Genomic DNA, 72,089 nt, shown 5'->3' with positions numbered 1-72,089 from the left:
AAAGGTAAGGGAAAGGAGGAGAAAAATAAACATTTATTAAGTGCCTACTATGTGTCCAGTTATTGTGCTAAGCACATTAAAAATATTATCTCATTTGATCCTATCCCAAGAGAGACAACCAGAAATGATGAGATCATGATACATAAGGTTCATCTGAAGGAACTTGGGATATTTCATCTGGAGAAGAGAAGGATGAGAGGAAGAAATGACATGATAGGGATCTCCATACACCTAAAAGGCTCCCTTATGGAAGAGGGTTTAGACTTGTCCTGTTTGGCCACAGAGGTAGAATAGCCAGCAATGGAAGGAAGTAATAGAGTTCAATTTGGGCTCAGGAATACCCATAACCATGAAATTATAGAACCATTTAAGTCTTAGGTATTTAGGTGTTGCTAAATAAATGGCCCTCTTACTGTTCTTCATACCTGCCATTCCATCTCTCATCTCCATACCTTTTCACAGGCTCTTTGCCTGGAAGGTTCACCCTCTTTACCTTTCTTAGAACACCTAGCTTTCTCCAAAGCTCAGCTCAAGTACTACCTCTTACATGATGCCTAGTCTGATCCTAGCCCTCCCACTTGATAGCATCCTCTCTCCTTGAAATGACTTTGCATATATTTATCTATGCATATCTTGTTCCCTCCTGGTAGAATGTAAGCTCCTTGAGGACAGGGACTGTATTTTTTTGTCATGGTATGCTAAGTACCTATCACAGTGACTGGCACATAGTAGGCCCTTAACAAAAGACTAAATGGAGGGCAGCTAGGTGGCACAGAGAATAAAGCACCTATTCTGGATTCAAGAGGGCCTGAGTTCAAATCTGACCTCAGACACTTGACACTTAATAGCTGTGTGACCCTGGGCAAGTCACTTAACCCTCATTGCCCCACCAAAAAAAAAAAAAAGATTAAATGAATGGTCGGGCTCACACAAGGTTCCTGGATCACTGTTATTGAATTGCCCTTCAGAGAAAATAATGTCATTGGAATCACAATGCCAGAAAGCCTAGAGCATCCAAAGTCTCTGCCAAAGTAATGCCTAAGACTGTCTCTCTACCAGCCAGCAGCTAGCAAATATGCAACTGCCAGTTTACCCAATTCAGGCTCAGGCTCTGAATACATAACATCATTACAAGAGCAGTTTAGAGGACACAGTGCATCTGGAGGTCTTAACACAGAGACTAATTAAATGAACAGGGGCCCTTGGCTACTTTCTGAGGCAATTTAAGACCACATAGAAAGAATGTTATCTTGGGAAGGGACCTTAGGGATGATTACTTCATCTAGTAATTTTCACAGATGAGAAAACTGAGGCCTAATACCATGAAGTAATTTGTTCAAGGTCACAGAGGCAGAACCTTTGGACTAGAACTTAAGCCTCTGAAACAGGTTCAAGCAAAGGTAGGCTTTTGAGCTAAAGACTTGCCTTACACATCCGGGGCCATCTCCAGTCGTCCTGATATATATCTTGCCACTGGACCTAGATGGCTCTGAGGAAGAGGGAGGTTGATGACCTTGCACATCCTTCCCTCACTTAAATCCAATTTGTTGCAAGTCATGACATCACCTCCCCATGTCCTGGTCCTCTTGGAGAACAAAGGACAAACAACAACAACAACAATAACAAGAATTACACAAATGGGATATTATGTTCGGGAAATAACAAGGAGAAATGCATCCTGCCACCTGTTAGCAGGTACACCAGTCTTAGAGTGCAAGTAGAAATACTCCTGGAGTCAAAATAAGGAAGTCTCAGAAGGTCCAGCAACAATGTTCACTGGGTCCAACTTTCATTCAAGATGTTCATAAAGGGGATCGAGGGTTGGGCCCTTTAAAATTTCTGTCAGTAAAAGGGCTCATGTTGTGAAAATGCTATGAGATCACGGGGCTGGCAGCAGCCAGGCCTATTCAAGGGTAATTTAAGCATGCTCTGGAGAGCTGTTTGCTGCTGCGCCTTTGACTGATCGGGGCCTGGCCCGCAGCTGTTCATTTTGAGGCTCTGGCCTACTCTCTCTGGCCTCATCTAACCTCACCCCTCCCTTGCAGGAAAAAATTCTGAGGGCTGGGAAGCTGCAGTGAGATTCCACAGAGCTTAAGCTGCCAATTCAGCTGTGGGACAAGCTCCTTTGAAAGGTATACTTAGAAGAGACCCAGACCTGGGAACTCCACCCCGCCCCCCAACACTGAGCATCAGCTCACCAAGATGCCTTTGGTTTCCCAAGACTCATTTAGGCCCCTGAAGTTCCTAATCCCTGTGAACCTAGAGCATAGCCCTCTATCTGCTCCAAAAATGGGGTCTTTGTTTCATTATTATTGTTGTTGTTGTTGTTGTTAATAACCTATTTGTTTATTATTATTGATTCTTTCACTTTTATTTTTCTGAGTCTTCCAATTTTGAAAACTGCTCTCAAGTCTTGGGGGAGCCCTTTTCTATAATTTAAAAGACATTTTATGAGTCATAATTATCTTTAACATTAGGATTTTATCCTTTTTCTTAGCTTTTAGGGTTCAAGATTTGATCATTTAATTACTTTTTAGTGGTTCAAAATAAGAGACACATCCCCTCATGGCCTTCTTTGTACCAATTCTTCTGCCTGGCATGGGGTCAGGAAAAATCAGACAGGAACACAGAACAAGCAGCTGCAGCAAACTTGATCCTCCAGGCCCAAATGGGCACAACCTTTAGGGTTTTTCACTCATGAAAAAAGACAAGAATTGACCATTCCCAGCATCAGTGAGATTGACCTGTTCAGACCATGGAAGAATCTCATTCTCAGAACAAGAAGGCTAGGGATCCAATCAAAGAAGGATGTTGTCAATATGCCCCCCAGGTCATATTGATAATACCAAGGAAATTGATTCCAGCCTAACCCCTTGGGTGGAGAGGTGGGGAGTAAACACTGTTCCATTTAGTGACTAATATGGTCAAATCAAAATGTGACACGCTAGATATAATTGCAAAAGAAATTAGATTGTGTTTTCTTAACCAATAATGCAAACAGAACCAAACTACTTATAGCCAAATAAATATAATCTATTTTGAGAAGAACATCGAGAATTTAGTGCTCATCTAATCTCCTTAGAGAGCTTAATTCTTCAAGGAAAATTGTGAAAATTTAGCCCTGAGCCATAGTAACCTCTAGACCAAATCTGTTTGCTACAAATATGGGGTGGCCGGTCAAACTCAGCCAGGGCTGGGCATCAGCCAGTCACATATTACAGTGTTAGCCAAGAGTCCAGATCCTAGGACAGGAGATTCCCATTTGCAGAGGATGATGGGATCAGAAGAAGATGAACTGAAAGGGACATCGAAGGTCACTTGGGCCCATTCCCTCTCATTTTCTAGATGAGTCTCAGAACAAGTCAGCCTTCCCAACTTGAGCTTGTGCTCTACTGGCAAAGTCCTTGGGAACCCAAAGTGCCGTGCCACTGTGAGGCAGCAGAGGAAGACCTGAGTAGAGTACTCTCTATACAACAAGACTGATAAGATGGCTGACTGAAACAGACAGCCATTTGATTTAACTCAACAATGAGACTTCTGCACCAGGCCTTGCTAAAGGGCATCAGGCAAGGGTACAGCCCTCTGCCCTGACAAATACACATGCCAGAGTTATAGATCCCTAGTATGAGAACTATAGCAATCCATTTCTGCTCCTTTGACAAACATTTACTTAGCACTTGTTGCCCTGTGACACTTTGCCAGGTGTTGTGGGGGACAGAGAAGCAGTATGGTATGTTGAGAACTGGATTTGCAGTCAGGAAGACCTGGGTTCAAATCTTGCCTCTGATACTGTGTGACCCTGGGCAAGTCACTTAACTTCAATGAAATGAAACCCCAAAACTAAATACAGTTTCTTCACCTGTAAAATGAAAATAATAAGGACAGCAGTATTTATCCAGGATTATTGAGAGATTTAAACAAGATCAGTAAGTGCTTAGAAAACTTTAAGACATTATATAAATGTTAGTTATTATTATTATATAACTATTATTGTATAACTATATATAACTTAATATAGTATATGTTGTATATATTAGATAACTATATATAAATATGTAACCATTATATGGCATATATAATATATCAAATCACTATATATAAACATATAACTATATTAATAATAATAATAAAAATAATAATAATCCAGTTAAATAGACTTACCTTCTACTAGACTATATCTTCCCTGAGGATAGGAACTAAGAGATCTACGAAAAATTATTCTTATGAGACTGAAGCTACATTTTCTCTAGGCTTCTCAAAGGGAATTTTCCCAGTTTTAAAAGCTTAGTGTTCTTATTTCCTACATGCTTGGAATAATAGCAATTATTGACATTAATCTAGCAATTGACCATGTACAAAAGTCTTCACCACAGCTCTGTGAGGTAGGTGCTGTTATCATCATCCCCTTTTGTTTTTGTTTGTTTGTTTGTTTTGGGGTTTTTTTTTTTTTGCGGGGCAATAGGGGTTGAGTGACTTGCCCAGGGTCACACAGCTGGTAAGTGTCAAGTGTCTGAGGCCAGATTTGAACTCAGGTACTCCTGAATCCAGGGCCGGTGCTTTATCCACTGCACCACCTAGCCGCCCCCATCATCATCCCCTTTTCACAGATAAGGAAACAGGCTGAAAAGGGCTTGTGACTTGGCCAGGGTCACATAGCTACTAAACAATAGAGGCAACTTTTGAACCCAGGGCCTCCTAACTCCAAGGCAAGTGTTCTTTCCACTAGAATTCCACATTTAGGGGCATATAGATCATATGGATGCTCTAAATTCTGACTCCTGCCAAACAAAAACTACAACTAAACCACAACTTGCCAAGAGTCGACATTCATAAAGAGAGCCCCAAAGAGACTGCTTGATTTTGATTCCCTTCATAACACAAGGAGAAGGGGAAAGCTGGCCCCAAAGCCTTAGGGGCTGCAGGCTGACTGTAACAGCAGCTAAACATCCAGGTTTGTAAGACTGACCTGCTGCCTCTGGAACTCTTCAGCAGTCTCTCAGAGCAATGGGATCACTCTATTAGCATCCCAGTCTGGGTTATGTCTGTGTTGCTTTATCATGTCCATTCAATTCAATAAGGGCCTCCACTGCAATAAGCACTGGGGCTCTAGAGATGAAAACAAAGCATGGTCTGCCTTCAAGGTCCTTGTCTGGTACAGGAATAAGTACAAACTATAGACTAAATAAATACAAGGGGAGGGGAGATGAAAAGTGTCTAACACCTGAGCCAATCAGAAAAGACCTTTAATTAGGAGGGAGCCAAAAGGGGAGAAGCAAAATCAATACAAGATGGGGGTGACAGGCCCAAGCTATGTCAAAATCTGCAAGCTGCAATTTTGGGGGGCTTAGGGATTATTTGTAAGGTCTGGTGTTTCTAGACATTGCTAGGTATCATCAAACAGCTTCCAGTTTGTCAAAGGTTCTCTCTTTTGACCCTAATCCCCTCACCCTCCAACAACTCTATCAAGTAGGTAATATGTTTTACAGATAGGGAAACTGAGGCTCAAGGAAGACTTTGGCTTGCCCACAGTAAGTTCAATAGTGGGCCACTGCAGCTCTAGAGCTTGGATCTTACGTCTTGCAATGTCAAGTCCTGGTCAGTCACTTTTCTAGCTTGGCACCAAAAAAAATCTCATGAAGTAGAAGCAGCTAGGGGGCACCACAGTGCTGGGCCTGGAATCAGGAAGACCTGAGTTCAGATCCAGCCTCAGACACATACTAGCTGTGTGACCCTGGGCAAATCACTTCACCTCTGCCTGCCCCAGTTTCTTCATTTGTAAAATGGGGATAATGATAGTATCTGCCTCCTAGGGTTGTTGTTAGGATCAAATGAAATAATAATTGTCAAGCACTGACCAAAGTGTCTGGCACATACTAGGTACTACAGAAGTTTTAACTATTAGAAACCCTTTAGATTCTTGTACCAACTGGAACTTTGCCTGGATCACCAAAATCCTGAGTTATTACAGAGGGATCATAGACTAGAAGCCAGAAAGGCCTCCCTTAATGTAACTCCTCTTCATTGTATAGATAAAGATAAATTGAGTCCCCAAGAGGTTAAATGACTTGCCTAAGGTCACACAAGTAATAAGGGGCAGAGATGGGATTTGACCCTTTTCCCTGGACTCCAAATCCCATAGGCTCTTCACACTGTTTCCTTTAACATCCCCCAGGCTGTGGGGATCTGTTTTCATGGTCATATTTCACCATCAATTTCCTGCTGTAAATAAAACTAAATTTCTCCAATTCCAAGCCCTTGATGCTTCCCTCTAGTTGTTTTAACACAGTGGCATCTGCATAATGCTGAGATTTTAATTGTATATTTAGCATAGAAATTGGTAAGACAACTTGGGGGGGTGTGGGGAAGAGAGAAGAGGGAAGAAGAGATAAATTTCAAAGAAATCCCTCCTGATTTTGCTAAGATTTGACAGTCTTCTGTGAAATTGAAAATTATGAAGATGTCGTCTAAGCCTCACTGATCTCAGGCAAAAGAAATATGCAAATGAGGCTCCAGCTCTAACCTATTCATCGAGATATACCATATTTCACCAAATGCTTTCACAACTGGATTAATATCAAAGTGCTAGATCATCAAAGGCCAGAGAATAAAATCTGCTCATGCATATCTTCCAAATAAAAAATGCAGTCACCTTACACTAGGGAAGAATTAGAGCAGTCGCATTGCCCCCTCCGCCTCCACCTCCCCCCCCCTCCCCGTTCCCCCCTACAACAGAGAGATGACTCACATAATGAATTAGGATGCTTTGAAAATCTCTGCCCAGAAAACGATCATTGATGTCACATGGGAGACATGCGCATGTGTGCATGCTGAGAGTGCATGACTGTACATGACTTTACCAGAAAGAACATTTTTGCCAGGAGAAAGCTGAGACATAAATGCAAAACAACCCCATTTCTAAAGCTGCTGTCGTAAGCAAGCTCTATACCTGGAGACTTTTGAAAAGGCTTTTTCAAAGCCATCATTAAAAGTTATTGCTTCATCAGGACAGATGACCCTAACAAAAAAAATAATAATAATCGATAGGAAACTTGGGAACACAAATGGGTTGGGACAACAGAACTATGGTTATGTAATCCACAACATCCCGCCATCAATAAATTGGGCTGATGGCCCTGTAACAAAGCAGACACTCCCTGGATTTCACTGGATACCACCTTTCTGGTCCTGATGCTGCAGTCTGTGAAACTGTTAAAAATCAGTCAGAAAGAAGATATTAAGCTGTGGATAACAGAGGAGGGAAATAAGATTCGTCCTGTCCTTGGAGTGCTCACAGTCTAATTGGTTATGCTTTGCTGCAGCTAATTAAGAGTTCACAGGTCTCTTGGTAGGTGACAGGTACCCCTGCCACCTGCTGAGAGAAGCATGAAATGGAAATTCAGGCATCTGCAGCCATTCACATCAATTCAAGTGTCTGCATTCTAATGCAGAATGGTTAAGAATAGGTAAACACAGACCAGACAAAGCTAGTGGTTAAGTGGGTAGAGAGCTGGGCCAGGAATGAGGGAGACCCAAGTTCAAATTTGAACTCAGACACTTAGGGGCTGTGTGACCCTGGGCAAGTTACTTCACACTGACTCAATTTCCCCATCTGTAAAATAGGTCACTGTGAAGATCAAACAAGTTAATATTTAAAAAGCACTTAGCAAAGTGCCTGGCACATAATACATTCCATATAAATACATATTGGGGGGGGGGGCAGCTAGGTGGCACAGTGGATAAAGCACCGGCCCTGGATTCAGGAGGATCTGAGTTCAAATCTGGCCTCAGACACTTGACACTTATTAGCTGTGTGGTCCTGGGCAAGTCACTTAACCCTCATTGCCCCCCACACACAAAAAATGAAAATAAATACCTATGCCCTTCCCTTTACCATTATATATAAATTAATTAGGGTAGACAGTAATAATAATTAGGAGTAAGGGATAGGGAAAGGTTTGGCCAAGGAATTAGCTCTGGCAGAGGTAAAGAGAGAGAGAATTCTAAACGTGGAAAATAGGAGATAATGTATGCTGCACAGGCAATAGGAAATAAGCCATTTTAGATGAAATTTAGAGTGCATGAGGAAGAATGAAGTGAAATCAGTCTGGAAAGACAAGCTGGAGTCAAATTGTGAAGGGCTCTAAATGTCAAAGAAAAAAACTTGTCGTTTATTTTAGATGTAATAAGGAGTCACTGAATCTTCTCAGCAAAGGTAAAACATCAAACTTGTGCTTGAGAGCAAGAGAGGAATTAATTTGGAATAATTCAGAAGAAGTGATGAATGTGGTAGATCTGCTTTTCAAAGATCAAAGTCCATGGACTGGGAAGATTGCCCCAGTCCGGCCAGAGAGATTCAGCTTGGTTTAGGGTCAGTGGACTGGGTGAGAGGAGGGAGAGTAAGAGGAGGAGGGGCCTAGACAGTAACACATGACAATTGCTATAAATGTAAATACTTTATTCACTGCATGTATCATTTGCTGAAGGTAACTGAGGTGGTCAGTGGTATACTAGAAAGAACATTCCAGCCATCTGCCTATGCATCCACTGGACTTCACCCTCACCCTCTGATCCTACATTTCAGCTCTTACCTTGGGGCCTTTACCTTGTAAGTGGTTAAGAATTCACCATACCTAGCCTGAGTCAGAGTCAACTATGTTGTTTTCCAAACCCCCTTCTCCATTCTTTCCATCTTCCTCTGGGAACAGTATTCAAATAAACAGTCCCAGGGAGCCCTGGAAAGAATCGTCAATTACTCTACACCTCCAAGCAACATCTCTGTAACTTCCCAGACCAAAAACACCCCTATGTGTTGTCTTTCCCCACTGGAATGTAAACACCTTGAAGTCAAGAACTAGTCTGATTTTTATAGCTGGATTCCCAGCACTTTGTACAATATCAGTCACATAGTAAATGCTTAATAAATGCTTCTTGCATTCATTTATCATCCATTCATCCATCCAACCATCCATCCATCCACCCATCCATCCATCCATCCATCCATCCATCCATCCATCCATCCATCCATCCATCCAATGCAATCACTAGACAGTCTTAAAATGAAAGAAAGCAAAGAAAAATAAGTCACTAACCAACATATAAACCAAGTTTAACAACATATATTGTGTTCTACACCCATGGCTCTCTGTCCCAGCAAAGAAGCTAAAGATACATATTCTCAAATCTCTTCTTTGGGACCAAGAGTGTTCATTATAATGCATAATGATCCCTTCTCACCCCTCAAAGCCCCAAAGTGGTGGGAAGGGAGCAGATAGATGCCTGCCTTTCCAATACTGCTACTTGCAGTCAGAAAGCCTCTGGCTCAAGGGTTCTCATGTCTGTCTTAATCAGATTCCTCTTTCCTCCAGTGATTGCTCTTTGCTTTCCCTAAATACATATATAAAATGGCTTTATTGTGCCAGATACCTTGTTACGTACTCATGGTGCAAAGTGTCTTAGGTAGAAAAGCAGAGTGGCTCTGGAATAAACACAAATGATTCACACAATGTTCAGGTCAGCACACAGACCCCAGGGGCTAAAGCAGGAGGAAGAACAATGATCTGGCCCAGGGACCTCACCAGTACCCACCACATTCTGACTCAGCCTAAGTAGGAAGATGAGAGGGAGACAAAATAAAAGCCAGAGAGAATATTTCTAATAAAACTGGACTTTAGCCCTAGACAGAATAAAAGCCCAGTTTGTTGTTGTTCAGTTGTTTCAGTCATGTCCTTCTCTTCATGACCCCATTTTGGGTTTTCTTGCCAAAGATACATCCATTTCCTTCAGGAGCTCATTTGACAGATCAGAAAACTGAGGCAAACAAGGTGAAGTGACTTGCCCAGGGTCCTACAGCTAGTAATTGTCTGAGGTCAAATTTGAACTCAGGTCTTCTTTTTTTTAGTTTATATATGTACAGTCTCCAGTGTTACATATATATATATATATATATATAGAGAGAGAGAGAGAGAGAGAGAGAGAATTTTATTTTCCCAAATTACATGTGAAATAAAAATTTTGACATTAATTAAAAAAACCTTTTTGTTCCAAATTCTCTTCTTCCCTCCCTCCCCACCCTTCCAAGAACTCAAGCAATTCAATATAAGCTATAAATGAGGGCTCATGTAAAACATTTCCAAATTAGCCAGGTTGTGAAAGAAAACAAACAAAAACAAAACTCCAGATAAAGGAACTAACAAAAATATTATACTTCAATCTGAATCCAGATACCATCAGTTCTCTCTCTGTAGATGGATTGCATTTTTCATAAGACCTTCAGAGTTGTCTTGGATCACTGCATTGCTGAAAATAACCAAGTCATTCACAGCAGATCATCTCACAATATTGCTGTTATTTTGTATACAGTACATTTCACTTTACATCAGCTCATTCAGGTCCTTCCAGATCTCTCTGATAGAATCCTGCTCATCATTTTTATAGTAAACTACATTTATATAGTACTTTAAAGAGAGATTTCCTTACAATAAACCCATGAGGTTGATTATTGCAACAACAGTAATAGATAACATTTATATAGTACCTTATACCTGACAAAGAATTTTCTTCACAATAACCCAGCAAAGTAGGTTCTAAAAGTTTTGTCATCATCATCCTCAATCATTCATCTTCATCATTCAATCCTCATTATCACCAATCAGTCCTCATCATCAAGCAATCCTCATCTTCGTCCAATCATCATCAATCCATCAATCAATCCATCATCATCACCATCATCATCATGAACTCAGGTCTTCTATGGAATCAGGAGCACTGAATCCGGGCCTGGCACTCCATCTACCGCACCATCTAGCTGCCCACAAGCCCAGTAGTGGGAAGGAAAAGAAAGATCCAAGAGAGAGACTGCACTGCTTGGCCTGGGTCCCTCTATTCTCTGGCACTGCACCATATTCACTACAAGTGAGCCGCAAAACCCTCAGAACACCAGAAACATTAAAGTAATTGCATATGCAACATCTTTTATGATGCATTAATATTGCATGACATTCATGCAATATTATCTATTTTATCATCCCTCAAGTGATGGGCACTTTGTTTAGAATAGTAACAGGGACTGGCCTCTACCAATGCAAGTTGGAAACTTCTCCGTAACTCTGAAGCCCAGAGAGTTGCCTAGAGTACTGATAGATAAAATGACTTGTCCACAGTCACATAGTCATCATGTATAAAAAAGGTAGGGCATGAATCCAGATCTGCCAGGCCTCAAGGTCCATTCTCTAGTCTCTATCATACACCACACTGCCTTTCATTTGCTTAAAACATATACTGTTCCTTTCCTTAAAAAATCCTGAACTTTATAAATACCAAATAAGCAAACATTTCCATAAAAAGAGAGCAGAAAAATAATTATACAGGAAACAACAAATCTCTATTTTGTGTATGTGTGTATATATACACACACACACATATGTATATTATATACATGTATGTATGTATGTATACCTATGGAGAGATTTTTTTAAAATATAATATTCAATTATATTGTTATATTAAAATAAAATTTTATTAAAAATATAATAACTTCAATAGATAACTTTCTAAGCTATCTTCTTCTCTGTTATTCTTTCTGGCCTTCCTTCTATTTTCTGTGCATTTTCAAGAATGCTACTCTCTTGTCCCTCTTTTCCTTTTTCTTTCTTTTATTTTTTGCTACCTTATCTCTTTTCCCTCACTTTCTCACTCACGCATTGAGAAAAGAAATCACGTGTAATAAAAATGTAGTCAAGCAAAACAAATTCCCATATTCATCATGCTGAAAAACAGATGTTTTCCCCTACATCTTGAGTTCATCACCACTTTGTAAGCTTTATCATCAGCCTTCTACTATTGTGGTTGGCCATTTCACTGCTCAGAGTTTCAAAGTCTTCAAAGCTGTTTTTTCTTTATATTGTTGATCATATTGTATAAATTGTTCTCTTGGTACTCATGTTACTCTGCATCAGCTAACACAAGTCTTCACAGGTTTCTCTGAAACTGTCCCTTGTGTCATTTTTTGGCACGATAGTGTTCTACCATATTCATATGCCATAATGTCTTTGGCAATCCCCCAACTGATGGACATCCCCTTAGTTTCCAGTTTTTTGCTACAACAAAAAAAAGATTCTAAAAATATTTTTATACATGTGGATCATCTTTCACTTCCTTTCATCTTTGTGGAGGCGTATGTCCATTAGCTTTATTGCTAGGTCAGTAGACATAAACTCTTTGGGGAATAATTCCAAATTGCTTTCCAGAATATCTGAACCAATTCACAGCTCCCCCAGTAACACTGGGTTGATGTGCCTGTTTTCTCTCAGCCCTTCCAATAACTCTCATTTTCCTTTTTTGTTATTTTTGACAAACTTATGAGTCTGATGTGGAACCTCAGAGTTTCTTGAATTCTGGAGAGTTTTTTATATATTTCTTAGGAGCCTGAATTTCTTCCTTTAAAACATTCTTTTGCATATCATATAACCATGTATCTATTGGGAATAGCTCTTGTACTTATAAATTTGAACTACTTGCTTATATATCTTGCTTATGATATCTTTATCAGAGAAACTTGCTACAAAGATTTTTTTCAATTAACTGTTTCCTTTCTAATTTTTGTCATATTGATTTGGTTTGTGCAAAATCTTTTAAATTTTATATCATTAATATTATCTATTTTATCCTCTATTATCCCTTATTTGGTTATGATCTCTTTCTCTTTCCATTGCTGTAAAAGGTATTCCTCACTACTCTAATTTATTTATCAACATGTAGACTTTTAATACAATAGATACAACTTCAATTCTTTAAGGATATAGGATTTTGTAAGAATGAACTGGACATGTAGTTAGAGTGAAGGCTAACCAATAGTCATCCTATGTGCTTTATTAATGGATAGCTAGGTAGTACACTGGATAGACCATTAGGCCTGGAGTTAGGAAACCCTGAGTTCAAACTGTATGATGTTGGGTAAGTCACTTAACCTCTGCTTGCCTCAATTTCTTCAGCTGTAAAATGGAGATTAAAAATAGCATCTCCCCTCATCCCCTGCCCAGGGTTATTGTGAGGATCATGTGAGATAATGTTTGTAAAGGACTTAGCATGGTGCTTGGCACATAGTAGATGCTATATAAATGATGATGATGATATAAAAAGAAACACAGAAGCTCCGAAGCATGTTTTGCAGAGCCTCCCTGGCAAACATAATGGAGGATATTGAAATGAACTGTACAACATGGGTAGGTATAGATAAGTTGTTGTTGTTCAGTCATATCTGACTCTTTGTGATCCCATTGTGGGTTTTCTAGGGAAAGATACTAGAGTGGTTTGCCATTTCCTTCTCTAGCTCATATTACAGATGACTTGCCCAGGTTCTCACAGTTAGTGTCTGAGGCCAGATTAGAACTCAGAAGGATGAATCTTTCTGACTCCAGGCCTGAAACTCTATTCACTGTGCCACTGGCTATCCTATATAGATAGGTTGTAATCTACATTTTTGGAATAAATATCCAAATCAATGAGATTATAGATGTTGTAATGAGTAATTCTCAGAGTTATTTGTAGGAACATAGGATTTTTCTATTTCTAGAGCAAGGAAGAATGGGGTGAGACAAAAAGAGTGGTAGTGCCTCACCTGTTGTGTAGCTAATATTGCATGTAGGTGTAACGATTGGAATGACGCCACCTGCTGGAGATTTACTGTAGAAGAGTTCCGCCCATGAAACGAAGGTCTTTGAGGGCAAGACCAGGAGTCTTTTCTTTGGAAAAGGAAGTGACGCGGACTAGTGGGAGGGAGGAAGGAAGAGACTGGCGCTTGCTCTTGCTCGCTTTCCTTTGGACTCTGGTGGAGAGCGGAGCTAGAAATGTTCTCTCCCTTTAATAGATAGGAATCTAGGCCTTTCTCTCTCTCTTTACCAAATTCTTGTTTTCCTTAAAAATGCTTAAAAGCCTAACTCTTGCTAAAGCTTATAATTTATTGGTGACCACTCATTAGATATTTTAGACAGACTAGCTAGAATTTTAGCCCTTAACATAGGAGAGATACATACCCTTGGAATGGGCTAAAATTACCTCTAAATTTCAGAACCTTGGACAAAGCCCTACTTGTCTGATCTTCCTCCAGTATTCCAGATGGCAATATATCTATGATTTAGTAGATGATCTTCAAGAGATATAATGACTAAAAATATTTATTAACCCCTAAATAAACTGGTTATAAGCTATTCTGGACTTAACTATAGTGGTTCTCAGACAACAGACATAGGTACTTAAGACCAAATACTTAGAGTTGAAAGGGACATTAGAGAGCCTCTACTCTAACCTACTCATTTTATAGAAGTGAAGTGACTTGTCCAGGTCACACAGGTAATAATACAGAGTCAAGACTCAAACACAAGTATTACACTATTATTATCCCCATTATATTGTTAAGGGCTAAAATTCTAGCTAGTCTGTCTAAAATATCTAATGAGTGGTCGCCAATAAATTATAAGCTTTAGCAAGAGTTAGACTTTTAAGCATTTATTAAGGAGAATAAGAATTTGGTAAAGAGAGAGAAAGGCCTAGATTCCTATCTATTAAAGGGAGAGCACATTTCTAGCTCCCCTCTCCACCAGAGTCCCAAGGAAAGAGCGTGAGACTGCGCGCCAGTCTCTTCCTTCCTCCTCCCACTAGCCCGCGTCACTTCCTGACACCAAAGAAAAGACTCCTGGTCTTGCCCTCAAAGACCTTCACTTCATGGGCGGAAATCTTCTACAGTAAGTCTCCAGCAGGTGGCATCATTCCAATCTTTACAATATAGATGAGAAAATTGAGGCTGAGAGCCATTAAATGACTTGCCCATAGTCACAAAGCTAGTAAGCTTCTGAGACAGGATTCAAACTCAGGTCTTCCTGACTCCACATCTGATACTCTAGGCACTGCAATATGTGAAAAAAACCTAACAATGCCATATCTTGTTATCCTAGAATATAAACTTATGAAAAGGATTACTCAATAGCTGAATTTTCTTTGTCAGTCAAAGAGCAGGAATGGTGTGTGCGGGAAGTTTGTACAACTAATAGAGCCCCAGAAATAGTTAGTTGTTGGATCAGATTCAAACCATAGCCATTAAGAAACCAGGGTCATTTCTACCCCATGGTGAGGCAGCAGAGGAGGATTTCGGAAAGTTATTCATAAGATTTCTTATTATATCATAGTGTTTGTGAATGAATATTCTTAGCCCTCTTTAACAGTGCATACCTATAATTGGAAATCTTGAATCCTAGCAGGGGGAAAATGGATGTAGAAAGATGGATGATAAGAAGAATTTTTTTCCATATTGCAGAAATTATCTTCTGCTAAAAGGGAAGCACATTGAAGACATATATTTTCTAGTTATTCACGAAGAGCAGCTTAGCAAAGTTGCCGCTTCAACTTCAGGTAGTAGGGACCACATATCCCTGACACTAAGAGTCATTTGTCTCTTGTGATCCTTTAATAAAAATCCAGTAAGCCAGAAGACAGACAATGCAAGCTGTTTGATTGGTTACGCAGCCTGTCACATTAGGCAATGTGACATGACTTTATGAAGCTTAATGGGATGTAAATATAGCTGTGTCACCTGCCCAGGGAAGAGAGAGATAACTTCATTTAACTCCCATCTATTTTGTAACAAAGAGATGCAATTGGAATGAAGAAAACTCAGCTACCTTCAGCAAGTCATTAGATGAGTGCCAATTGTACATAAGACACTGCAAGTGGGAAGAAGGAGATGGAAGAAATCATAACCTCGCTAAACAATGGAAGGGATAGGGGCCTCAGAGATCAAATAACATTCAGGTATTTCTTGAGAGTAAAAAAATAGCTAACATTTGTATTGACACATTAAAGTTTGCAAAGCAATTGACCTGTAGATTCATTAGATTCTCATTAGATCCCTACAACAAACCTGCTGAAGAAGTGCAGATGAGGAAGGTGAGGCTGGAAAAGGTTACACGATTTGGGCGGGGAGGGGGGGGGGGAGGCAATAAGGGTTAAGTGACTTGTCCAGGGTCACACAGTCAATAAGTATCTCAGGCTGAATGTGAAATCAAGTCTTCCTGACTCAAAGTTCAGCTCTCTATTCACTAAAGAATTTGGAAACTCTGTGATACCATGAATTGTTTCCCTATACTACTTAATTATGAGAATATAACTTGTCAATGGTTGAGTTTTACCACCTTAATTGTAACAGATCAGGAAAGCTGTCTGCCATACTCATGGGGCGCTAAAAATAATTATTGAATCAAATATCCCTTAGTCTGTCCTTGGGGTTCCCTATCCCATAATTCCCCAGTCATTTTTCCAAAAGCTACTCCAGTGAAGCCAGTTCCTATGGGTTTTCCTGCCTCTGTGTCTTTGCTCCTCTCTTTCCCATGACATTTTCACACACAGAATAATTTTAAAACCCAACTCAGAAGTTCATACAAACATTAAAAGAGTATAGGTCTAGGGGGCAGCTAAGTGGCGCAGTGGATAAAGCACCGGCCCTGGATTCAGGAGTACCTGAGTTCAAATCCGGCCTCAGACACTTGACACTTACTAGCTGTGTGACCCTGGGCAAGTCACTTAATCTCCATTGCCCCACAAAAAAAAAAAAAGAGTATAGGTCTGAAGTCAGAATACCTGGTTTTAAGTACTGGTTCTGATGTAGCTGTATGGTTGTGGGCACATTGTCTTCTCTGTAAGATTCAGTTTCTTCATCTATAAAAGGGGATATATAGAAGATAGTATGGCAGAAATTAGGAATAGACCAACATCTTACACCTTACACTAAAATAAGGTCAAAATGGATACATGATTTTAGACATAAGAGGTGATACCATAGGTAAATTAGAAGAGAAAGGAATAGTCTACCTATCAGATCTTTGGAAAGGAAAACAGTTTTTGACCAAACAAGAGATAGAGTATATTATAAAATGCAAAATGGATGATTTTGATTATATTAAATTAAAAAACTTTTGTACAAACAGAAGCAATGCATCCAAAATTAGAAGGGAGGCAGAAAGCTGGGAAACAATTTTTGAGGCCAGTATTTCTGATAAAGGCCTCATCTCTAAAATATATAGGGAACTAAATCAAATTTATAAGAATCCAAGTCATTCCCCAATTGAGAAATGGTCAAAGGATATGAACAGGCAGTTTTCTGATGAAGAAACCAAAGCTATCTATTCCCATATGAAAAAATGCTCTAAATCTCTAATGATTAGAGAGATGCAAATTAAAACAACTCTGAGGTACCACCTGACACCTATCAGATTGGCTAAAATGACAAAAAAGGAAGATAATAAATGTTGGAGAAGCTGTGGGAAAATTGGAACACTAATTCATTGTTGGTGGAGCTGTGAACTGATCCAACCATTCTGGAGAGCAATTTGGAATTATGCCCAAAGGGCGATAAAGCTGTACATACCCTTTGACCCAGCAATTCCACTTTTAGGTCTTTTTCCCAAAGAAATCATGGAAAGGGGAAAGGGACCCACATGTACAAAAATATTTATAGCTGCTCTTTACGTGGTAGCAAGGAATTGGAAGTTGAGGGGGTGCCCATCAATTGGGGAATGGCTGGACAAGTTGTGGTATATGAATACAATGGAATACTATTGTGCTGTAAGAAATGATGAGCAGGAGGAGTTCAGAGAAACCTGGAGGGTCTTACTTGAGCTGATGATGAGTGAGATGAGCAGAACCAGAAGAACATTGCACACAGTATCATCAACATTGAGTGTTGACCTACTGTGATGGACTATATTCTTCTTACCAATGCAATGGCATAGAAGAGTTCCAGGGAACTCGTGATAGAAGAGGATCTCCAAATCCAAGAAAAAAAAAAAGAACTGTGGAGTATAGATGCTGATTGAACCATACTATTTCTTTTGTTTTGGGTGCTATTGGTTTTTTTTCCATTTTGAGGTTTTGCATCACTGCTCTGATTTTTTCTCTTATAACAGGATTAATGCAGAAATAGGATTAATGTTATTATGTGTATATATATGTGTGTGTATAGATATATATCTATCTGTATATGTATATAGATATATAGATATAACCTATATCAGATTACCTGCTGTCTAGGGGAGGGAGGGAGAAAAATCTGAAATTGTAAAGCTTGTATAAACAAAAGTTGAGAACTATCTTTACATGTAACAGAAAAAATAAAATACCTTATATGAAGGAAAAAAAAAGGGGGATATATAATCTATGCACTCGTATAAATATCAGCTACTATTAGACATGCAGGACAACTTCTGGAATCAGGAAGATCTGGAAGACAATCTTGTCTTATATACTTACTAGCTCTGTAACCTCAGGCTAATCATCAGAAAAGACCCTAAGCTAAGAACTGGGAGGGATTTTTAGAAGTCATCTAATCCAGGCCTCTTATTTTTCGGGTTTTTTTTTTTTTGGTGGGGCAATGGGGGTTAAGTGACTTGCCCAGGGTCACACAGCTAGTTCAGGTCCTCCTGAATCCAGGGCCGGTGCTTCATCTACTGTGCCACCTAGCTGCCCTATAGGCCTCTTATTTTTCAAATGAGGAAACTGAGGCGGGATTTGAACTCAGGTCTTCCTGACTCCAGGCCCAGGCTCTATCCACTAACCACCTAGCTGTCCCCATAGTAAAGCATACTTGTTCCTGGATGATATGTCTCTCTGAATCCAAGCTAAGGTCAACTTTGTTTTCTTAGCTGCCTCATCAAACATATAGTGAACCTTCAGTCCCCTAAAAATTCCTATGCACAGTCCAATAGAAATTCAATAAGGGGGGAGGGAAGGAGAACAGCTAGGTGGTGAAGTGAATAGAGCACTGGACCTGAAGTCAGGAGGACGTGAGTTCAAATCCAGCCTCAGACACTGGGCAAGTTACTTAACCCCAATTGCCTCCAAAAAAAAAGAAAGTCAATAAGAGAAGAATAAAAAGCCATCTAAGTTTCCCTTCTGGCTGTAAATCCAAAATTCTTTCTACCAACACAGATTCTCACCTTCTAACCCCTATGGAGATGAGGTACAGGAGGTAGCATGAGCTTCAGATCCAACTTCCTGATAATGAGTCTCTCTAAATTTAGCCAGGCAGGTTCTCAAAGGATGGTCATACAGTTCTCTGAAGGTCTATACTTGAAGCCTTTCCAGATTAGGAAGACCTTCCAGAGCTTGTACTCTAGAGGCAAAGCCTTTAAGAATCCAGAATCATCTGCAGTCCTGATGATGCAGTGGGATAAGACACATGTTTACATAAACAAAAGCAAAGCAAAATGGATATAAGGGGATGATGATGTCTTCAATACTCTACTGCTATTTATTCCTCACCATCACATCCCAACTTCATCTCTTAAGGGCTCGGTATATCAGTTATCAAACTATGAGATACACACACTTTTTTCAGGGCTTTCAACACTAGGCTCACATAATCTTTCCATCATCCCTCCAGGAGTCATTTGGTGATGCTCCTAACATGCTACCAGCCTTGCCTCATGGTTTCTTGCCCACCAGCCAGATACATCTTTGTTCAATTTTAGCTACCCATCACTGTTTGGTGCTCTTCCACTTTTAGGATACCTCATGGGAATTAACATGTTAGGAGCTCAGAAAATAGAAATTAAGCTTTTACTTCTTGGTAATAAAATATAATCTACTTACTCTTCAGTTTATTATTGAAACTTTTTATATGAATTTTACATAGATTTTGCATGACAATTCCAACTGTGACCTTAGCAACCTGGGGACTTGATAAGTGGATTTCAATATATTTGTTTTTGGATTAGGGGTACATGGGCTTCCCCGCACTGCCAAAGGCATCTACAACACACAAAAAAGATTAAGACCCCTTGGTTTAGTTCAACTATGTCCATATTCCGGAGAGTACTCATCTTATGGTCTTCACTCCAAACCTTCTTCCTTAGCAAGATGTCTATGGAAAAAAACGGCCAATTTCTTCAGCCATAAAAAACAAAACAAACAAAAAAACACCCCAATTTCCTCAGTCATAAAATGACAGGGTGGGGTGGTAGATTATCTCTCTGTTTCCCCTTTGGCTATAAATCCTGGGACCTCTGATTTGAATTTTGAATTTAACAACTGATTGGAAACAAACCTTCTGGTCAAGTTCTACTGTTTTGGCTTATGGCATAGGATGGTCTCTGGATTCTCTAAGGCTTTGAGTACTGCATTGGTGACAGATTGCAAGCCTTTCACCTGATGACCAGCCTAGCTAAATTCACAGAAGCTCATCAGAAAATTGGCAGCAGGGGGATGAATTTTCCACCCATTACAGTTCTCCAAGGTGATTTACTAAGTCATGCAAGGAGTAGTAATCCGTGTTGGTAGAAGAAGAGCCCTTGCCGACAAAAATAGAAATTTCTGACGTTTGAGGATAAACACGAGACCAGATAAGAAGGAACAAAGACTACTTCCTAAACTTGGACAATATTTTTAGGTAGATACTGGTCATGTTTTATCTCAATGGTGTGTTTTGAAGTGTTGGCCCTGGATGTATCCATTTCCTGATACAAAGCTCCTCTAAAGAGCAATGAAGTTTAGAGTTAACACCCCTTAGAACACTTTGAAAACACAGTTGTTGCTGTTGTTGTTTTTCTTTTTAAAAAAACCTGACGGGGACAGCTAGGTGGCGCAGTGGATAAAGCATCAGCCCTGGACTCAGGAGGACTTGAGTTCCAATCCGGCCTCAGACACTTTATACTTACTAGCTGTGTGACCCTGGGCAAGTCACTTAACCCTCATTGCCCTGCAAAACCAAAACAAAACAAAAAACAAAAACCTGATTATGCACTGGGAACACAGCCTCACCAACTGGATGTTCTAACATGGTCATCGTAAGTTCTGTTTGATTTCTCCTGCTTCTGAACTTCACCATCTGCCAACTACACTCAGACAATTCCACATCCTGCCACAGATGACTTAAATTGTCAAGAGACCAATCATATTCTGCTAACAATAAAGAGCAAGCAAAACCACTTTCTTACAATGGTCATCTTGGGGAAAAGCACATCATGCAATGACCTTCCTTGGAAAGGAAGAATGAATTTCATATCACAAGAACAGGGAGGGTCATTACCCACTATAACAAATGGAATTCACTTGAGTGTTACAACTCTTGATGATTTCTCCCTCCCCTTTCCCCCAACCCCACCATTGGAACTGTAAAACTATTTTCTGAAGATCCTAGGAAATAACATTTCCTTGGTTTATGTTTTTCCTTATATCCTCTCTCAAGCATGAGGAGGCAATATTTTAAAGATAGAAACATTTGGGTAGTTTGAGGGTCAGAGATAAGTTTTCTTTGACATAGATGAAAGATGGCTGACCATCTGGAGGCCATAGTGATGAAATATGGAGGAAGAGAACCAGACTCGATGTCTTTGTGGCCACAGGGAGCAGTAGTGGTGGCAGTTCCTAGGAACTAAAGCACAGAGCAAGGAAGTTGTTGCCCCAATTTTTCTTTCAGGCCCTATACGGAGAGAAAACCAACAACCTTAGGAAGTTTAGAGCTAAGAACTGAAAGTAATTTTAGAAATCAGCTAGTCAAAGACTCTCATTTTATTAGTGAGGAAAGTGAGGCCCAAAGAAGTAGTTTAAAATACAGATACATAAACTTTCAGAATTGGAAAGGACCTTAGCAATGAAGATAAATCTTAGCAAATAAGAAAATGTTTGTAAAGTTATATAGTTAGTTATCAAAATCCTCTGGCATTCAAAGCCCTTTATAACCTAGACCTACCTTTCCAGTCTTTTTATACCTTACTCCCTGACATATACTATTCAACCCAGTGAACCTGGCCTCCTGGCTGTTCCAAGAACAAGATACTTCATATCTCAGTTGTAGGCAATTCTCTCTGGTTGCCCAGTGACACAAAGTTAGTATGTACTAGTATAAGCAACTAGATGTTACTGCAGTGGATAGAGTTCTGGGCCTGGAGTCAGGAAGACCTGAGTTCAAATCCTGCCTCAAACACGTACTAGCTGGGTGACCCTGGCAAGTCACCCAACCTCTTTCAGACCCAGTTACTCATCTGTAAAATGGAAATAATAATTACTGTAGGTGCTATTGCACCTACATCCCAGAGTTTGTGTAAGACTATGGTAACATTTGTAAACTGCTCTTTGTAAATTTGGAGAGAAGAGATTCAGTTGAATGATGAAGTTGAAAGGCAGACTAAAAGAAGTAAAAGGAAGTGGAGGCATATGTAAGACTTTTTATTCCTACTGAAGTTCATCTTATTAACTATAGTCCAAAAACTCTAGCATGTAAAAATCTTTTCTTGTTCTCAATTCTATCTTCTAGTATGTTGGCTAGCTCTCCCAGCTTTTAGTCATCTATGAATTTTATTATTATGCCATCTATGCCTTTATCCAATAGTTGCTGTTAGTCATAGTAGTGATTGTGGTGGTGGTGGTAATGCAACACTTGAACCCAGGTCTTTCTAACTCAAAGGCCAGCTCTGAATCCAATATGCCATCTTTCACCTGAGATATCAAGGTCACTTAATGAATACCTACTGACTTGAACTGAAGAGAATGGCACTCATATCAATCCTTTCTAACTTTAGGTGGATAAAAATGTAGAAAAACAAGTACCAAGTTGTCTTAGAGTAAACAGTAAAAGAAATTCTGGGAGGCAAATAAATCCCAGCTACCCTCAGACTTCCCAAATGTATCACTTCACTAAGAAGCAAAAAACATTCGCTTTTTTCCTCAGAAATGTGCCATCATGTAAAAGGGTGACCAGTTCTGAAAGCAGCAACATATTGGGTTTTTTTAATCAGCTTAACTCTCTCCAATTGTTTACCTCTTCTCTCATCAATTTAAATCATTTACATTGCTTGTTTTTTTCCTCCCTTTTGGGAAGCCTGACTCATTTCCACTTGAAGTGGCAATTGCATCTATTCCCAGACATACTGAGTTTATCAACATTCCTAAAATGAGTTGATGCTGTACAATTCAACAAGTTTCAATGGAAAGTAATCATTTCCTTCAGTGAAGGATCAAGGCTGAGGAATAGCACCAAACAGTCTTTGAGCTTTTCACACACTTAGCTAAGTAACATCTTATCCAAATCCTTTCATTTTTTTTCTCTATTACATTTTCAGTGAGGTCTCTGATCACAGATATATTTCATTTAAATGTTTTATAAAATCCTGAAGTATAAGATTCCTTGCTGTGGATCTTCAGACTTTAAAGTAACACTCGGCTACCACTTATTCCGATTTCATGCCATATCAATTTAATGGACTAACATGACAATATTGCCAAGACTTTTGAGATGTGAATATTTCATATTTTGAGAAGTTGTATTAAATCAAATAGACATGGGTATTTCCCCCAAAAAACCTGGAGATTTGTAGAAGCTTTCATGGAAATACTTGAGGTCTCATGCTACAATATGCCTACTACATGTCTACGTAGCTTTAAGAAGCAAACATTTCTGATATTGACAACAAATTTAAGAAGCTGCATTCTTATTTCTAAATATTCTGTTATAAATATTAACGTCATTAATATTTAGATACCAAAGACTCTATTTTTCAAAATTCAAAAAATTTTAAGCTTCTACTAAAGTTTTATTCCATTGCCTTACTACAGTGTAGAGGTGACTCTGGGCCCTCAAAGGCTATTTCGTCAGAACATAAGATTTGGCAGATATTCTATCAATATCCAGAGGCTTCAAATACAGGCTCAATGATGTGTCTATCATTAGAGGACCAGCTGAGTTAATACATAAATGAATGAATCGATGAAAAAGTATTCACCAGGGGCTAACTATGTGCCAAACACTGTGCAATATTCCCAGGCCCTGAAGATCCAAATGCAAAAGTGACAAAGTCCCTGGCCTGGCCTGCCCTCAAGGTATTTATACTATAATGGGGGGTGGGGGCAGTGATACTTAGAGAGGTGTCCAGGAAAAGAAAGTTTTGGACTGGGGAGTCATGGGGATGGTGAGTGGAATCATGGGGAAATCAACTGTCATGGTTTTTTCAGAATCAACAGTAGTATTAGTTGTTATGACTTCTCAGAACAAGGGGTAAAGGGAATTGGAAGAGGTATGCACACAGATGTGTGCACTGTCTAACAGTGCATTATGTGAGTTTGTACTTTCTCACTAATCAGTTCATCTCAGCCTCCGTTCCAGAGCTAAGTGGATCAACTCCCCCAGAATGGAGAGCTAAGTGTGACAAGGCTCCTCACCCAGATGGTTACTGGATGGTGAATTTTCCAACCACAGAAACTCATGAGGACCATCTACTAAAATGTAGTATACAAAAGGAAACCATGACTCTTCAAAATATTAAAATAGGGAGTATTGTAATTTAAACACAAGTATCTTTAAGGCAAAGTCATCTGCCAGCAGGAAAATTTGGTTGACAGGGTTCATACTTTTAGAGGTGGAAGGGCAACTGGCTTATAGATTTCAAGCTGGAAGAGACCTCAGAAGCTATGTAGTTGAGGAGAATAAGCTCAGTCCCAGAGAGAGGGTGGCAGTACCAGAATTTAAACCCAGATCTTCTGATGAGAAGTCCAGTATGCTTTCCACTGTTGTAAGTTAACCCAAGAAGGCCCTGCCAGATGTTGTTTCTTTTTGTCGGCATAATCTTCTAAAAGTCAGAGTTACATCCATACCATGAGGAGACATTGGAAAACTGATCAGTGCAGTAATAAGTTGCAAATCCAGAAGACTGGTGATGAAACATGTTACCCACTCACTAGAAGAAGGGTGTTAGACTGAACTGCAGAATGAGACATGGCCAGGTATGACCTCTGTATGAATTCTTTTACCTGACTTTTTATTTCTAAGAGTAGGGATAGTAGAGAGAGTGACACAAAATAAAAGAGATCATCAAAGAAACATTTTTTTAAACAGAAGAGATAAAAAGGAAGTATAGAAGGACACATGGGGGTGGGGTTAGTAGAACTGTGTCAAACAACATATATATGTATTTGTGTTTTATATATTTATATATATATATATATATATATATATAGGGGGGGCAGGGCAATGAGGGTTAAATGACTTGCCCAGGATCACACAGCTAGTGTCAAGTGTCTGAGGCTGGATTTGAACTCAGGTCCTCCTGAATCCAGGGCTGGAGCTTTATCCACTGAGCCACCTAGCTGCCCCAAACAACACATATTTTTTAAAAGCTATAATAGATTCATGATTTCTATACACAAGACCCTTTTCTGTTCTTTGGATCTGGAAATAATTGTGTTTGTTAGTATCTGTCAATTTTGTAATAAAAAAAGATCTTTTAGGAAGAGGAAAGTGAGAAGGACTGGTCAGACAGGCAGGAGAAGCAGGAGGGAGCACTGTCACAAAAACCCAGAGAGGAGAGAGTATGCATGAGAAGACAATCATCAATCCTTCAGAAAGGTAAGCTCGGAAGAGAAATAAGACAAAGCCATGCTGTTCGATTTCATGATTAAGAAATGATTAGTAAATTTGGAGACCACATTTTCAGCTGATATGGCAAGATTTGGATCGAATCCTGGAGAAGTCCTGGATTCAAATATAGTTCAGCTACTATCTAAATGAACCTGGGCAAGTCACTTAACTTCTCAGCCTCAGTATCCTCATCTGTGAAACGAAAGAGTTGGACTTCATGGTCTCTCTAAAAATAACACTAAAAATAACAAAGTGGTACAGTGGATAGAGCACTGGACTTGGAATCAGAAAGACCCCTCTTCCTGAGTTCAAATCTGGCCTCAGACACTTCATAGTTGTGAGATCCTGGGAAAGTCACTTCACCCTGTTTGTCTCAGTTGCCTCATTTGTAAAATGAGCTGGAGAAAGAAATGGCAAACCACTCCAATATCTCTGCCAAGAAAACCCCAACTGGGATCACCAAGAGTCAGATACAACTGAAACAACTCAGCAACGACAACACTGTAGAGAATTTTTTTTTTAAAAATCTTCTTTACTGTATTTTCACAAATACATCAAAGAGAACTAAGAGAAGAAAGCAAAATGTTGATAAAGGTGGACTCCTTCTGCCAGACTTCAAAATATAAAATAAAGCCATAATTGTCTAAACCACCTGGTATAAAACTGAAAAATAGAAAGCCAGATCAATCATCAGAATAGCAAACAGAGAAGCAGAGCCTGTGCTGATAAACCCAAGTTTACAAAATATTGGGAAAATAATGCTTGTTCAAGAAAAATTGTTTGAAAAATTCAATAGTAGGGTAAGAGTGGATGACTGCCCCAGTGGGACTGAACACAGAAGGCTCATACTTATGACTGAATCACTCCATCAATCAAAGGTAAAAACAAGTCCTTAACCAATTTGGGAGTAGTGAAGTGTTTTTGGTCTCTGGATTAAAGCAGATGACATCACACCAGAAATAGTTTGTGACTGCCTGAAGAAAAGCAGTCATAATTTGGGGAGTAATGTATAACACAAGTCAGTTCAGTATCTCAGGCCAGGGGTGGGGGTGATGGAGAAGGAGAGAATAAGCCCAAGGAAAGCTTCCACTCCCCTCTTCCTCCCCCACCCCCCACCCCCACCTCCCACCTCTGATCAGGTTTCAACATTATCAACTTGAAAAGATCTAAATTCTATTGAGGAGTCAAGGATGACAATCAAGTTGGGAGCCAGGGCACCAAAGACAATGGTAGTGTCCTACAAAGTAATAGGTAGGTTCAGAAGAGGAGAGGCTTTAGTGGAAAAGATAATTCGTTCTCTTTTGGACATTCTGCATTCGAGATGTTCTTTATAGGCTATCCACTTTAATATGTCCAAAACATGGTTGGTAATCCAAAATTGGACTTGAGGAGACAAATTTAGAGAAGGACTGTGCCTCAGTGATAATCTATGCTAGCCCCCTCATTTTAACAAATGAAGAAACTGAGTCCTAGAGAAGAAAAGTGATTTGACAAAGGTCACCCAAGGAGGAAATAGGATGGAAATTTGAACCCAGACCCATAACCACAAATCCAGCAGTCTCACTTCGCTACCATGACTTTAATACCCTCATTTTTCAGTTAAGAATGTGAGGCATGTCTACTTAGTAGCAGTGCCAGCACTGGAAACTACAGTTCCTGGATATAGTGGGTGTCAGAGGAACTGAGTTCAAATCCTGACTCTGCCAAACAGTTTTCTCCTATGTAAAATTAGGAGGTTGGCCTAGATAACCACCAAGATGCCACTCTGTTCTAAGTCTTATTATTCTACTATCCATGTTGCCACTCCAATTTCAAGCTTATAATTGAGAGGTGGAGTCATGATGTGCCTATGAACCTCATATCTCACTAATTTTGGAGGAGGCTTTTTGCTATTATCATTAGGCTTTGGGGATTAAGAAGTTAAACCTTCAGGTTGCTTTTTACTATTGCCTACTCTTTTTATGGGCCAGTTGCTTCCTGAGGAAGGGCTGCTCAAGTCATCATCTGTGCCACTCAGACAACATGGAAGGGAAGGAATGAGGTGAGTTACAGATGCCATGGACAGAATCCTGGAGTTAAAGTCATCCCCAAGTGTTTTTCTGTAAGCAATTTTCAAGTGTGAAAAATATGGACACTCCCCTCTCATCCCCCAGTAAACATACTGTGTGACAAGCTGAGGCTAGAATTTTGCCTCTGACTTTTCAAGGACTGGAGATTGCTTTGCTAGAACAACTTTGCAAAACACAGGAAAATGTCCAGTTAGCAAAGGAGAGCAATGATGAAGATCAACATGGGTAAGTTAAGGGTGGGAAAGAAGGCCCACCGGGCAGACATTTGGATGGGATTCTTTGGATTATTATACAAAGACTTCTCTAATCAACGAGAAAGTACACTCATTCACAGCTATGACTATAGAAGACAACCAAGACAATAATCTTACTTCCGTTTTTTAAAGTTTTACAGATGGACGCCAGCCCAGATTTTGTACAAACCGATGTAAATTAGAAGCATGTAAATTACTATGGTTTTTCTGGGTCACTATCAATTGCTGCTGCCCAGTGTGTTGTGCGTCAGTCCTTCAAATGCACCAAATAAACAATTGGCCATGCTGTATTGACATCAGGACTGGGAGAGCTGTGTTTGACTTTCATTTGTGTGGGGCAACAGGGCTTTTTCCTAGAGTATGGAAATGTAGTGGTCCCTGAAAACACATATACTCCCTTAACAAGTAAAAATAACGAAGTCTGGTACCTAATTAGCAAGAATACTTAATCCAAATTGGAAGGGATCAGATAGCAGTATCCTTCCCACCTCCTCACATGTAGACCCAAAGCAAACACTTCCCAGGCCCAGCCTTGCCCTTCCCCCTCTCCCCACAGCAGTCTCTCCAGCAGCAAGCTCTTGGTCTACAATCCCAAGCAATTGTTGTTTTTGTCGCTCAATCATTTTTCAGTTGTGCCTGACCCTTCATCACCTCATTTGAGATTTTCTTGGCAAAGACACTGAAGTGATTTGCCATTTTGTTTTCCAGCTCAATTTACAGACAAGGAAACTGAGGCAAACAGGGTCAAGTGACTTGCTCAGGGTCACATGGCTAATAAGTGTTGGGGGTGGTATTTGAAATCAGGAAGATGAGTCTTCCTGACTTTAGGTCTGGTGCTCTATTCACTCCAGCACCACCTAGCCAGCCCCAAGCAATTATAATAGGTACCAAAGTGGCCTTTCACAGCTGGGATGCTAAAGTACTGACAGAAATATTTAAGGAAACCAGAGCCTTAACCATATACTTTATCCCCCTTAGGGAATGTGTAGTCCAAGCTGAAAGTCTCTCATTTATTTCTATCATAGTAATAGACCTCATACCTATTTCAGGGGCCTCATTGGTTCAAAATTTTCAGGTGATGGCACCTGAGCTTGGTTTTATTCCTGCCTACCCTTCAATCCTAATAAATATACCTCATAAAGAGGCAAGGGCTCAGTTCTAGGTTCCACCACCTTCTAGCTTTATGACCTGGGGCAAGTTTCTTGGCTTTTTTTAAGGCTGAATTTCCTCTTCTTTAAAATTGAAATAATAATACCTGTCTTACCTACCTCTCAGAGTTATTATAAGGAACATAAAAGTACTTTCTTCACAAGGATTGTATAAGCTAAGCAGAACAAATGAAATGATTCCTATTTTACAGATGAAGAAACTGAGGCTAACAGGAGTGAAGTGGCTTATCCAATATCACATAGCTATCTCTAAGAGTGGGAGAACTGAGACTAGACTCAAACCTTTCTGCTTCCCAAGTTCTTTCCACTTTACCATGAGCCACTGTGCTGAAAGAGTTAATCTATCTCTGAAAAATAAGCAATTATTTCTATTCAAGGAAAGAATGAGACTTAATTTGTAAATTTTATAGGAATAAATGACCTAAAATAATCTTTCATAGCACAGTGAAGTTATCCCCATGTGCCAAAGCCTGTTCTAAGGTTTTTGTGGAATATTTAGATACTGTAATAATGGAAAATACTGTGTGTAGGGGTATGTATTCAGTTGAATTTTTAATGAAAGAAGAAAATGAAAATGTTTTAATGGGGACTCATTGTAATTAAGTTCCAAAATAGCTTCATAAATATCTCCATTTCCAGCATAAATTTTTGGCAAAAGTAATAAATTTATGTACAGTAATATTTTAAATGATTCTTTTAAAAAATACTTCCCTTTTTGTACCCATCGCAGATAATATTTAGATACTTTTATAAATAATTTTATATTTTAACTTTTTCTTACAAAGTTCCTTTTGTCAAAATATCAACTGAATGAAGTCCTGGTTGGTTTCAGATGCCTAGTTTTCTGACAAGTATCTCAAATCTCTTGGCCATTCAGAGAATCATAAAACTACAAGAAGGGGTGGGATTTGAGTAAGTCCACCAAGCTGTCTCCCTGTCTCTGAACAAAACTACCTAATTCATCCTTAACCAAAATGATGGGGAGTGATCTTTTTCCAGGATAAGAGATTGTGATACTGCCCCATACTAATCAAAGTGGTCACAGCATAGACTAAAAGCTATTCAATTCTATCTAGTGGATGGATACCGAGTGGGGAGCACAGATGGGGGCTTATGAACAATTATAGTAGAAGTCTCAATCCCTCAGGGTTATCTATATAAGTCTATTCCTGGTGGCAACAGTAGTCAACTACCCCATGGGGACCCAACCTGCCAGTATCAACAGGAGATTGGGAGAGTGAGTCAATAGGGAGTACAATAGTTACACCTAACCCAGATTTACTCATATTATTTTAATGACCACCCTCCCACCCTGACCGAGACAGCCTAGGACCTTGAAGCCAAGAGCCTTGGGAAGAGACTCCCAAGGAATGTTTCCATCATTCTGGAATGGAACCCCTATGTCGATGCAGTGTGACAGTAGCTCCAGCAGGGCTTACAGCCTCAGCTAATGAAGACCCAGTAAAGCAAGTTCTTGCCCCCAAGATCTTTGCCACTATCAAATGGGGTATCAAATGGACATGATGTTTGTAAGTTGAATGACATTAAAGTAGAGGCATTGGCATCTGCTTTGCCACTGTACCCTAAAGACCATGGGACTTTTCCATCTGAGGTGCAGCTGAAACCTTCCCTAGGTGTTGTCTCCCCATTAGAATGTGAGCTCTTTGAACAGTAGGGACTGTCTGACTTTTCTCTTTGAATCCCCAGCACTTAGCATCATGCTTTGCACATGGAAAGGACCCAGTAAATACTGCATTCACTCCTATCACCAATTAATCGCATTTTTCTTCTTCTAGCTACATTTTGTCACCAACCTTCACATATAAATGTGTGTATGTGTGGACATTCATATTCCTGAGAAATAACTTGATCGTTTCTATATACACCTACATGGAGATTGGCTTATACACATATAACCCCCAAATAATTTCTTTAGACATTCATTCTTTTTTTTTTTTTTTGGTGAGGCAATCAGGGCTAAGTGACTTGCCCAGGGTCACACAGCTTTTAAGTGTCAAGTGTCTGAGTCCGGATTTGAACTGAGGTGCTCCTGACTCCAGGGCCCGTGCTCTATCCACTGTGCCACCTAGCTGCCCCTTTATGCATTTATTCCTTTTTAAAATAAAAGTATTTTATTATTTTCCAGTTAGATGTAGAGATCGTTTTCAACATTTGTTTATATAAGATTTCCAATTTCAAATTTTTCTCCCTCCCTCCCCCCTCCCCTAGATAGTGGGTAATCTGATGTAGGTTACATATATATATATAATAACATTAAGCAGCATATTTCTGCATTAGTCATGTTATAAGAGAAGAATCACAGCAAAAAGGAAAAACCTCAAAAAAGAAAAACAACAGCACCAAAACCAAAAGAAATAGTATGGTCAAATCAGCATCCATATTCCACAGTTCCTTTTTTTCCTGGATTTTGGAGAGCCTTTTTCATCATGAGTCCTCTGGAATTTTCTTGTACCATTGTATTGGTGAGAAGAATCTAGTCTACCACAGCTGATCAACACATAATGTTGATGATACTGTGTATAATTTTCTTCTGGTTCTGCTCATCTCACTCATCATCAATTCATATGCATTTATTCTTACTGTGGATTTTAGCACTTTTGTTCTCAAGTGTCTAAAATGTTCAAGTGGGGAGGGGCAAAAAATGTTGGTTTGAGGCAGATTTTAAAACTTGAAAATAAATTATTTTTATTTCCCTTTATTTAAAGCTTAATAAATAATCTGATAATATGCAAATTTAACATTAATAAAAGAAGGTAATTGCTTCCCCACTATTAGTTGACATAGTTTTAGAGACGCTTACAACAGTACTAAGATAAGAAAGTGAAATTACAGGAATAAACATTGTAAATCATCGTATTTGGAGACAAAATGATGACTTAGTAAAGGCCAGGGAATTAGGGAACGAATCGAATGTAATGAATCACAGCTTTAGTCTATGCTACTGAAATTGTCCATGAAAATTCATCAGTATTTCTATATAGTACTAACAAAGCCAGGAGGAAATAAAATAAATTTGATTGTTTTTGTTCAGCTATTTTTCAGTCATGTCCCATTTTCTGTGACCTCATTTGGGGTTTTCTTGGTAAAGATACTGGAATGGTTTGACATTTACTTTTCTGGCTCATTTTACAAATGAGGAAACGGAGGCATAGAGGGTTAAGTGAACTTACAGTTACACAGCTAGTAAGTGTGTCTGAGGCTGGATTTGAACTCAGGAAGATGAGTCTTCCTGATTCCATGTTATGTGCTCCATCCACTATGCCAACTAGCTAGCTACCTAGCACATATGTCTTGTATAAATAGGACTACTAAACACTCTTTACAGAAATAAAAGAAAACCAATCATTGGAGAGACATTCAGTGCTGATGGTTAGAGCATGCCAATATAATAAAAATTGATATTACTTAATTTAGAGTTAATACTATACCAATCAGGGCAGCTAGGTGGCGCAGTAGATAGAGCACCGGCCCTGGAGTCAGGAGTACCTGAGTTCAAATCCAGCCTCAGACACTTAACACACACTTACTAGCTGTGTGACCCTGGGCAAGTCACTTAACCCCAATTGCCTCACTAAAAAAAAAAAAAAAAATTAATACTATACCAATCAAGTTACCAAGGGGATGACCATTGTCAGTCATCTAGACTTTTGTCTTGCCACTGGACTCTGATTGCTCTGGAGGAGTGGGGCTGATGACTTTGCACAGTTGTGCCTTACTTAAATCCAATTCACTTGTAAGTCAAAGCATCACCTGTCTGATGTCATTGGTCCTCTTTGAGAATGAAGGACCACCACCATCACCACCACCAAGAGGATATTTTGTAGAACCAAGAAAAATCATAAAATTCAGTTGGAGAACAAAAAAGGTTTAGAATCTCAAGCCATGGAGAATTTGACTTTTTCAGTCAGGAAGACATGAATTCCAAACCCTTTAAGTTACTTCAGCTCTCTCAACCTGAGTTTCCTCTGAGGTCTTTTCTAGTTCTAAATGTATGATCTCCTACTCAATAAACTTCAGTGGTTCCCTATCACCTCTTGGATACAAATATAAACTCCTAGCTGACATTCAAAACCTTCACAACTTGACTACAATCTGTCTTCACGGTTTCATTAAATATCCCCATTCCTATATTTTCCAATCTAGTCAAACTGAGCTTCTTTCTGTTCTACACGGGGCGCTCCATCTCTCATCTCCATACTTTTGCACTGGTAGCCCGTCGTGCCTATAATGCCCTTCCTTCTCACCTGGACCTCACAAAATCTCAAGACACACATTAAGCACCGCTTTCTTTTTTTTCACCACTTTCTTTTAATTACCATTGGCTTCCCTAACCAACTACCTTGAATTTAGGGATAGAAATAAAAACTAGACCTGTGGTTTGAACAGTATAGGGAATTCCAAGGTGAAGAAACTCCCTTACTAAAGCAAATTTGCACATTCTCTGACACTTGTGGTCTTACAGAGTTACTTGAGCAATTAGAAATCCTCACCACTTGACCAAAGTCACACATTGGAGGGTGGCAGGTCATTCTTGCTTCAAGGCCAGCCAATCTAGTCACTGTCCCACACGACCTCTCATACCTCATATTTAGTTACCTTTTAATTTTATTTCCTTTATTCTGCATGTACATACTAATATAAGAATAATTCTCCCCTGAATGATAGAAAATAAGTTTCTTAGTAGTAGGGCTTTTTTTTCTTTGTATCCCCAGTGGCTAATATAGTATCTGACACATAGTAGGTGTTTAATAAATTACTTGTTGATTGATTGAAAATGCCTGTTGAATTGACTTAAATTAGTTTGGAGCAAGTCCCAAGCTCGTCTGTTTACATGCCTTAATGGTTGGGTTCTTTCCCTCCCTACTTAGTCACAGAGCCAGCCACAGGAGGGTTTGGCACTGCCAGTCTGCATGGGAAAAACAATGTTTGCCCTGTGTAAAAAGGGGGCGTACAGGGAAAACAGGAGACAAGGGAACTGCCAAAGCAAAATGCCAACTTAAGTGGGCATTTAATGGCTCTCTTTAAAACTAAACCAATACAAGTTCTGATGGAAGTGAAGTGAAGAGTCCTTTAGGCAAGCAACTATTAGGCAGCAAGTGAAAGTTTTTTTCTTGAAGGCAATAAAGAGAAAAAAGAAAGTTAGGGAGTTTAGATCATAGTAACTGATAACTTTCAGTTGAGTGAGGCTGCTGGCTCCCAGGCCAAGAGTGGTTCAAGTCATTTTTCTCACAAAATTCCAGATGGTTTTCCGGAAGATTGGCCCGCTTCACAGCTCCACCAACAATGAATCCAGGTTTCTGTCTTCCCACAGCCCTTCCCAAAGCTGACTTAAAAAAACCATCTTTGCCAATTTGCAGAGGATGAGTAAAAGTACTTTTACTTTAGTTTTTTTAATCTTGCTATAAACTATATTATGACAAATTTATACAACAAGGGAGCAATTAGACATTATTAACAGTATATAATGCCACTTTAATAAATGGTTATATTTTTAAGAAAAGGCATTTTTATCGGATCATCTGCTATTCTTGCCTCTCATTATTCATGCCAGAGGAGATTCGATCTGTTCTGCTTTTGTGCCTAGAGAACTTGGAGGCATACTGCATGCTGTTATTAACCATCGGCTCTAAGGCTTAGCTTGTAAATTTAAAGCTAAGGCCTCTGCCAAAGGCCTAATCTGATGCCTCATCATAATGTTGAAGGGATTCTGGGTTCTCAAAGTTCATGTCAGCAGAACAAAAGTTGGTCATTTTAAAGTGGCTGTAAATTCTCAGCAACATAGGTTCTATGAAGGTGAAAGGCATGAAGGACAGGTCTGGTGAGAGACTCTGTCTGTCATTCGAAGACCAGCCCAGTTATGTCAACCAGTCAACAAAAAGACAAGAAATATATATGTATATATATATAATATGATAAATTATTTATTATTGAAAACAAATAAAGCACTTACTATGTACCAGGTACCATGCTAAGCACTGGAGGGACAAAAAAAAAAAACCCAAACCAACACTACATTGTCCCTGTCCTCAAGAAGGAGGAAACAAGACTCATTATCAGAAGGTTAGCCACAAAGTGATAGATTTTCTGGCTTGTTGCTGCTGTTGTTTGCCACAGTAACCCATGAGACCAACCATGGAGGTGTGATCTCCACTAGAGAAGGGAAGACGCTTAAAATAAGGTAACATTGCATAATGGAGTCCAAGAACATGGGTTGAATCCTGCTGTCACTCAGCACCTCTTTGGGCTTTACTTTCCTCATCTCTAAAATAGAGGGTAAGGTGGTCAAGTGACTAAGTGATCTCTAGATCTAAGATACCATGCACTTCATCCTAAGTAAGGGAAGGGTTATTTTTTTATTTTGGTTTGGTTTGGTTTGATTTGGTTTTTGGTTTTGTTTTTTGTTTGGTTTGTTTTGGTGAGCAAAATATGACCATTAGTTTAGAAGTACTTTTAGAGATTATATAAAAATAAATTTGGGGGGCGGCTAGGTGGCGCAGTGGATAAAGCACCAGCCCTGGATTCAGGAGGACCTGAGTTCAAATCCGGCCTCAGACACTTGACACTTACCGGCTGTGTGACCCTGGGCAAGTCACTTAACCCCCATTGCCCTGCAAAACAAACAAACAAACAAACAAACAAACAAATAAATAAACAAATAAATAAATAAATAAATAAATAAATAAATAAATAAATAAATAAATAAATAAATAAATAAATAAATGAATAAATTTGGTTTGGGGATACAGAGGATTGTAATATGCATGCCCCCCCATATAACCTGCACTGATCCTCACTGCCTTATCAGAGGCAGCTAGGATAGAGCACTTAGGCTGGAGTTCAAATTTGGCCTCAGATGCTTAGTAGCAAGGTAACCCTAGGCAAGTCATTTCACATCTGCCTACCTCAGTTTCTTCATCTGTAATGGAGGAAATAATAGCATCTTCCACCTAGGGTTGTTGTGAGGATCAAATGAGATATTTGCAAAGTGCTTAGCATGGAGCCTGGCACATAGTAGGTGCTTAATAAATGCTTATTTCTTTCCTTCTTTCCTTCTTCTTATATTTATTATTTAGCAATAAGAAATGCACAAATTACTTTCCTTTTTTCAAGTATCTCCCATTCCAAAGGTTAGTGTGGGGCTGGATACAGATGAGAAACCATCTTCAACCATTTGGGGTAATTGGATATAAAACATACAAAAAAGATGGCCAACTATGGTTAGCTCATAAGACCTGAAGTAGTTCGCTAGTTTGATTCCTATGAGCAGCTCCATTCTATCTGGCGGCCATTGAATAGACATTTGGCCTTTGAATCCAATGATTTCACTTTTCATGACTCACCTAGCTGACTTTAGCAGAGTACTTCACTTCTGATCCAATTTAACTATCTCTTTTTGAATCCCATTTCCTTCACTGATCATTTAAAAGTGGCTTTAAATTCTTGGCAACATAATCCACTAGATTAGGAAGGTTCACAGCCTATAGGAAAAATCCAGACTGTAAAGAGCCTCACTCACGGAGGTAGGGAAAGAAAAGGGTGGAATGGATTCCCATTTGCTCAGATATTAACATGTTATACATCTAGAAAGTCTCTAGACAGTTACAGAGCATCATGCCCATTCTCCTAAAATCAAATAAAGCAAGCAGGTATATTCAGGTTATTTCCAAGCTTTGCAAAGAATGAGAGTGGTGACTTTCCATTAGAAATGTATGGGGTGGGGGGGCAACTAGATGGTACAGTGGATAGAGCACCAGCCCTGGATTCAGGAGTACCTGAGTTCAAATCCGATCTCAGACACTTAACACTTACTAACTGTGTGACCCTGGGCAAGTCACTTAACCCCAATTGCTTCACAAAACAAAAACAAAAACAAAGAAATGTATGGGGGCAGCTAGGTGGCGCAATGGAATAGCACTGGCACTGGATTCAGGAGGACATGAGTTCAAATCCGGCCCCAGACTCTTGACACTTACTAGCTGTGTGACCCTGGGCAAGTCACTTAACCCCCATTGCCTCACCACAAAAAAAAGGAAGGAAGGAAGGAAGGAAGGAAGGAAGGAAGGAAGGAAGGAAGGAAGGAAGGAAGGAAGGAAGGAAGGAAGAAAGAAAGAAAGAAAGAAAGAAAGAAAGAAAGAAAGAAAGAAAGAAAGAAAGAAAGAAAGAAAGAAAGAAAGAAAGAAAGAAAGAAAGAAAGAAAGAAAGAAAGAAAGAAAGAAAGGAAGGTATGGTTTCTACCTCAAAAGGTACGTGTTCTAGGTGATGCACACCTTGGTGAATCCTTTATCACAGCCATCCCAGGCCATGGAGAGATTTCTGGACGGCAGGCCCTACAAAGGAGGTTCCCATTGAGGTCAGGCCTCAAGGAGATTCTTTTACCCTGGAGATTTTCATGTAGAAGCAGGAAGGCCATGGGGAAGGGATATTCTAGAAAGATTGCCCATGCAGGGATGAATTAGATTCAGTGACATCTGAGGTCCTTTCCAACTCGGAAATTCTGCAGTTTTGAACTAGTCAGGGGCCATATTTTGGGCCTGTCTGCTCAAAGTGTTCCTTCCAAGGAAATCAAGCTGGGAACCTTGTAGTGAGTGACAAGAGGCCAAAATAGGTTTATGTAAACTTAGGAACTATGGGGTTTTTAGAATTAAGGAAACCCTCATTCTAGTCCTGGGTCTCCTTCCAGATTTCAGTCTGACCTTGAGCATGTCAAGGTCAAGGTCAATGCTTATTGACTTACTACAACTTTTTCCTTGGACTCAGGTTTCTTATCTATAAAACTAAGGGTTAGGACCAAATCATTTCTTAGGTTTCTTTTACTTACAATATTCTTTTACTCCCTTCGAAGTTAAAGCAAGATATTTTAGCTCTGTTTGACAAAAAAGACAGCATGATGGCATAAGGAAAAATGCCTTACTTCAAGTTCCAATTGATAAGGGACCTTGAACCCAGACTTCTTAAGTTCAACATCTATGATCTTTCCATAAATGTCTCCCTTGTTAAAGCCACTCTAATGTCAGCACAGAAAAGGGGCAAAAAGGAGGCTCTTTCTCAAATCAGGCAACATTCTGTTCTCTGTGTGTATGTTTTAATAAAACATGGGTGTCTTCTTTCCCTTTTGAAGATTGAAATTATTTGGTCTAAGCATTCAGACCTGCCCAATGTTTGTTCGAAAACAACAGGCAACAAAATGAAAAATCAACAATTGTCAGCAAGGTTCAACCGGCATTTCACACTGTAGACATGAGCCTCAATGTCCAAAATGGTTTTGTCATTACCATTCTTCACATAATTAGTAAATTAGCACTGTCCTCAACTTGAACAATTCATCAATTAAAGGGAGCCACCTACCTCACATCTGCCAATTTCTAACGGAACTACAGGCCAACAACAGTAACAATGCATGCTAATGTTGTAGACAAGAACAGACATGATGGAAGAATCTCTTGGATAATTAATGATAATAATCTAGCCCATACAGGAGAGCTTTCTTTCAAATAGCATTTTTCTGATTAAAGCACCTGTGTTTTAATTAAACTGGCCATCTTTAGAACATCTTGGAGAAGTCATCCAGAGTAGTTATTATTGTTCTCATCTGATTCAATTTGGCTGTCTTTTGAGCACCAACTACAAGCAAAATCTTGTCCTATAAGATGAATGGTTTATGACAGGGTTGGGGAGAGAGGCTGAAGGAGTTGAGAGAGAGAGAGAAAGTTCTTGTCTTTGAAGCAGAGATTATAATCCCATAGAGGAAAAAAGGCCTAGATATACAGATAAATCTAATCTAAGAAAGACTGTGCAGAGAAGAGTTATGACAAACCTTGGAGAATAATGCCCACAAGGCAGTTGAGTAAGCTGTAACTAGTTAGTTCAATAGACTGTAAACTCCTTGAGGACAGGGAGTGGTGGGGTTTTTTTCTCTTTTCATCTTCAATACCTAACATATGGAAGTCATTCAATAAGTGCTTATTGAATTGAACTGAATTCTAGCAACCAAGGCAAATAGTAGAAAGAGTGCCCGCAAATGAACATTTTATCACAAACTCAGTTGAGCAAAATGGTGAGGGCAAACCTTGGATCTCGGGTGGAGGAGATGCTCTGGAAATCTGACCCAGAGGAAAGAGACGAAGGTCCTTGGAAGATGTAAGGCAACGTCCAATGGAGGGAGCAAGACAGAGCCAGGCTAGGGAGGAGCTCATACTGGATGCAGCCACCAGGGGGAGAAGTGTGCCATCTTTTAACTTTTTTTTTTTTTTTTTTTTTTTTTAGTGAGGCAATTGGGGTTAAGTGACTTGCCCAGGGTCACACAGCTAGTAAGTGTTAAGTGTCTGAGGCCGGATTTGAAATCAGGTACTCCTGACTCCAGGGCCGGTGCTCTATCTACTGCGCCACCTAGCTGCCCCCCTTTTTTTAAAACTAATTATTCTTGCAAACTAAGTGATAAGAAGGTTAGTTTCTTCCTCTGATAGAGTAGGAATGCTATCAGGTGCTCTGAATTCTGGGGTAAATCTATGATCACCCTACCCTAACTTCACATTATCAAAGACTTTTTATTTTCGGGGCAATGAGGTATCAAAGAATTTCAAGACAAATGACATCTTGGTAGCCATCTAGTCTAACCAAGTCTAAATGTAACAGCAGAGCATTCTCAAATATTCTGGATTCCCTAGAATGAGGGAGAGCAAAGACAGGGAGGGAAGATAGTTGAGAAGCTATATGAGGGCAATTCAGTAAGTCTGTGATCTCTTTAGTGCAGGTTCTTCTCATTGCCATGCCTTTCCTTAAATCTTCTGCTTCTTCTACTATTTCACCAGGGTAGTGTACCAGGTCAAGCTATTCACTTCTTGTCTCTTTACCTTGCTACATTAGAAGCCCACTTTTTTCTCTCAGTATTAGCCTCCACCCCTTGCTCTGCCTCACCCCACATAAGCAATTGGCTGACAAAACCTATCATTTCAACCCACGTAGCATCTCTTGCATCTAACTCCTTCATTCCCCTTACACAGCCACTACCTTATGCTTGGTGTTCATCACCTCTCACCTCCTAATTTGTCCCCCCTGCCTCAAGTCTCTCCCCACGGCAGTCCATTCTACAGATGTCATTTTTCTAAAGCACAGATCTGACTGTGTATGTCTCCCCAACTCAATCAGTTCCAGTGGTTCACTATTGCCACTGGGATTTGATTTGACTTTTAAAACCCTTCACAACCTGGCTCAAATTTGTCTTTCAAGATTCAATGGATATTATTCCCCCTCCTGCTCGGTGTGATCCAGCCAAACTGGACTTCTCTCTGCTCCTCACATATTCCTATCTCCCTGCCCTTGCATCTTTCATCCTCCATTGCTTACTCCTTTCATACCTTCACCTCATAGAATTTCTTTTCCTTCTCTAGACTCAGCTAAAAGATTGGAAATTGAGGGGAGGCCCTTCAGTTGGGGAATGGCTGAACAAGTTGTGGTATATGAATGTAATAGAATACTATTGTGCTCTATAAGAAATGATGAGCAGGATGATTTCAGAAAAACCTGGAAAGACTTACAAGAACGGATGAAAAGTGAAATAAGCATAAGCAGGAGAACCTTGTACACAGTAACAGCAACAATGTACAAGGATCAACTATGAATGACCCAAGCTCTTCTCAGCAATACAATTATCTAATACAATTTCAAAGGACTCATGATGAAAAATGCTCTCTACATTCAGAGAAGGAACTGATGGAGTCTGAATGCAGATTGAAGCATATTATTTTACTTTCTTTATTTTCTCATAGGTTTTTTTTTCCTTTTGGTTTGTTTCTTCTTTTATAACATGACTAATATGTAAATATGTTTTACATGATTGCACATATATAAACTATATCAAATTGCTTACCGTTTTAGTGAAAGAAGAAAATGGGGAAGGGAAGAAAGGGAAGGAGAAAAATTTGGAACTCAATTTTTAAGAATTAATGTAAAAATTGTCTTTATATATAACTGAAAAAAAATGAAATATTATTTCTTAAAAAGACTCAGCTCAAACATTACCTTTTGTATGAGGTCATTCTCAATTGCCCCAACTTCTAATGTCTTATACTTTGTATATGCTTGTATTTATTCACTTTGTATTACTCTTGTTTCTACTTATATATGTAGTTGTCTTCCCTACTAAAGATAAGCTACTTACAAGTAGTCATGATTTCATCCTTTCCCTATGCGTTCCAAGTACCTAGGACATTGTCTGGAACATGGCACATGCTTAATAAATGCTTGTTGATTGACTGATGCTTCTTATACCGCTTTTTATGTCAAGTCACTGTTGAACCAATGAATTACACCCACCATGCAATTCTCCATTGCCTTGTGACTCACCTGTAATTTCATGTCATCCTATGATTAGCAGCTGTATACTGTCACTGGGAGAATATTGGAGTTTGAAGAAATTCCCCTGTGTCAGGGAACAGCTTGAGATCCTTGAAACACAGTAGAGTTTTCTAAATGAAATCCATCCAATATTCCTCTTCCTCTTCAGTTCTGGGCCCAGGGCCTTGTCCACCAGCAGGGCCTGTCCAAATACATGAATGAATGATAAAGTACTCATTAAGTGATGGACAGATTTATTGGGTTTCCCATCCAAGTGCACATTACCATCTGCCATGTGTATAAGTAGGCCAGGCTAGCAGGACTGTCCAGGGCATAATGGGGAGTAACATGTAAATAAGCCTAGAAAAGTAGGCTAAAGCTAGAGAGTGAAGGGTACTAAATGTTAAATTTGGGAATTTGTAGTTGATACTACAGGCAAGAGGGAACTATCTGGGCAGGAGAGAAAGATATGATCAGATCTAAACTTTAGGACAATAATTTTGGCAACACTGTGGAGGATAGTTTAGAATGAAGAAACATTCAAGGCAGGTGAGCTGTGATAAAGACTCGAACTCGGGTAGAGGTCATGTGAGCAGAAAAAAGGGGATAAATGCCAGAGATATTATGAAAGTAGACTCAATAAGAGCTGCAAATTGATTGGATATGGGGGTGAATAGGTGGAGACTAAAAGGTCAAGTATAACTCCTGTGTTGTAAAGCTGGGTGAATGGGAAGATAGTGGGGCCCTTGAAAGAAATAGGAAAGGTCAGAAGAGGGGTGGGTTTGGGGGAAAATATATAGTGAGTTCTGTTCTGGACATGCTGGATTTGGGATGCAAACTGGACATACAACTTAAAATAGCCAACTGGCAGCTGGGGGTGTAGGAGTGGAGCTCAGGAGAAAAAATGAGGTCTGAATGAAGAAATCTTGGCATTGCACATTTAGACATTGATCATCCAACCCATGGGAGTTGATGAGATGTACTTTAAGAGTATGGGAGGGGGGAAGCTAGGTGGCGCAGTGGATAGAGCACCAGCCCTGGAGTCAGGAGTATCTGAGTTCAAATCCAGCCTCAGACACTTAACACTTACTAGCTGTGTGACCCTGAGCAAGTCACTTAACCCCAATTGCCTCACAAAAAAAGAGTATGGGAGGGGTACAGCTAGGTGGTGCAGTGGATAAAGCACCAGCCCTGGATTCAGGAAGACCTGAGTTTAAATATGGCCTCAAGTACTTGACACTTACTAGCTGTGTGACCCTGCGCAAGTCACTTAACCCTCATTGTCCTGAAGAGAGAGAGAGAGAGAGAGAGAGAGAGAGAGAGAGAGAAAGAGAGAGAGAGAGAGAGAACAAAGAAAACTGAAGTGGCCATAGGAGGAGAAACAAGAGAAAAACCAGAGAGGAAAATGTATCAAGGCTAGGAGGAAGGTCCACAGTGTCAAGTGCTCCAGAGAGGTCAAGAGGATTCATGAAGTTGGAGAAAAGGCCATCAGATTTGGCAATCTGAGATCACTGGTAATTTAGCAGAAATTCATTTCAGTTGAATGATGAAATAGGAAGCCAACAATGTAAGAGACTGGAAAGTGAGTGAGGGAAGAAGAAATAGGGGCAACTCTTTCCAGGAATTTGTTAAAGGAAGAGAGGTAGAAGATAATCATTTGAGGAAGTGAGTGTCATGAGAGGGTTTGTTTTTTAAAGAAGAGGAGAGACTTGGGCATGTGTGTAGGCAGTAAGGTAGGAGTTAGTAAAAAGGGAGAAAGTGATGAGAGGGTAGGGGGATGATTATGGAGCCAATTTTTCAGAAGACATAGGCAAAGATGTGGTTTAGGGTTCAAGGCAAGAGTTTTCCCTTGACTAGAAGAGCCAACTTTTCATCCAAGAGGCAATAGAAAATGATTCAGAGTTTATGAGCAGGGGAGTGAAACAGTCAGGCTCGTGCCTCAGGGGCATCTGGATGGTAGAGTCTCATGATAAGAACGGAGGAAATATAGGCACATACCCCAGTAGCTGTTGCTTCCTGGTGGCTTTTTGTAACAACGCCATTAATCATATTGCTTGGGAAACAGGGAAGGATCCAATTTGGCAGAAGCCAAGGATATGGAAAGGTAAATAGTACAGGGAAAATCTGGTAAGTAAATTGAAGCCAGATTGGAGAGAGCCTTGAATACCAACAGAGGAATTTAACTTTATTCAGTAAATGGTAAGGAGCTGTGGAAGGGTTATTTGGTTTATTTTTCAGACAAGAAGAAGAATGACAAGAGCTGTGAATTAAGAAGATGACTTTGGCAGGAATATGTGAGTGGATCTTGATGAAGGTGGAGAGGGAAGAGTGAAAGGCAAGAAGATAGGAATCTATTATATTGGTTCCACAAAGTCGTCATGGGAGCATGAGCTAGTATGGCAGTGGAGAGGAAGGGGAACATGGGAGAAATCTACTTCTTTGAATATGCCTCATCACCTCGGATTTACAAAAAAAACCAAAACACCAGGAACTCAGCCAAGGTCACATAACAATATGGTGACAGGATGCAAATGGACTTATCATTCAATTTCATATTAGTGCCCTCCAGGATTTTATTACAACTTGCCATTTGAGAATAACTTATACCCATTTTAGGTAAATATGATGTCCATACTGGCAAATACATGGCTATGAATCATGTCTGACATTCATAATGCACTTTGTTTTTCCAAAATGCTAAAATTCTTCTTTAAACTACAATAGCACTCCTTCCCTTTCTCCCCAAGTTGCTCAAAATTATGTTCTCCATTAAAATTTGAAGACATTGTGTTCATGGACTAGTTTAACCAGTGTCATAGTCAAGATTCAGCTCCAAGATCTGAACTTGACCTGGCAAGATACCTAAAGGCTCAGCATCTCTTCTCTAAAAGACTCATTAGAAGCATATTAAATAGTCTTTATGAAAGAACATTTTGATTAAGGATAAACAGATCAGAAACACCTATTGAATTTCCTTTACAGAATTTGTCAGGCTCCAAATTAAAGGAAGGGCACTTATCAAAATGCATTTTGCTTTGACCAAGGACAAAATGAAGAAGAATTGCCCCCAGATGTTCATTAAACCTCAAATCTTACCTGGTTTGAAAATACCTTTATTATAATCAACAGCTTGGACAAAGTAGAAAATTAGATGGAAATAAAATGGGAGTAAAAAGGGATAACGATGGCCAGTTTGATCTTTCCTTACTTTGCTGTTCTGTGGTACTCATTTGGCACTGACCTATGACCTCAATAGATACTGCTTTACTCCAGCAATTGAGGCTCTCCACTGATGGCCCAACATGTGACAGCAACAGTACACATGCACTAATAATTTCTCTCACATCTTCACCCATCACTGCCAACAGTGAATAGGCAGAAAGTATTCATCTGGCTATCACTGATGTGTGTGGGGCAAATGAAGCTCCCTCCAGATTCTGATAGAATGGCAAGGGTACAGAAATGAGGAAAAGGCGTGTCACATAGTATCAATGTACTTGTTGCAAAATTGGTAGAGGCCTTTCTATAAAACCACCTCACCAGAGCTGAGCTTCAGGATCTGGGGAAAAAGGATAAAACGAAGGGACAGTGTGCTGGGCCATAAGTCAGAGTTGATAGTTGAGTAAGAAGAGGCATGGTGGACCCTGCCTTTGCCTCTATGGTCATGTCAGCACTCACCAAAGACAGGACACTCAAGTTACTTTAAGAGAAGTATACAATGATAATGATAAAATGTATGGTACCTACTTTGCTGGGCTATTGTGAAAAAAATCTTTGTCAGGTATAAGGTACTATATAAATGTTATCTATTACAGTTGCTGCAATAAACCACCTCAAGGATTTATTGTAAGGAAATCTCTCTTTAAAGTACTATATAAATGTAGTATACTATAAAAAAGATGAGCAGGATGCTATCAGAAAAACCTGGAAAGACTTACATGAGCTGATGCAAAGTGAAATGTAACAGCAATATAGTGAGATGATCTGCTGTGAATGACTGGGTTATCTTCAGCAATGAAATGATCCAAGACAACTCTGAAGGACTTAGGAAAAAATGAAATTCATCTACAGAGAAAGAACTGATGGTATCTGGATTCAGATTGAAGCATAATTTTTTGTTTAAAAAATGTAATTGGGAAATGTTTAACAAAAATAAATGAATAAGTAAACACTTTTTTTTAAAAGAGAGAGAGAAGTATCCAAGCTTTGAGGAATCATGAAATCCATAGCACTCCCTTCATTTGGCTTCTGTTTCTTCTATAAATGATGAATTCCCTAATTATCAGCTAGTTTATTCACTTCTCAACCTCTTTAATGTCCCCTTGACCCATCTCCCTAACCCCTCCCAGACAACTATCCTTTATAACAATGAACTTTTTAAAAAGAGGAAGAAAAATCAGCAAAACTGTTCAACACAGAGAAAAAAATCTGATATTCTGTCCAATATTTCACATCCATGGACCCCAAATTCTATAAAGGAACCCAGCAAGGGGTTTTCTCTTAGCTCTTCTTTGGAGCCAGGCCTATTGTGGAAGCTATAAGGATAAGGTAAAGAGGGAGTGAATTCCAGGCCTGGGCCACCACTTGTGCAGAGACTCCAAGGTGGCAGGTGCTTTGTGATTAAAGCAGCTTATACTACCTTGGTCTAAGTGGCAACTCTCACAGATAAAAAAAACTGGCAGTATTGCCAACCCATCCTAGCAAGCCTTTTCCTTCTCTGGGCAGAGTACTTGGCACACATGTATTTAATAAATGCTTGTTCCCTTCCCCTTTCTCCACTCAGACAGTAAATGTACTCTATACACTCCAATATGCTGAACTTTAAATGAGATCAATTAGTCCTTTTTGGTTAGTATGAGAGAGTTGGATCCAAGGAAAAAGAGAAACAGCCACTTAGAAGTGGACTTTGAGAAGTACTAGGAAGTTATGAAAAAATGAAACTTAATGAAATCAGATCATGTAAAACAATATATTAAACCTGACATGATAGAATTTCTTTTTTATATTGGTGTTCCTTCAAGTCAAACTCCTGATCAAGTTAAGGTGATTTTTCCTGAAGGCTATGTTACAATGCATGGGGGGAAAAGCTCAATGTCACTCATCAAAATATAGATTTGACCCAGAAGCGTGCCAAATTTCATTGTTATCAAGTGTAACTAATACTGAATGTCCCAAGTTTCAGCGGATTTGCCTCTCAAGTATAAAAATGCTGTGTGAATATAAATAAATGCCTCCCCTAGGGAAAAGAAAGAGCATAGACTACAGAGAATAGCAGAAACACTTTCTGACTAGCATGGTGTGGGCACACTCCTTCTGAGTCAGGCTACCCAGCAATATTGTCGAACATATGTCCCCAGAAGAGCAATATGGTCTAAGTCACAGTATGCCACCATGGATGTGATCCATGCGACATATCATACATATGGTGGTCCAGAGAATACCCTTAGATTCAGTGTTAAAATTCGTGATGAAAAGGACCTAGGCCATTTGGTCCAACTCTCTCATTTCATAGATAAGCAAGCGTAAATCCCAGGAGGGCTTTGCCCAAAGTCACACAAACAGTACATGAGAGAGGGCGTATTTAAATCTTTGACTTTTAATTGTAGCTAGTGTTCTTTCTACCATTCCACACCGCCTCCCTTGTTAGCTGTGACATCTTAGGCAAATCACATCATTTCTCTGGGTCTCAGTGTCCTTCCCTGTAAAATGATTCGATTGGTCTAGATGACCTTTAATATGCCTTCTAGTTCTAAATGAAACTCAGGTCTTTTGACTCCAAAACCAATGGACTAGGAGTTGTTTGTGGGAGAGTTTAGTCTTCCTGAACCCTTAAATTGTTTGCCATTAAATTGTTTGTTCTTAAGTAACTATAAAGTTGGTTTGGCCATCTAGAGAAACACATAGAAGTCACTTACTCTAGGATGGTACATCATTATGGTCACCATCAGAGTTGATGACATTCTTTTATTCCACTTGCCAACACTGGTAGAATAAAACAAGGTTTGTCACCGCATCTCAGACTTAGAAAGGATATCAAACAATTTGGTCCTACTGCTATCTGATTGAGACGCAGCCAGGTACTATTTGAAGTCCTCCAGTAAAGGAGAACTTGTTACCTGTAATGTCAGTTTCTTCTATTTGGGAATCACCAGCAAGCTTTTCCTTATATCAAGCTCAAAATATGCTTCTTTGCAACTTCTACCCATTAGACCTAGTTCATAGAATTCAAGATCATAGTGTTATAGAATTAAAACTTAAAAGAACTTTGAGGGGGCAGCTAGGTGGTGCAGTGGATAAAACACCGGTCCTGGATTCAGGAGGACCTGAGTTCAAATCTGGCCTCAGATACTTGACACTTACTAGCTGTTTGACCCTGGGCAAATCACTTAACCCTCACTGACCCTCAAAAAGTTCAACTAATCCTATCCTCCTTATTTTACAAAGGAAGAAACTGAGGCCCAAAGTGGTTAAAAAAACTGACCCAAGGTCACACAGGCTGTAAGTGGCAAACTCAGGTCCTCTGACCAAAAATCCAGTGCTTTTCCCACTGCACCATGTCTAATCCTTCTTTCATGTGCCATGCTTTGAAATACTTGAAGGCAGCTGTCATCTCCCCTAGGTCTTCTCTTCTCTCAGTTAAACATACCCATTTCCTTCAGCTTGCTCTCCAGCCTGTCAAAGAAAAAACATTCTTGCTTATTCACCCTCTTTTAGGAGCCCAGCTAAAAGATGCCACAATGAATTGAGAAGCTGGCGCCAAGTTTCTCATGGGAAATGCTTCCAACCCCATAGACCTTGACATCCTTAAGAATCTTTGAGCAATCAGCCAGGAGCTTCTATGTGCTGATCACTGAGCTCTGGAAAAGCATCCATAGGGGGGATCCTGGGAAGACTGAGCAGTGAAAAATAATTTCTATGTCCCCAATAAACATGGAAAATACCCTCCAATTGTACAAAAACATCTACTACATACAAGATAAAAAAAACAAAGGAAGATGACTAGCTTTTTAGCTCATTGCTCCTGGTGCCCCACATCTCAGCAGCCTGAGCACCATCATCAAGCAGCTACCATTTGGAGTTCATCACTTGGTACTGTCCCAGTGGGGGATCCCTACTCTCCCCAAGTAGGTTGAGGTCCATTTATCAGATAAGCCTGAGGCTCAAGGCTCTGGAAGTTAAGGAGGTGATTTTGACAGCAGCATGGAACCTAGGGAAGAGGATTGTGATAGAAGAAGGAGCCCAAAAGAACAGTATTGGTTACAATCTTAGACTGCAGCCAGAGAGAGCCCCCTTTACATGTCCCCCAGGCCTGGAATACACTCCTACCTCACCTCCAACTTAGAATCTGTAGCTTCCTTCAAAACTCACCTCAAGTGGGGCAGCTAGATGGCGCAGTGGTTAAAGCACCGGCCCTGGATTCAGGAGTACCTGAGTTCAAATCCGGCCTCAGACACTTGACACTTACTGGCTGTGTGACCCTGGGCAAGTCACTTAACCCCCATTGCCCCACCAAAAAAAAAAAAAAAAAACCTCACCTCAAGTGCCAGTTCCCACATGAGGCCTTTCTTGCCTCCCCTCCCAACTGACAGTGCCTTTCCCCAAATTCTCTTTTATTTGTATTTATATACATATATACATACACATACACAAATATATACATATATACACACATATACATATATGTGTGTATGTATGTAATTTCCACCAATAGGATATAAGCTCCTTGAAGGCAAGAACAGTTTCATCTTTTTTTTAATCTTTGTATACCCAGTGCTTAGCCTGGCAGGTGGTAGATGCTTCTTCTTCTTCTTCTTCTTCTTTTTTGGCGAAGCAATTTTGCCCAGGGTCACACAACTAGTAAGTGCAAAGTGTCTGAGGCTGGATTTGAAGTCAGGTTCTCCTGAATCCAGGACCGGTGCTTTATCCACTGCGCCACCTAGCTGCCCCCCCAATTCATGCTTCTTGACGGATTTAAGATATATAGGGAATTAAAACAAATATATAACATCAAGAGCCAGTACTGAAAAAATAATGAGATCAGAAGATAGCAACAAATTTTCAAAAGGATTGCAAACTCTAAATTATGATCACATGCTTCAAATCACCAAGGAAAGGACAAATGAAAATTAAAACAACTCTGAGGTTTTACCCCTTATCCTACAAATTAGCAAAGACAATAAAAAAGGGAAATAGATAACACCGTGGGGGCTGTTTAAAGACAGGAAAACTAGTATACTATTGTTGGGACTATGAATGGGTCCAACCATTTTGGAGATTAATTTGGAATTAGTTAAGAAAAGTATCTTAATGAGCAGAACCAGAAGAACATTGTACACAGTAACATCAACATTGAGTGTTGATCTACTGTGATGGACTATATTCTTCTCACCAATGCAATGGCACAGAAGAGTTCCAGGGAACTTGTGATGGAAGAGGATCTCCAAATCCAAGAAGAAAAAAAAAGAACTGAGGAGTATAGATGCTGAATGAACCATACTATTTCTTTTATTTTTGATGCTGTTGTTTTTTTCTATTTTGAGGTTTTTTATCATTGCTCTGATTTTTTCTCTTATAACATGACTAATGCAGAAATATGTTTAATGTTATTATGTGTATATATATATATAACCTATATCAGATTACCTGCTGTCTTAGGGGAGGGGGGGAGGGAGGGGAGGGAGGGAGAAAAATCTAAAATTGTAAAGCTTGTATAAACAAAAGTTGAGAACTATCTTTACATGTAACGGAAAAAAATAAAATACTTTATTAATTAAAAAAAAAGTATCTTAAGTATTCCCTTCCCTTTGACCCAGTGATTGTACTGTTGGGCGTAAAACTGAAAGAAGTAAAAGACTCAAACAAAGGAAAGGAGGGATGGATAGAAAGATAAATAAATATCTAGCTGGATAGACAAACTAGGTGCTCAAAATATCTTAATGCAGTTTTAAGCTTTTAATGCTTAAAAGTGCACTAAGATTTTGGGGACACACCATAACTATACTGTTATATACATATCTATGTCTGTATGCTTATATACAGAAGAAGATGCACACAAATATAATAAAGTGAAAAGACCACTAAAAGAAATCTAAATGGTGAAGAACTGGGGAAAAAAAGCCCAACAAAGCAAAACAATGATGGTCCTGGAAACAGATAATGAAACTCTTCAGTTCAGAGAGGCAAGTGATTACTAGAGAATAATGTATACATTGTCAGATGAAGTCACTGCACTGGTTATTTCTGGCTTGTTTTTCTGTTTTACAAAGGAGGATTCAATCTGGAGGTGACAGGGAGAGGTCTCCCCCCAATCCAGAAATGCTTGTGATAGAATGACAGAATCATCAATGTAATATAGATTTTAAAGGGGAGAAAGAGGAAGCTTTAAGAGAGGTACCACATCATTTCCCTGAGTCATCCCACTGCGTCAGACCAAGAGGCCTGAGGAAGGTTTATATGCTAGCTGCATCTGGGAAATGTTACAGCCATGAAAGTTCATTTTTGGCAATATAAAACTAAAAACTGTTACCAAATTTTACATACTAGCCAGGGATGTGCTAGTTGGCAAATTCTAAGTGGATTGATACACACACACACACACACACACACAGAAAGAGAGCTATACAGACATACACATATACTCACAATTTATGTGTGTCTGTGTGTGTGTACACTGACTGGGAAAGCCTTTTCTTTCAGCGGTTTGGAACGAATCTTTTCTATTTTATCACTCTGATTGTTCTCAGGTAAAATGCTGCACAACTAATCATCTTAATGACTGATTCACCTAAGTCTATCCAATTCGATCAGGGCTTTAGCATGAAACCATTGTTGATCGCTGGAACCAAAACAAACCAACCAGCCAATGGTGACATTTGGGTTTGTCACATGTTAGTGCAGCAAACATCGAACCATGAATTGTCTCCCGAAGCATCTTTCTAGCTATGAAACACATCAGCTGTGGTTTGTCAAAAGCAGATTCCACATTATTTTGTCAGTGGGAAAGAACAGTGCACCGGTGGCCAGAGGCACTGGTGCTTTTGTTGAACCAGCTTCACTGAAGCTGACTTTCTTCTTCTGGAAAATAATGAGATGAGTAGAATCGATTTCTAAGCTTCCTTCAAGCTGTATAATTCTGTGAACTAAGGGAAACAGCATCCTCATCAAGCTAGTTTGGCAACTTTACTAGTTTACTAGTATCAGAGAGATTTATGAGATGCTGTCCATATTACCTTGACTGAAATCCTTCTCTACACAGGCCTAGCTCAGCAGAGCACAGATTGCAGCAGGCTACTCAAACAGCTCCCCAGATAGTGAATGATGGGTACAACAATTGCAGGGAGGACTGAATGCAGCTCAATAGATGTTTACTAATTAAGTATGTTTTCTGAGCATGACAGAGAGGCATTATGGGAGAAAAGAATGAGGGCCGGCCTTGGAGGGAGGAAGATGGCTTCCAGTACTGCTTCTGATACTAAGTACAGACAGGTCAGTAACACTCCCAGCAGCCCCAGACACCTCTCTAGAACAGGAAGTTACAGAGGGGCTGGTGGACATTAGCGAAAAGAGTTTCTTCACAGTTTCTTACACATAACAATGAAATCAAAAGGCCAGATCAACAATAAACAAAAAATGTCCAAGGTACTATGTTAGTTACTGGGGGACATACAAAGCTGGAAAAAATGTCAGTCCCCAGGAACTTAGAAAGATGTGTACATACACATATATGTTTATACATATATATTTTGGGGGGGGTATCTTTGTGTGTGTGTATAATAAAATTGAGAACGTGATCATGTTTATAGAATACTTCAGAAAGGGACGAGACATTTCCCTACGAACAAATGTTCTGAAGACTTGACTGAAGAATGCTTTCATTAATTTTTATAAAACCAAATAAATTTAGTGGAGCACCATGATACAGATGAAAAATGGTTGCATTTGGACTCAGAAAACATGTGTTTGCTCTCCATGTAAGCTTGGGCACAGCCCTCTTCCTTTTCTGGGTCTCAGCTTCTTTATCTGTAAAGTGAGGGAGTTGGTTAGACAAGATATTCTCTAAAATACCTTTCAGCTTTAAAGCTACAGTCCTATGATTAGAACAGATAATGCATGCAATTGGGGCAGGGGGAGAAATGAACACCACTGTCCCAAGAACAAGCTGGAAAAGAGGATCAGGAAATGCTGGAATATAAAGATGGGGGGGTAGGGCTTGATTCCCAGATCTACTACCTACTAAGTGAGTGATCTTGCACATGGAAAGTGCCTCTCTAAGCTTCAGTTCCCTCATTTCTAAAATGGTGACATCATGGAAAAAGAGATGTGACAAGGCAATATTATTATTTCTCATATTATAACACAGACACACATCCACCATTGGCTGTTTTTAACCATCGAATCAGATTGCAAACCATCAAGTGCTATCCCAGGATAAAGGACTCTTCTTATTAATATTAGTTACTGAATCTTAGAAGTCAGAATCCGAAGTTGAAAGGGATCTTGTCCATCACTGAGTTGAACCACACCTACAGAGAAATCCCTTCCACAATATCCCTGAGGTGTCAGCTAACATTTGCTGGGAGACCTCTAGTAAAGAAGAGCTCACTACCTCACAAGGAAGTTGATTACATTTTTGACACCAATTATTAGAAAGGTCCTTTATGAGGAATTGAAATTTGTTTTCCAGCAACGTCTACCTATTGCTCTTTGTCCTGCACTCCAGGGCCAAGCAGAACAAGTCTTTACCTTGAACACAATAGCCAACAGTTGTCTTCCAGTACATGAAGGACTATCATGTGCCCCCTATGGCCTTATCCAAGTCAAACATCTGAGTTCCTTTAAAAGATTCTTAAGGATCTCTAGACCCTCCATCATCCTAGGCACCCTCCTTTGAACATGCTCCAGTCTTTCTAAATCCTCCATCAAACCCAGTGCCCAGAACTGAGTACACTATGTCAAAAGTGATCTGATGGGGCAGAGGACATTGAGCTTATCAGCCACCTTAATATGTACACTAAGTTAGTGTGACTACCTGTTCTTAAGTATACAATGCAACCCTGACTATTTGGAACTTAAAACTCTATCCACTCCACTGGCCATGAAAAAACAAAACATTTCCCTCCTATACTTGAGCCATTTTAGGGGATATTTTGGATATGAGACTGAGGGAATTGGGGGGATTAGTAGAGTGAGTGGTAGTAGGAATTGGGTGAACCACACTGACTCCATCTTGTGACTCAATTCTGGAGCTGAGTTCCCTTTCTATTCAATTATGGATCGAGTCCATAGTCCTTTGTTTCCTTAGTCATTTCATCTTTCATCTGCCACAGGACCTTTCTCACAGAAAATTACTGCAAAATTCTTTCACCACCATCCCCCCACCCCCCCCGCCCCCGGCTAGGAAACTGATTTCCCTCCCAATTTGAACTCCACTGGTTTGGTTTATGTGAACACTTTTTAATTTTATTAAGTAAAAACTGTCCATTTTCTCTCCTATGATTATCCCTATCCCTTGTTTGGTTAAGAACTCTTCACCTATCAATAGTTGTAAAAACCATCTAGTTCCTTCCATGTTCTAATTTCTTAATGATGTGACTTTTTATAGCTAGGTCCAGGATCCTTCTAGAGCCTATGTATATGGTGGGAGATGCTTTTCTAACTCCAAAACAAATTTCTATCAAACTACTTTCCAATTATCAGAACAAGTTTTCTCTAATAGTTATTCCTTATGGGGGCAGCTATGTGGCACAGTAGATAAAATACCAGCCCTGGATTTAGGAGGACCTGAGTTCAAATCCGCCCTCAGACATTTGACACTTAGCAGCTGTGTGACCCTCAGCAAGTCACTTAACCCTCATTGCTCCACCAAAAACGTGATTCCTTATACCAGTACCTTTCAATTAAAAAAAAATAACCATTGCCAAATAGTTTTGATGACTACTAGGTAGTTAGGAGATGCAATAGACACAGTTTTAGGCTTGGAGCACAAATTAGGTGTCAGACACTCATTAACTATATGATCCTGGGCAAGTCACTTAAACTCCCCCCACCTGTTTCATCATGTGAAAAATAAGGATAATAATAACACTTACCTTCCAGGGTGATTGTGAGGATCAAATGACATCATATTTGAAAAGTATTTTGCAAAGAATACTTCAGTGTACTCCAATATAGAAATATCAGCTATTATTATTGTTGCTATAATTGTTATTATCATTATCATTGTTACCATTACTGCTTTATCATATACTTTGAGTTCTGGTACTGCTTCCCCTTCCTTTCCACTTTTTTCACTATTCACTTGAGAATTTTGACTTTTGCTCCTCCAGATCTTTAGTCATTTTGCTTCTAGCTCTATAAAGTAACCACTTGGCAGTTTGAATGGAATGGCATCGAATTAATAAATTAATTTAGATGGTAGCCATTTTTTATTATATTGGCATGGACCAACCATGATCAATTAGTAGTTCTCCAATTATTTAACTGTGTATGCATATTTGTATATTTTATCAAAAGAGTATTTTGTATTCATATATGAATTATTTCTTGGTAGATGGAACCCCAAATACTTTATCTATTCTATAGTTATTTTGAAGGGTATTGATGCCTTTTGTTTTTATATCACAGGTTTTTTCCAGATAAACACCCCTGTTCCACTTGCCCACACTCATACCCTAAATTGAATAATTCCTTATAACAAAAGACAATTAACCTAAAACATTTGATAAGGTGATCATATCTTACAAAATATAAACCATTCCGGTCTACTAGTCCTCCACCTCTCTGCTGAGATCAAGGAGGTATGTTTTAGTAGCTATTCCCAAGGGCCACTACTAATTTTATAATTACACAGAATTTGGCTTCCTTTTAAAGTTGTTTTTGTATATTGTTGTCCTTATTGTGTGCTTTTTCATGGTTCTCATGGTTTTCATGGTTCATATTTTGCTCTACATCAGTTCAGGCAAATATCCCAATGTTTGTTTCAATTCTTCATGTTCATCATTTTCTAGATCACTATAATATTTCCTTGCATTCATGGCATAGTTTTTGTTGCCATTCTTCAGTGATGACCAACTACTTTGTTTCCCATTCTTGGCTAGCACAGAAGTGCTACTAGAGATATTTTGGTATATGTGGGACTTATGTTTTTGTCTTAAACCTTCTTGAGGAAATAACAAATTGTGGACCACATAAATAGTTAAGCAAAAATCCGAAGGGCCACAGAATCAACAGTTTCCCAACTAGAAGGGAATTTCCAACCCTCTGCATCCCCTTTTTCAAGGTAGGAAATACTTAACTATTTCAAGGATCTGCAGTTCCATTGGCAAGGTATTCCCTCCTATGATGGAGAGTATAATTCTTCTACATATTAGTCAACAATCTTTAAGAGTTGCTATGGCTCTAATATAGAAATACGTTTTACATGATTTCATAAGTATAATTGATATATTGCTTGCCTTCTCAATTGGTCAGGGAGAGAAGAGAGGAGGGGAATGAATTTGGAAGTGAAAATTTGATAAAAAAATTAATTTAAAAAATAGATAGGTGGATATATAAAATTAAAACATAAAAAAGAGTTGCCATGGCTTAAAAACTCAGCAAGGAAAATTATTAGTCAACAGACATGCAGTCAATCAATCACAGAGGCTGGAATCAAAGCACTTATAATTCTGGAGAATTCACATGCTCATATATGTAGAGCTAGATTGGCCTTAGAGGTCATCTAATCTAAGCCCATGATTTTGCAGATGTGGAAACTGAGGCCCATAGAGATAGAGTGATTTTCCAAAAGTGGTAGTTGGAACATGAGGCCAGTTCCTCAAAACCAAGTGTTTTCCCTTATGCTTTCTGGGCAATGGCAATATCTGAGTACAGTTGACATGACACCCAGCATAGTGTTTTACAAATTACCTGAGTGACTGGCAACTAGGAATTATTTTGTACTTGAGCACAAGTAAACACATCTTCAAAAGATGAATACAGACATATCAGGCAGGGAAGTATCACAGACTACTTACCATATTTCCCAGAAAGATCTCCTCCCTTTTTGAGCATACACTTTGCCAAAATAGAAATAATATTAAATTCCCTCCATTTCTCTAAGATGATAACCCAAAGGGGAATGTAAATAGTCTATTTTTCCTCCACAAGTGCTGCTGAGGGCTTGGTCAGAACAGCTGAAGAATAATGACCGGTGGTTGGACATTATATTTCCTTTTGGGAAATAGGGTGATGTATCTTAAAGTTCTCTGTGACCAAGCCTTCAGAGAGGCCCCTATACGTACTGTTGGCTAGTAGACAGCCAAATTTGGTGAGAAAAAATGCTTCATATTTAATCTTCAAAGTCAGGAATGGGAAGAAGGGAGAAAGACATGAAGGAAGAAACTCTAATAAACATGATACATTACATTTTTATGGTATATGAAGATTTTGAAGTTGTATAGACCCTAGAGTCCAGAAGAGCAGGCCACTGAAGAAGAGGGTTAAAGGCCACAAGGCAAGAAGAAAACAACTACATTCTACTCATCTAGCTCCAACATCCACAGATATTTTGTCTGGGTGCATTCCCCAATGGTGAGCATAGCAAATCCCCTTGATCTCTCCCACTCCCACTCCCTGGGCTGCAGAATTCTCAACTGCTAGAGGCAGTCTGGCTCCCCTCTGACCACGATATCACCTCCATCCACCCCAATGTTTCACTCCACATCTTCCTGGCCCTTCCACTGGAATTCCCAGTGGAAATTCCTCTGGGATTTCCACTCTATAATTCAGAAACTTTCTTTCGTTATAGACCTCTTTTTCTCATGGCCTTCCACCTTCTGGCTGTCATTGAGACCAGAATTCTCCTGGATAACACAACATCTCTGGTCTTCCTTCTTAGTATTCTGCCCTCCCTTCATAGCCCCTGACTTACTGGTCTTGGGGGTAGAAAGGAAATATTATTTGTTGCATCAAAGAGATATGTGGCCATCTGCTTACTGGACATTTCAATGAGATATTCCAATATTTCTAAATCTTAATTTATGGTCTCCCTCCCCCAACTCACTCCTCTTCCAAAGACCCCTAATACCATTCAAAGTTCCCAATGTCAAAATAACTTTCTAATGAACAGGTCTTTTTAGTGGAGTTAAAATGCAATATCATTAGCCTGCCATTTGTGGACTTCTAAAATCTAGGTATGGTGGGTCCATTTCACAGTACTCCCTTTGAAAAACTATGTTCTAGTGAAATGGAGGAGGGAATATGCATTTATGAAGCGCTTACGAAATTCAGTCTGAGACACTTACTAGCTATCTCAGTTTACTAGGGCCTCAGTTTCTTCAAGTATAAAAATGAAAAAGTACTTTCCAGCTCTGGATCAGTGCAGTGACATTATAATTCATTTGCAATTCACTCACAGTCATCATCTAGGGAAGTATACCTCTTGTGGAGAGTGAGCCAGGCATCCCTACCAATGCCAACCAACTGCCACTCACAGGACAGGCAAGTCAACCTAGCTAAAGTAGCAAGGGAAAGAGAGGAGGTAGTATGTGCTAGGCAAATCAAATTACCACCACCATTTTGTTCTTGTTTAGTCATTTCAGTCATGTTTGACTCTCTGTGACCACTTTTTGGGGTTTTCTTGGCAGAGATACTAGAGTGGTTTGCCATTTCCTTCTCCAAATCATTTTACAGATGAGAAATTGAGGCAAACAGGGTTAAGTAACTTGCCCAGGGTCATATCACTAGTGAGTGAGGCCACATTTGAACCTAGATCTTCTTGACTCTAAATCCAGTAGCCTATATACCATACCATGTGGCCTCAATAAATTCACTGTACTCCTTACCCTGATTACATTTTGAAATGATGAAACTTTCTTTATCCCACTGACAGTCATTTAATTGTTGATGTTCTTAGCCTGTTATTAATCATCCCTGTTTGTAGTCAGGAAAGGCAAGCTTGTTAAGTATTACATTGGGGCCATAATTCTTATGCAGAGTGGTTTTTTTATTATTATACTGAGCCTGTCATCTTAAAAAGACAATTTCCAAAGCTCACAATTCTCACTGTCAAAAGCTAGACCAGTGCCCATATTTTCTAGGGTTTTTTTTTCCTTTTTAAAAGCATGCCAATATTTTAATGTCATCAAATATACTCTGTGTTTATATGGGCTTTGGACATGGGACTCCAAGAACACAAAGTTTGTTGTTTCCTGAAAACAGGCTTAACCACTAATGGATGAATAAATTAGGACATCATATTTCTCTTCGACTTCTATGATGGGGGTTATAAATATGGATATTAGCAAAGCCAAGGCAGTATGTGGTAATAGACTGAGGGACCCTTGGCGTTCAGAAGCCCTGCCTTGGACACATACTGGTTTTGTGACCTTGGAAAAGTAGATTAAATCCTCAGTGCTCCAGAAGACTCTCCAAGATTAAAAGTTGCAGATGAGTTGACAATTTATATTTATATATAAAATAATGAAAGTTAACATTTCTATAGCACCTACCATGTGCCAGGCCCTGTGCTAAGCACTTTGCAATTATTATCTCATTGGAATCTCACAACAACCCTGAGAGATAGGTGCTATTATTATCCCCATTTTACAGATGAGGAAACTGAGGTAAATAGAGAATAAGTGACTTTCCCAGGGTCACTCAGTGAATCTGAGGCTGAAGTTGAAGCAAAAACTGGCTTTATCTAGCCACTGTGCCACCTGGCTGCCTCCAGACACATACAGACATACATGAATATGTGTCTACATGCATATTCATGTATATGTATATATATATATATGTACACAGACACATAGGCAAATACATATACATTTTTATTGTTATTTCTCAAGTCCTGTGCTGCTTTAAAAACCCACAGAAATATGCACACATACCAATGTATTTATACACATACAGGTATATACACGTACATACACATGTATATACATGCAGATGGGAACACACATAAAGGGTGATTCAAAAGGTTCAATGTAGTTTTAAGCTACCAAAGATTAAAACTGCATTAATATTTTTGGGACACCTTGTTATGTATGTGTATGTGCATGTGTGCGCATGAGCACATGCACATGTGTATTCATTCACATGTACTACCGCATATTGGGAGAGAACACCAGCATGGGAGTCAGCAGCCTTGGGGTATCGTCCTATCTCTGCCACTAATGAACCATTGGATTGGCCCATGGTCAAATGACTTGACCTCTCAGTCACCTTGGTGGTCCCTTCCATGGGACCTGCCAACTTTTCAGGTCCCATGCTGCTTTTCAAATCCATGGAACAAAGAACAGCTTTTGCACAGGACCAGCTACAGAACTCCTGATTCATCTCGGAGTTCTGCTTGCAGGACACTAACCATACTAATGCCTACAGAGGTTTTAGGCCAAAGTCAGTATCAGAAACCTTTACTTCACCATAGCTATTCCCTGGGCGTTCCCCAGAGTCTTGGCCCAGCAAGACCAAGTCAGAGCAGAGAGCTGTAACTACCAGCTCTCAGAGTAGGCTAGACTCTTGTTCTCTGGAGACATTTCCAGAGAAGGCTCAAAGGAACAATTGCAATGAAATTCCAGTGTGGGTCAAAGAGATGAGGAAATGGATCTCCCCACTTTTCTTGGAAAGATGGAGCTTTATGAATGTCAAAGGTTGCTATTAGTTTTGCTTAAATGATTTTCTTTGTCATACGGGAAAGCTCAATAAAGGAGGAAGGGAGGAAAAGTTGGTATCATGAAAACAAAAGGCATCAAGAAAAACTTTTGAAAAAGTAAATTAGATCCATCCATTTTTATAAGCAAACATAGGCAGATGATTTTCTGATTTTTAAAATACAGATATACCCATGGTCCCTCTGGTTTCAGCTTGGCTTTCATGATAGAAACCCATATGCAACAGAACCATCCTTGGTCTTCTTGCACCAGGCCCTACCGACTGCTCAACCTAGAAAAATCTAAAATTGGCTGTAGGCTCTGTGGCTTCATTTGAGAACTGTTTCCTTTCTAGAGCTCTCACATTTTGAAAAGTTGCATTTGCCAGCCTAAAACCATGTGAGGAAAACTCACAAACAGTAAACAGATCACTCTCTGGGGATCATAGGGACCAAAGCATTAGGAGTTCTAGGAATATGGGTGGGTGCTGCTCCGTTTATGATCTATCAAGGAATTGAAGAAAGTCCTCTTTGATCTAAGGTGTAGAGCTCCTTCCACACACCGTGACCTCTCCTGTAAGGGAAGATAAAAAAACCCCTCCATATTGAAATAAGGTTGATGATTGGATGCCTCTGCCAAACAAGCTATTCCTTTAATTGAAAAGCCTGGAGGACTTGTCTCATGCCAATGGACACAGACTTAAATTTTGGATTATGTGACAGAAATAATCCATTCCCCTCAGCTGAAAATGAATTTCTTGTTGGCGAACAATGCTCAAAGAGATTAAGTAAAAGTGACAGCACATGCATCTTAGACAGCCCTGTTCCCAAGCATCGACTCGGGCCTGCAGGGCCTGATTCAGTCTTTAGCCATCTAGCACCGATCGTGAAAGCCACAGATCCCTCTCCTCATGGTGAAAAGGGAGAATGTATGTGCTCCTGTATGCTAGAAACCCAACATATATCAATGGGATCCTGAAATACTGGCCCTGACACTCCATGTAGAACTCTAGGTCATCTATATAGTGCAAACTTCATTCTCACTACTCTTTCCCATCAGATGCACAGGGGATAAAAAACAGCTTTGAAAACAACTACATGCAGCCCCTCCACTGCCCTCTCCCTCCTTCCCCAAAAGATTTTGGTATAGAAATACATTAAACTTAACAGGGAAATAGGTGGGGAAAGGGAGAGGGGGGAGATAAGGACTCAGAAGAGAAGGAGTGATTGGTCAAGTATTAGTCATATGCGAAACAAACTTAAAACGTTGATTGGGAGGAGAGTGGTGGAAAGAGAAGGGACAGAAGAACAGAAAAAAGAATGCAAAAATTCCGAAACAAACATGTCAAGCTAGGTGGGGCAATGGATAGAGCACTGGGCATGGAGTCAGGAAGATCTGAGTTCAAATCCAGACTCAGACACTAAGTTCAATCCTGGGCAAGTCACAAACCTTTGTCTACCTCAGTTTCCTGATATGTAAAATGAGGCTGATAATAGCACTTCTCTCCCAGGGTTGTTGTGAGGATCAAATGAGTTGATATTTATAAGGCACTTGGTGAACTTTAAAGCATGAATTAATGTGAGTTTTTATTAATAATAATAATTATTATAAGCACACACCCCTATCACCACTTTCTCATTCTTTGTAAAGAATGAGCCAGGGAGCAGCTAGGTGGTATTGCAGTGGATAAAGCACTGGCCCTAGATTCAGGAGGACCTGAGTTCAAATCTGGCCTCAGACACTTGACACTTACTAGCTGTGTGATCCTGGGCAAGTCACTTAAACCTCATTGCCCTACCCCCCCCCTCCAAAAAAAAAGAGTGAGCCAGAGGGCCGGGCAATGAGGGTTAAGTGACTAGCTCAGGGTCACACAGCTAGTAAGTGTTAAGTGTCTGAGTCTGAATTTGAACTCAGGTCTTCCTGAATCCAAGGCCAGTCCTTTATCCACTGTGCCACCTAGCTTCCCCCATTCAATTAATTTTATTTATTTGTTTGTTTTTGGCAGAGGCAATGAGGGCTAAGTGACTTGCCCAGGGTCACACAGCTAGTAAATGTCACGTGTCTGAGGCCGGATTGGAACTCACATCCTCCTGAATCCAGGGCCCGTGCTTTATTCACTGCGACACCTAGCTGCCCCTATTCAATTAATTTTAAAAGGAAAGATAATCATTTTAAAGACTTTTAGATTTAAATTTAATTACTTAAATTTTCAAATAATAATTATCTATAACTGTTTTTGAGTTATGCCCATTTTTAAGTTGCAGGATTAAAAAAACTAGCTTATTATGTTGTATTTCCCAAAATGAATGATGTTTTGGGATAAGACACATTGTCCTGATAAGGGAAAAGAATGGACAGCTTCAGGAGATGGGTAAATTGAGGAATCACAAGCCTTGGGGCTGCACCTCTTGGTGAGTTGCGTGAAACAGAACCTTCCTAGACATATTTCAAGGCCCCAGAGTTCTGTGTTGGCTCCTTCATTGTTGGAGCTCTCTGACTGATGCCATAGCAAGATGGAAGTGTCCAGCACTTGGCAGAGCTCATTCCCAGGGTGCTTCTTCCTCCAAGACTTCTCTCATGTTCACCTCAATTGCTCCCAGTTTTGGAGAGTCTTCTGAAGTCCTCTTCCCTTAGGATGAGGGTGGGGTGGAGTGGGGCTGTGCAGCTACCAAGCTAACCTGTCACAAAGTCTAGAGATGTCAATGTTAGGGTTGAGTCAACTCCCTGGGGAGTGGGGGAAAGCTGGTTGATATTCCTGCCTGAACCAGCAGGTGGCATCCCTTCCCAGCATCTATACCACCTTAAAGCCAAGGGTCACTTATTGCACAAAGATGAAAAACATGTCACTCCCTGCCAGGAAAGCTACATTAATGCACCAGTAAAAGCAAACAGTAACCATAGGGAAGCATTCACATGAAACTCCATCTGCTTCCTTCGTTTTCTTTGGCCTCAAGCTTTGGGGTACTATATGAAAAGATTTTCATTCTACTGATGACTTGGATAGGATCACAGCTACATCACAAATTCATGCCTTTTCCCCCTTAACCCACATTTTTGGTGGGCATGGCTGAAGGGACTGAGAAATACCCCAAGCCAACTTCCAAGGCAAAATCCCTTCACGAAATGCCGACCCTGACAACCTGTATTGTCCTTATGTTTTCCCATGTGTCTAGGCCATGGTATTGCTCTAGCTGTGTAGACTTGGCTCATGGAGTCCAACAGAACAGGGAGCTGGTCTTTCACACAAGTGTCAGCAGCTGTCACCTCTATCCCTTGCCAGAAGCAACGGCTTATCTACAAGGTGGCAAAGCTCTCTTTCGTTGCCACTTTCTAAAAGTGATAATGCCACTTGCTATGTTTTGCTATCTCATTTGTAGATAATCTACTGAAAGGTTGTCAGGATTAGACATCTCTAGGCAGGAAAAGACCTAAAAATCAATTTCCAGTAGATGGATTTTGAGGTAAAATCAAAGAGTATTAGGAAACCAGGAGCTCGATATGATGGAGTATAGAATGATTATCAGTCAACCATCCTTTGGAGGTACCATTACTAGGCTCAGCACCAAGAGTTAAGCATTGCTAGATTACAACACCACCTACTACACTGAAGCTATATAGTCTGGTGAAATATCCTATATAAGAAGTCATTACTTGAGTCAAAATAAAATGAGTCAAGGTGAAAATGGCCTTTGGAAAATAATTAGAAGTCAATGGTATGAATATTTATTCAAGGGATGTTCAAGGCTTGGATGAGGCTTCCAGACTCTCAACTTTCAAGTAGTTTTGTGAAATTAAAGGACCCTTTAATTAACTCACTATGGTCACTTTTACATGAATAGAGCTTGTGAAACACCCAATGAATTTTAGAAATAGGAATTTCTCATATAGAAAGTAGTAGAGCTTGTTCAAGTTGGAATGATACAAACTGAACTTTCCATTCTATGGAGTTTGAAAAAGGCCTGGAAGTTCAGCTGTAGGCTCCATTTCTTACTTCTTCTTATGAAAGGCACTCAATGAAAATAACAGAATTCAAGAGTTGGATGGGCCTCAGTGGCCATCTAGCCAAAACCACACTGGAAAAGGGATCCCCCAGTACTGACAAGTGGTCACGTGGCTTCTGCTTGAAGACCTCCAGTGAGAGAGAACCAACCATTTCTCCAGGTGACCCATTCCACTGTAGGACAGCTCTCATCATGACAAAGTGCTTTCTAACACGAAGGCTAACTTTGCTCCTTTCACAGCTAGCACTTATCCCCAAAGAGAACAAGGCTTCCTTCCACATACCAGCCTTTAAACTACTTGAGCCAGAGATATTATACCCTCCTAGACTCAGGCTTCTCTTGTCCCAGCCCATCTCCTTCAATTTAACTTCAGAGAACATGGCCTCTAAACCCTCTACCATTAGGGCTGCCCCACTTAGAATATTTCCCAGTTTATCAAGGTCCTTCCTAAAAAGGAGTGGCTGAAATGAAGCCCCTCCCCAACTCCAGGCCTGGTCTTAGCAAGGCAGAAGGCACACAGAGTAGCATTCATTAGCACCTTCTTCTTCCTGGAAGCTTGGCTTCTCTTCATGCTGCCCAAGATCACATGAGTTTTTTTGGCCACCACATCTCCCTGCTGACTCTTGTTGATCTTGGAGTCCTTCAAGACGCAGAAATGCAGGCGCAAAATCAGGTTAACAAAACATTCATCTCCTAGGCCCATTTTATAAATGAAGAACGCTGAGTAGTTCTGAAGAACCTGAATTATAATATGCTATATATTATTTTGTCCAATGCTCATCTTGTTCTCCACTCTGACCTCAGATTAACTGTTCTCCTAGACTTTTATTGTCCCCATTCATCTTCCAGCTCCCCTCTCTCCACAAAAGGTTTGACAGAGGAGATATGAATGAAAGAAACAAGCCCATAATTTTTAAAATATGAAGTTGGATTAAATTCAGGATACGCATTACCTTAAGAACAATACAAGACACAGATAACTCTAAAGTATGTGAAAATATTTTAATGGAAAAAATGATCATTCTCTGAAACAAATTCCTGATACTACCACCCTGTCCCAGGCTTGGGCCTCCTGTCTTTGCTCTTATATGTATGTTATAGCCAATTCATTCTCCCATCCAATCAACTAATTTCTATTAGCACCTTCCTTCAGCTCACAGAATTTGAATTGGATGGACCCTCAGTAAATATCTAGTCCAACTCATACACAAAAGTAATACCCACTTTAACCTAATTGAGGAGTACTTGTATCCATAACACCACTCTCTTTTTACCTTGTATTGTCCCTACCCAGAGTTTACTCTAGGATATCTCTGAATATAGCCTGTGTGTAGGCCTCCAGAAATAGGAATAATAGACTCAAGCTCCTATACAAGCACCAAAGATAACAAATGCATTTGTCAGACACAGAATAGCCATTACTTCATTCCACAGAAAATGCAGGAAATGCAAGCCACATTTGAAACATCAGCTATCTTTACCTTATCAATGACAATGGCATCTCATCAGATTAACTGTTTCCTCAAGAAACTTGCTAAAAGAGGGAATGTTCTAAAGTTGTAATCTTTCCAAACATGATATTAAAGCCAAAGAAGGAACACTTGTAAACGAAACAGTTATTTACCTGAGAAGGGACATAAAGGCTATTTATAAAACTCCCCCAATACCATCTTGCTTTATTATTACCATAGAAGCTTTCTCAGAAGCTTTCAATACACATCACAGCTTCATCTATGGGCAGCTGCTTTCTTTCAGAGCCTCTCCAAAATTGTAAGAGTCACTTTCATTGCCAGTATACCAGCTGGCTTTTTGTGTACACACATTGATCAGATGGCTTGAATGCTGAGAATAACCTCAAGTACAGAGATGTTATAATTAAGAATTTCAAATGGAGGAATTCAAAAAGCACTGAGACTTCCCCATGCCAATATTCTGCTGTTCTGTGCTCTCCAAATCCTGACCCAAACAGGTAATCCATTCAGAGTGTCAGTATCATAGTGAATTTCTTTCTGTAGGACACCTCTGATTTTCCAAGAGCCCCAATTAAGGGATAAATTAGGGGTACCTTAGTCATGATGCCCAAGTCCAAATGCAGTGCAAAATTATGTAGTTAGATCCTCAGCTTTACACATAGTAGGTACTTAATACCTTAACTGAACACCCAACTGCTGTCACTGTCAGAAAACATGCTAAAACATTTTGGTGGAATGATTATAAGAATGATAGCTTTCAAGAGAGAAGAGCCTTAAATATTCCTTATATTTTACTTATGAGAAAAGAGAGGCCCAAGGGGAGAAGTGACTTGCTCAACATCACACATCATAAAAGTGGCAGAGCAAGGATTTGAACCCATGTCCCTTTGAGTCAGATCCTAGATCTTTGTACTGTTCACTGGTTGCCTTCCGAGTATGAACACGGACACTTTTCTCCTCACTAATTGATACCCTGATGGATCTGTGATCCCAGTGTTGTGAGAACTTCTGCCATTATAAGGATCCCAACTCATTCATGCTTCTGATAAGGCAGATTGATTCAGCAGAAACAACCTCTGACCTAGAGTTAGAGGGTAAGATGTAAACTGAAAGTGTTGACTAAATGAACTTTGAGGGCGCTTCTGTTCCTAAATCTCTCACTCACTGTCGTACTGTGAGACTTTTTTTTACCTCCATACCTTTCCTCTCTATGTCATATTCGGAATACTCCAATGGATTTTGGATCTCACCAATATGGGTGTTCCCTTCAAGAATTCAGATCCCAATCCCTTCATGCCTGCCCACTCTCCATGTTGTGTCCATTTCATTCTCCATACCATAGTCTATGAAAAGACAAAGAACTCAAAACGAAGGGCTCTAACATCTCAGGCATGACCTATCAAAACCAACCACATATTTTTCATGAAGATGGTAAAACTCTACTGGTTAATAATGAAAGTAGAATGACTGTGGTCACTTAAACCTGCCTGCCAGTCTCTGGAACAGGAATAGGCAGAGGGTTTCATTGCAACCTTGACAGTATGCCCAATGACTCAGGCTGTTTCTTCTCCACCTACGCCTCACTTAATGGTGGTCAGATTCGGTTGGCCAGTTTTTTCCTAAACATTTTCCTTCTTGACAGTTACCACCCTTGCCAGTTAGATTAGCCTGAGTGTTCCTATCTGAAAGTGAAAAAGCTGCTACCCAAAGATGCTAAGCAGCATCATGAAGGGAAGCTCACCTGGAATTGTGAAAAGGTAAGTTCCAAAACTCATCTCCTAAACTGAGAAGCTCAGGAAGTCAAGCTAAAACCATCCAATATCTCTCCTCCATCACTGTGAAGTCAACATGCAAAGCTGTGCCATGGGTTGCCTCTGCCCTCCCTTCAATCCCAACCACTACCATAACCTGAAAACTGCCCCGCGTCTATTGGTTTTAGGCATGGCAGGGGGCATTCGAATGCTAGCTCTCTCTACACTCACAACAAGAGAGTATTGCTGTTAAAACTTCCAAGGCAATATTGAAAGACCGTCTGCTGGATTTGGAGGGACCCTTCTTCTGTCACAATTATAAATTCATTTAAAATTCATCTCAGCAGTAAATCCAATCTGGCACCCACCTGCAAAACATGGAGATATCCTCTGGGTCCTCCTTCACTTAATAAAGCAGGTTACAGAACTCTTGAAGTGAACAGATGAAGGGCAAAGTCTTGGCATGCCCCCTGCTCAAAGAGGGAAAGGAAGCTCAGCCTTCCTGTTCCAGGTTAATTGGTTCTCCCACTCCGGAGAGGTGTAATTCCCTGAAAGGAATCTAATTCTGGAATCGGATTTTAAGCAATACACATTTGAACAGAGGTGCAGACGACCTCCTGATTCCTCAACTCTGAAATCCACAGAAAAAAACTTCAATCAAAACACCTGAGGTCTGGTAAGTTTCCTTTCTGTTCCTAAGAGCACTGCTCTATTGCTCTGGTTGCCAATCAGATCCTACAGGTGGATCCTATTGCTATCAGGCACAGCTCTGAATCTATGAGAGCTCCACCTTGCACAGCTATCTAGTATTCTGGATATTTACATTTCCATCTGGGTGGGGAGGTGGGGTGTGCCTGGGATCAGAGATGCCACACGTGAGCATGTTCCAGTATTACAACAGACTTCCCACTTTCCCTTCATAGCTTATAAACAGTATAACAGTGATATCATCCCCACTCCTATAAAGAAACACCTGTATGGAAACATTTTACCTGATTCCCAGGTACAGATCTTATTGTCTACACTACGACATTAAAAATATCTCATTTCTTAAGAGAGAAGATATCAGCAGATTGCTCTGCTGGGTAAAGAAAACCTGGAAGTTAATTCAAGTCTTTCAGAACATTTGGTACAGAATCCTGCCAGAAGGGTACAAATGGGACTAGCTCATTTTGTGGATATGTTCAAAAACACACACTTTAAATGATCTAGAGGAAGTGATGCCCATTAATTCACATATGAAAATACCAAGGAACTGGGCCCGGAAAAATACTAATGGGCCATCTATCAAAACAGAGTAGGAGCAACAAAGTAAACTTGAAAATGTTCATAGCATTATAGTTTTTGATGTGGAAAATTTTTCAGGGGTCATTCAAAAGAGGCTCAGAGGGTTTAAATGACTTGCCTAAGGTCACAAAGCAGATTGAAACGGAGGTCCTCTAACTAAATCCAATGATCTTGCCCTTCTTCTCCTCTCTTCCCTCCCCTTTCCCCCTTCACCCTGTCCTGAGTGTCACTAAGACTTGATAAATGTAACTCATTATTTTTAATAAAACAAAGGAATGGGACACCTGGGTTAACAGAAGGTGTGGGGCAGTAGCATTCACTTTATGTTAAATATATATATATATATATATATATATATATATATATACACTGTCCTATGCTGATAAATGTTTAACAACCAGCTTTCCCCCCAAAATATACACATGGCACACTTTTAAGCTTAATCTGCATGATTAGTATTTTCTATATCACTCTTTCTTAAGTCTGGGCAATCAATAAAACAATATATCAAGCCTGATTTGTAACTTTTGCTGATTCCCAAAGTATAAATGCTAATCCTAAAATTTTAACTTCCAGCTCTCATAAGCCCGTTAGAACTGGGTCCAGCACACTCCTTTTATGGTCTGGAAATTCAGGATCCTGAGAAAGGATGTGTTGTAGAAAACATCTGGCTAAAGAGAGCACAACAGACATATTCTGCCATGTGAATACAATACAACTCATCCAACTAGAGAGGTCAGCTAGGTAGCCCAGCAAATAGAGTCAGGAAGACTCATCTATGTGACTTGTTCATGGTCACATAGCTAGTAAGTATTTGAGGTCCCGTCCCTTCATAAAAGGGCAATATTATAGAATTCTAGAGTTAGAGGTGGAAGGGACCTCATCTAGGTCAACTCCTTTATTTTACAGAAGAGGAAACTGAGGCCCAGAGATATCAAATGGATCAGGGAGTGGTAGAATGATGATTTGTCCTCCATACAACTATCACTCCAAATCTAGTGTGATTTTTCTACCAAACCATGCTGCTTCTCCCATATGGGTTGAAGGGCAGGGGTGAATATAACACTGAAGTGGGAAGAGGGTGAGAAATACAGAGAGAGGGACAGACAGAGACGGAGGAAGGGAGGAAGGAAGGAAAGAAAAAAGAGGGAAAGAAAGAAAAGAAAGGGAATGAGAAAAAGGAGAGAGAAAAGAGAGAAGCTTCTCACTTTAAGAAAATGTACATTCATAAAATCACTGAAATTTTAAGGAACCTAAGAGTCCATCTAAGCCAACCCATACCTGAAAAGGAATCTCTTCCATAACATATCTCACAACTGGTCTGATTGAAGACCTCAAATGGAAGGGAACCCACTACTTCTCTGAGTTGCTCATTCTAGAACCTATGGCTGCTGAAAAGAGAAATGACTGTATTTTGAAAACATACATTAACTCTAATGCTTGAAAAGCTGGGATGGCTCTAGAAATGCCTAATTTCAGGGGGCAGCTAGGTGGCGCAGTGGATAAAGCACTGGCCCTGGATTCAGGAGGACCTGAGTTCAAATCGTACCTCAGACACTTGGTACATACTAGCTGTGTGACCCTGGGCAAGTCACTTAACCCTCATTGCCCTGCAAAAAAAAAAAAATGCCTAATTTCTAAAACAAATCCGATTGAGCATTTCAACCCACCGCCAAAACTGTAACAAGTGTCTCATCTCTTTCTACATTTATTTTTAACACATTTTAAAGGGATCAAAATAAGTTTCCAATATCCAACTAATCTACTTTAAGAGTACACAGAAGACACATAAAGATTGAGATAAAAAAGGAATTATTCACGAGAGGTACATAATACAAATCTATTTTTGCAAGTGGTTACGTTTACCAGAAGCCAGGAACCTATTTTGTGGAATAGGTTGCGGGTACTGTTGATCGCTTATCACTCTGCCTGTATTTAAAAAATCATTAGCATTGTAGCCTTCATTAAGAGTCAGTGTTAACACTCGTGCAAATGATTAACAAGCACCATAAATCTATAATTATTTTTAAAATGCTATATTTACCAACTGTCATTTGCAAGGTAATTGCAAGCTACTGTTTGCAAGGTCCAACTTTAATTTTGGTTTCCTAGTGAAAAAAGAAGGTTTATCAGAGCCGAGCAGATGTTCTTCCTATATTATCTCCCTTTTCCCAGCTAAAAGACCATGGCAATTGGATAATCCCATTCCTGAGACAGGTAACCCTACTATGAAATACTAGCTTCTGGGTTTGGTGTTACTTCAGGTGGAACTCAGTTCAGAGCAGCACATGCTAGAATCTTTCAAATAACAAGTCTTGGGGAGGGGAATGAGGGGCATTTTTTCCCTGTTGGTTGGGTTTAGATCACAGTTTCATCAGAAGGAAAATGAATGAAAAAATAGCAAAGGTGAGCAACACATTTTGAGTTCCAACCTTTTTATAAAAAAAGATTTTAAATTTAGACCTTCTTTTATTGAATGTTGGTTCAATTAGAAATATGAGAGTATGCCCATTTTTTTTCAAGAGCTATAATCATTGAGTTGTAGAGGATGTGATACATGAAGTTAGAAGGGTGAGACAAATGAAAAATGTAATGGCAATGATTTCTGGTATCCACCTACCACGACTGGCCAAATTAATTGAAACAACTGCTTGATACTATCTTCAGCTCGACCAAATCACAAAGCACATAGCGGAAGGCAGTTCAATTTCAGCCCATTCCATTTTATCAGTCCAACTGAACTTTTGGTACCTAGAAGTGCCAAGAGGGACATTAGGTATACATTGCAAATGTGAAAGACTGCATATCAAGCTGTCCTTTGCAGATGCAGCAGTAAGAGAGGAAAATAAAATGACATGGTTTAAGAGAGGTGAATTATATCCATTCTTTAGAACTAAAAAACTAAGCACAGACCTCATCTCAGTACAGCTAAGATAGGGGAAAGGGAAACATCCTTCACTAAACCAGGGAGACATTTTGTTCAAAGGACAGTGAAACTCTCACTTCTTGTTTCTATATTCTCAGCTTTGAATTTGCCAGTTGGCAGGGATCCAAGGTCAAGGTAGGCTTTGAATGGTGACTTTCTTTCTTTTATGGGGGGGTGGGTGGGGTAATGAGGGTTAAGTGACTTGCCCAGGGTCACACAGCTAGTAAGTGCCAAGTGTCTGAGGCTGGATTTGAACTCAGGTCCTCCTGAATCCAGGGCTGGTGCTTGATCCACTGTGCCACCTAGCTGCCCCAGAATGGTGACTTTCTTGAGGTCCTTAGCTTTGAGAGGCTCTCCTCCTCTTGTCACTGGATGAGTGGAGAATACACCAGCCTTCTTCCCTGAGGCCTCTTCACTGGTAGAAGTATCAGAATTTCTCATTTGAGGAATGTCATTAGCAGAAGGAAGGGCAACAAGATCATTTCGATCATGGTTCTTGAAGTATATAGACAACAGAACTGTCAGAAACTCACAATTCCCAACCAGTTGGGGTAATTCCATAGGGTCTTTATAGAATATTGTCATGTTTTATTTTGAACATCAGAAAAAAAAACATAGATCCAAATGGAAGTTATCAACATACACTTCCCTTCCAACCTGGCCTCCTCATTAAAAATGATATTTGGGGGCAGCTATGTGGCACAGTGGATAAAGAACTGGTCCTGGATTCAGGAAGACCCTAGTTCAAATCCGGCCTCAGACACTTGACGCTTACCAGCTG

At 39.8% G+C, this 72,089-nt stretch overlaps 1 long non-coding RNA gene across 1 annotated transcript; it reads right to left on the bottom strand.

Moving 5' to 3' along the window:
- Positions 1–16,625: 16,625 nt before the first annotated feature.
- Positions 16,626–51,049, bottom strand: LOC122733311. The gene is made up of 3 exons (XR_006353813.1): positions 50,882–51,049; positions 41,249–41,441; positions 16,626–16,704 (listed from the first exon to the last, which is right to left on the bottom strand). It is a non-coding gene; the product is annotated as an uncharacterized LOC122733311 (long non-coding RNA).
- Positions 51,050–72,089: the final 21,040 nt, after the last annotated feature.

Source organism: Dromiciops gliroides, chromosome X (assembly GCF_019393635.1).
Source record: "Dromiciops gliroides isolate mDroGli1 chromosome X, mDroGli1.pri, whole genome shotgun sequence".
NCBI lineage: Eukaryota > Metazoa > Chordata > Mammalia > Microbiotheria > Microbiotheriidae > Dromiciops > Dromiciops gliroides.
Note: the sequence above shows the minus strand (reverse complement) of the source record. Positions and strands in the feature narration are given on the sequence as shown.